We start from the raw sequence: 72,089 nt of genomic DNA on the forward strand, positions 1-72,089 counted from the left end.
GCACGCACGCACTTTACCCTGGGACACAGGGAAAGTGCGCAGAGACCAAACAATCACCATACCAAGTCACCAATAAAAAGCCAAAAAGTCCAGGGGTGAACCTGCCAGAAGGGCCAAGTCCAACACCTACACTGCCCGAACACCACTGCACTGCCCTAAACCCTGAAACACCAGCCCCATCACAAACCCCTACACTGCCTGAACACCACTGCTCTGTCCAAAACCCTAAAACACCAGACCCAGCATGAACCCCTACACTGCCCGAACACCACTGCACTGCCCTAAACCCTAAAACACTAGCCCCAGCACGAACCCCTACACTGCCCGAACACCACTGCACTGCCCTAAACCCTGAAACACCAGCCCAAGCATGACCTGCTAAACTGCCCGAACACCACTGCACTGCCCTAAACCCTGAAACACCAGCCCCAGCACGACCCCCTACACTGACCAAACACCACTGCACTGCCCTAAACCCTGAAACACCAGCCCAAGCACGGCCCGCTACACTGCCTGAACACCACTGCACTTCCCTAAACCCTGAAACACCAGCCCCAGCACGACCCCCTACACTGCCCGAACACCACTGCCATGCCCTAAACCCTGAAACACCAGCCCCAGCATGACCCCCTACATTGCCTGAACACCACTGCACTGCACTGCCCTAAACCCTGAATCACCAGCCCCAGCTAGACTCCTTACACTGTGTGAACACCACTGCACTGCCCTAAACTCTGAAACACCAGCCCCAGCATGACCCCCTACACTGCCTGAACACCACTGCACTGCCCTAAACCCTGAAACACTAGCCCCAGCAAGACCCCTACACTGCCCGAACACCACTGCACTGCCCTAAACCCTGAAACACCAGCCCCATCACCAACCCCTACACTGCCTGAACACCACTGCTCTGTCCAAAACCCTAAACACCAGTCCCAGCATGAACCCCTACACTGCCCAAACACCACTGCACTGCCCTAAACCCTAAAACACTAGCCCCAGCACGAACCCCTACACTGCCCGAACACCACTGCACTGCCCTAAACCCTGAAACACCAGCCCAAGCATGACCCGCTAAACTGCCCGAACACCACTGCACTGCCCTAAACCCTGAAACACCATCCCCAGCACGACCCCCTACACTGACCAAACACCACTGCACTGCCCTAAACCCTGAAACACCAGCCCCAGCAAGACCCTCTACACTGCCCGAACACCACTGCACTGCCCTAAACCCTGAAACACTAGCCCCACCAAGACCCCCTACACTGCCCGAACACCACTGCACTGCGATAAACCTTGAAACACCACCCCCAGAACGACCCCCTACACTGCCCGAATACCACTGCACTGCCCCAAACCCTGAAACACCAGCCCCAGCACAAACCCCTACACTGCCCGAAACCCACTGCACTGCCCTAAATCCTGAAACACCAGCCCCAGCACGACCCCCTACACTGCCCGAACACCACTGCTCTGCACAAAACCCTGAAACACCAGCCCCAGGACGACCCCCTACACTGCCCGAACACCACTGTACTAAACCCTGAAACACCAGCCCCAGCACGAACCCCTACACCGCCTGAACACCACTGCACTGCCCTAAACCCTGAAACACCAGCCCAAGCACGACCCGCTACACTGCCTGAACACCAATGCACTGCCCTAAACCCTGAAACACCAGCCCCAGCGCGACCCCTACACTGCCCGAACACCACTGCACTGCCCTAAACCCTGAAACACCAGCCCCAGTATGACCCCCTACACTGCCCGAACACCACTGCACTGCCCTAAACCCTGTATCACCAGCCCCAGCTAGACTCCTTACACTGTGTGAACACCACTGCACTGCCCTAAACCCTGAAACACCAGCCCCAGCATGACCCCTACACTGCCTGAACACCACTGCACTGCCCTAAACCCTGAAACACCAGCCCCACCGCGACCCCCTACACTGCCTGAACACCACTGCCATGCCCTAAACCCTGAAACACCAGCCCCAGCATGACCCCCTACACTGCCCGAACACCACTGCACTGCACTGCCCTAAACCCTGAATCACCAGCCCCAGCTAGACTCCTTACACTGTGTGAACACCACTGCACTGCCCTAAACCCTGAAACACCAGCCCCAGCATGACCCCCTACACTGCCTGAACACCACTGCACTGCCCTAAACCCTGAAACACTAGCCCCAGCAAGACCCCTACACTGCCCGAACACCACTGCACTGCCCTAAACCCTGAAAAACCTGCCCCAGCAAGATCCCATACACTGTGTGATCACCACTGCACTGCCCTAAACCCATTAAACACCAGCCCCAGCACGAACCCCTACACTGCCTGAAAACCACTGCACTGCCCTAAATCCTGAAACACCAGCCAAAGCACGACCTTCTACACTGCCCGAACTCGACATGCACTGCCCTAAACCCTGAAACACCACCCCCATCAAGACCCCCTACATTTCCCGAACACCACTGCACTGCCCTAAACCCTGAAACACCAGCCCCAACACGAACCCCTACACTGCCTGAACACCACTGCTCTGTCCAAAACCCTAAAACACCAGACCCAGCATGAACCCCTACACTGCCCGAACACCACTGCACTGCCCTAAACCCTGAAACACCAGCCCAAACATGACCCGCTAAACTGCCCGAACACCACTGCACTGCCCTAAACCCTGAAACACCAGCCCCAGCACGACCCCCTACACTGCCCAAACACCACTACACTGCCCTAAACCCTGAAACACCAGCCCCAGCAAGACCCTCTACACTGCCCGAACACCACTGCACAGTCCTAAACCCTGAAACACTAGCCCCAGCAAGACCCCCTACACTGCCCGAACAGCACTGCACTGCGATAAACATTGAAACACCACCCCCAGAACGACCCCCTACACTGCCCGAACACCACTGCACTGCCCTAAACCCTGAAACACCAGCCCCAGCTAGACCCCTTACACTGTGTGAACACCACTGCACTGCCCTAAACCCATGAAACTCCAGCCCCAGCACAAACCACTACACTGCCCGAAACCCACTGCACTGCCCTAAACCCTGAAACACCAGCCCCAGCGCGACTCCCTACACTGCCCGAACACCACTGCACTGCCCTAAACCCTGAAACAGCAGCCCCAGTATGACCCCCTACACTGCCCGAACACCACTGCACTGCCCTAAACCCTGTATCACCAGCCATAGCTCGACTCCTTACACTGTGTGAACACCACTGCACTGCCCTAAACCCTGAAACACCAGCCCCAGCATGACCCCCTACACTGCCTGAACACCACTGCACTGCCCTAAACCCTGAAACACTAGCCCCAGCAAGACCCCTACACTGCCCGAACACCACTGCACTGCCCTAAACCCTGAAAAACCTGCCCCAGCAAGATCCCCTACACTGTGTGATCATCACTGCACTGCCCTAAACCCATGAAACACCAGCCCCAGCACGAACCCCTACACTGCTCGAAAGCCACTGCACTGCCCTAAATCCTGAAACACCAGCCCCAGCACGACCTTCTACACTGACCGAACTTGACTGCACTGCCCTAAACCCTGAAACACCACCCCCATCAAGACCCCCTACACTTCCCGAACACCACCGCACTGCCCTAAACCCTGAAACACCAGCCCCAGCACGACCCCCTACACTGCCCAAACACCACTGCTCTGCACAAAACCCTGAAACACCAACCCCAGCACGACCCCCTACACTGCCCGAACACCACTGCACTGCTCTAAACCCTAAAAAACCAGCCCCAGCATGAACCCCTACACTGCCCGAACACCACTGCACTGCCATAAACCCTAAAACACCAGCCCCAGCACAAACCCATACACTGCCTGAACACCACTGCACTGCTCTAAACCCTAAAACACCAGCCCAAGAATGACCCGCAACACTGTCCGAACACCACTGCCCTGCCCTAAACCCTGAAACACCAGCTCCAGCACGACCCCCTACACTGCCCGAACACCACTGCACTGACGTAAACCCTGAAACACCTGCCCCAGCAAGACCCCCTACACTGCCCGAACACCACTGCACTGCGCTAAACCCTGAAACACCACCCCCAGCACAACCCCCTACACTGCCTGAACACCAGTGCAGTGCCCTAAACCCTGAAACACCACCCCCAGCATGACCCCCTACACTGCACATTCAGTGCACTGCCCTAAACTCTGATACAGCAGCCCCAGCACGACCCCCTACACTGCCTGAACACCACTGCACTGCCCTAAACCCTGAAACACCAGCCCCAGCATGACCCCCTACACTGCCCGAACACCACTGCACTGCCCTAAACCCTGAAACACCAGCCCCAGCTAGACCCCTTACACTGTGTGAACACCACTGCACTGCCCTAAACCCATGAAACACCAGCCCCAGCACAAACCCCTACACTGCCCGAAAACCACTGCTCTGCCCTAAATCCTGAAACACCAGCCCCAGCACGACCTTCTACACTGCCCAAACTCAACTGCACTGCCCTAAACCCTGAAACACCAGCCCCAGCACAGCCCCCTACACTGCCCGAACACCACTGCACTGCCCTAAACCCTGAAACACCAGCCCCAGGACGACCCTCTACACTGCCCGAACACCACTGCACTAAACCCTGAAACACCAGCCCCAGCACGAACCCCTACACTGCCTGAACACCACTGCACTGCCCTAAACCCTGAAACACTAGCCCAAGCACGACCCGCTACACTGCCTGAACACCAATGCACTGCCCTAAACCCTGAAACACCAGCCCCAGGACGACCCTCTACACTGCCCGAACACCACTGCACTAAACCCTGAAACACCAGCCCCAGCACGAACCCCTACACTGCCCGAACACCACTGCACTGCCCTAAACCCTGAAAAACCTGCCCCAGCAAGATCCCATACACTGTGTGATCACCACTGCACTGCCCTAAACCCATTAAACACCAGCCCCAGCACGAACCCCTACACTGCCTGAAAACCACTGCACTGCCCTAAATCCTGAAACACCAGCCAAAGCACGACCTTCTACACTGCCCGAACTCGACATGCACTGCCCTAAACCCTGAAACACCACCCCCATCAAGACCCCCTACATTTCCCGAACACCACTGCACTGCCCTAAACCCTGAAACACCAGCCCCAACACGAACCCCTACACTGCCTGAACACCACTGCTCTGTCCAAAACCCTAAAACACCAGACCCAGCATGAACCCCTACACTGCCCGAACACCACTGCACTGCCCTAAACCCTGAAACACCAGCCCAAACATGACCCGCTAAACTGCCCGAACACCACTGCACTGCCCTAAACCCTGAAACACCAGCCCCAGCACGACCCCCTACACTGCCCAAACACCACTACACTGCCCTAAACCCTGAAACACCAGCCCCAGCAAGACCCTCTACACTGCCCGAACACCACTGCACAGTCCTAAACCCTGAAACACTAGCCCCAGCAAGACCCCCTACACTGCCCGAACAGCACTGCACTGCGATAAACATTGAAACACCACCCCCAGAACGACCCCCTACACTGCCCGAACACCACTGCACTGCCCTAAACCCTGAAACACCAGCCCCAGCTAGACCCCTTACACTGTGTGAACACCACTGCACTGCCCTAAACCCATGAAACTCCAGCCCCAGCACAAACCACTACACTGCCCGAAACCCACTGCACTGCCCTAAACCCTGAAACACCAGCCCCAGCGCGACTCCCTACACTGCCCGAACACCACTGCACTGCCCTAAACCCTGAAACAGCAGCCCCAGTATGACCCCCTACACTGCCCGAACACCACTGCACTGCCCTAAACCCTGTATCACCAGCCATAGCTCGACTCCTTACACTGTGTGAACACCACTGCACTGCCCTAAACCCTGAAACACCAGCCCCAGCATGACCCCCTACACTGCCTGAACACCACTGCACTGCCCTAAACCCTGAAACACTAGCCCCAGCAAGACCCCTACACTGCCCGAACACCACTGCACTGCCCTAAACCCTGAAAAACCTGCCCCAGCAAGATCCCCTACACTGTGTGATCATCACTGCACTGCCCTAAACCCATGAAACACCAGCCCCAGCACGAACCCCTACACTGCTCGAAAGCCACTGCACTGCCCTAAATCCTGAAACACCAGCCCCAGCACGACCTTCTACACTGACCGAACTTGACTGCACTGCCCTAAACCCTGAAACACCACCCCCATCAAGACCCCCTACACTTCCCGAACACCACCGCACTGCCCTAAACCCTGAAACACCAGCCCCAGCACGACCCCCTACACTGCCCAAACACCACTGCTCTGCACAAAACCCTGAAACACCAACCCCAGCACGACCCCCTACACTGCCCGAACACCACTGCACTGCTCTAAACCCTAAAAAACCAGCCCCAGCATGAACCCCTACACTGCCCGAACACCACTGCACTGCCATAAACCCTAAAACACCAGCCCCAGCACAAACCCATACACTGCCTGAACACCACTGCACTGCTCTAAACCCTAAAACACCAGCCCAAGAATGACCCGCAACACTGTCCGAACACCACTGCCCTGCCCTAAACCCTGAAACACCAGCTCCAGCACGACCCCCTACACTGCCCGAACACCACTGCACTGACGTAAACCCTGAAACACCTGCCCCAGCAAGACCCCCTACACTGCCCGAACACCACTGCACTGCGCTAAACCCTGAAACACCACCCCCAGCACAACCCCCTACACTGCCTGAACACCAGTGCAGTGCCCTAAACCCTGAAACACCACCCCCAGCATGACCCCCTACACTGCACATTCAGTGCACTGCCCTAAACTCTGATACAGCAGCCCCAGCACGACCCCCTACACTGCCTGAACACCACTGCACTGCCCTAAACCCTGAAACACCAGCCCCAGCATGACCCCCTACACTGCCCGAACACCACTGCACTGCCCTAAACCCTGAAACACCAGCCCCAGCTAGACCCCTTACACTGTGTGAACACCACTGCACTGCCCTAAACCCATGAAACACCAGCCCCAGCACAAACCCCTACACTGCCCGAAAACCACTGCTCTGCCCTAAATCCTGAAACACCAGCCCCAGCACGACCTTCTACACTGCCCAAACTCAACTGCACTGCCCTAAACCCTGAAACACCAGCCCCAGCACAGCCCCCTACACTGCCCGAACACCACTGCACTGCCCTAAACCCTGAAACACCAGCCCCAGGACGACCCTCTACACTGCCCGAACACCACTGCACTAAACCCTGAAACACCAGCCCCAGCACGAACCCCTACACTGCCTGAACACCACTGCACTGCCCTAAACCCTGAAACACTAGCCCAAGCACGACCCGCTACACTGCCTGAACACCAATGCACTGCCCTAAACCCTGAAACACCAGCCCCAGCGCGACCCCCTACACTGCCCGAACACCACTGCACTGCCCTAAACCCTGTATCACCAGCCCCAGCTAGACTCCTTACACTGTGTGAACACCACTGCACTGCCCTAAACCCTGAAACACCAGCCCCAGCATGACCCCTACACTGCCTGAACACCACTGCACTGCCCTAAACCCTGAAACACCAGCCCCAGCGCGACCCCCTACACTGCCCGAACACCACTGCCATGCCCTAAACCCTGAAACACCAGCCCCAGCATGACCCCCTACACTGCCCGAACACCACTGCACTGCACTGCCCTAAACCCTGAATCACCAGCCCCAGCTAGACTCCTTACACTGTGTGAACACCACTGCACTGCCCTAAACCCTGAAACACCAGCCCCAGCATGACCCCCTACACTGCCTGAACACCACTGCACTGCCCTAAACCCTGAAACACTAGCCCCAGCAAGACCCCTACACTGCCCGAACACCACTGCACTGCCCTAAACCCTGAAAAACCTGCCCCAGCAAGATCCCATACACTGTGTGATCACCACTGCACTGCCCTAAACCCATTAAACACCAGCCCCAGCACGAACCCCTACACTGCCTGAAAACCACTGCACTGCCCTAAATCCTGAAACACCAGCCAAAGCACGACCTTCTACACTGCCCGAACTCGACATGCACTGCCCTAAACCCTGAAACACCACCCCCATCAAGACCCCCTACATTTCCCGAACACCACTGCACTGCCCTAAACCCTGAAACACCAGCCCCAACACGAACCCCTACACTGCCTGAACACCACTGCTCTGTCCAAAACCCTAAAACACCAGACCCAGCATGAACCCCTACACTGCCCGAACACCACTGCACTGCCCTAAACCCTGAAACACCAGCCCAAACATGACCCGCTAAACTGCCCGAACACCACTGCACTGCCCTAAACCCTGAAACACCAGCCCCAGCACGACCCCCTACACTGCCCAAACACCACTACACTGCCCTAAACCCTGAAACACCAGCCCCAGCAAGACCCTCTACACTGCCCGAACACCACTGCACAGTCCTAAACCCTGAAACACTAGCCCCAGCAAGACCCCCTACACTGCCCGAACAGCACTGCACTGCGATAAACATTGAAACACCACCCCAGAACGACCCCCTACACTGCCCGAACACCACTGCACTGCCCTAAACCCTGAAACACCAGCCCCAGCTAGACCCCTTACACTGTGTGAACACCACTGCACTGCCCTAAACCCATGAAACTCCAGCCCCAGCACAAACCACTACACTGCCCGAAACCCACTGCACTGCCCTAAACCCTGAAACACCAGCCCCAGCGCGACTCCCTACACTGCCCGAACACCACTGCACTGCCCTAAACCCTGAAACAGCAGCCCCAGTATGACCCCCTACACTGCCCGAACACCACTGCACTGCCCTAAACCCTGTATCACCAGCCATAGCTCGACTCCTTACACTGTGTGAACACCACTGCACTGCCCTAAACCCTGAAACACCAGCCCCAGCATGACCCCCTACACTGCCTGAACACCACTGCACTGCCCTAAACCCTGAAACACTAGCCCCAGCAAGACCCCTACACTGCCCGAACACCACTGCACTGCCCTAAACCCTGAAAAACCTGCCCCAGCAAGATCCCCTACACTGTGTGATCATCACTGCACTGCCCTAAACCCATGAAACACCAGCCCCAGCACGAACCCCTACACTGCTCGAAAGCCACTGCACTGCCCTAAATCCTGAAACACCAGCCCCAGCACGACCTTCTACACTGACCGAACTTGACTGCACTGCCCTAAACCCTGAAACACCACCCCCATCAAGACCCCCTACATTTCCCGAACACCACCGCACTGCCCTAAACCCTGAAACACCAGCCCCAGCACGACCCCCTACACTGCCCAAACACCACTGCTCTGCACAAAACCCTGAAACACCAACCCCAGCACGACCCCCTACACTGCCCGAACACCACTGCACTGCTCTAAACCCTAAAACACCAGCCCCAGCATGAACCCCTACACTGCCCGAACACCACTGCACTGCCATAAACCCTAAAACACCAGCCCCAGCACAAACCCATACACTGCCTGAACACCACTGCACTGCTCTAAACCCTAAAACACCAGCCCAAGAATGACCCGCAACACTGTCCGAACACCACTGCCCTGCCCTAAACCCTGAAACACCAGCTCCAGCACGACCCCCTACACTGCCCGAACACCACTGCACTGACGTAAACCCTGAAACACCTGCCCCAGCAAGACCCCCTACACTGCCCGAACACCACTGCAATGCGCTAAACCCTGAAACACCACCCCCAGCACAACCCCCTACACTGCCTGAACACCAGTGCAGTGCCCTAAACCCTGAAACACCACCCCCAGCATGACCCCCTACACTGCACATTCAGTGCACTGCCCTAAACTCTGATACAGCAGCCCCAGCACGACCCCCTACACTGCCTGAACACCACTGCACTGCCCTAAACCCTGAAACACCAGCCCCAGCATGACCCCCTACACTGCCCGAACACCACTGCACTGCCCTAAACCCTGAAACACCAGCCCCAGCTAGACCCCTTACACTGTGTGAACACCACTGCACTGCCCTAAACCCATGAAACACCAGCCCCAGCACAAACCCCTACACTGCCCGAAAACCACTGCTCTGCCCTAAATCCTGAAACACCAGCCCCAGCACGACCTTCTACACTGCCCAAACTCAACTGCACTGCCCTAAACCCTGAAACACCAGCCCCAGCACAGCCCCCTACACTGCCCGAACACCACTGCACTGCCCTAAACCCTGAAACACCAGCCCCAGGACGACCCTCTACACTGCCCGAACACCACTGCACTAAACCCTGAAACACCAGCCCCAGCACGAACCCCTACACTGCCTGAACACCACTGCACTGCCCTAAACCCTGAAACACTAGCCCAAGCACGACCCGCTACACTGCCTGAACACCAATGCACTGCCCTAAACCCTGAAACACCAGCCCCAGAGCGACCCCCTACACTGCCCGAACACCACTGCACTGCGCTAAACCCTGAAACACCAGCCCCAGTATGACCCCCTATACTGCCCGAACACCACTGCACTTCCCTAAACCCATGAAACACCAGCCCCAGCACGAACCCCTACACTGCCCGAAAACCACTGCACTGCCCTAAATCCTGAAACACCAGCCCCAGCACGACCTTCTACACTGCCTGAACTTGACTGCACTGCCCTAAACCCTGAAACACCACCCCCATCAAGACCCCCTATGTTAGAAATGGGATTTCTGGTTGGCTAGGGCTTGCGCCAAAGCCAGACAGAAACCACCACTCTAGTCAGGGCTGGGGAGTTACACGCCAAAGATAACCCCTGCTCACCCCCTTGGTAGCTTGGCACGAGCAGACAGGCTTATCCCTGAGGCGATGTGTAAAGCGTTTGCGCGCGCACCCAGCAACAACACCCAAGGCCCACCACAAAGGAAACTCCACACAAGGTATTCTATAAAAATAGCCTTTGTATTATACACAACACATTAGATAAAAACACACACTCTACAATGTGCCAACAGGCACGGGCAGAATTTACAAGGGATTATATATACAGGGGACAGGGCCACCTGGACCACTGTCAGGAATTAGCACTTAGAACATAGGAAATAAAATTACTGTTGCACAAAATTACACCTAGCACACAACCAGTCACTACTGGTATCAGGTAAGTACCACCTACGCAACCCTAACCACCTTAGGACAGTATTGCGCAGGGAATCAGGACCTCACTAGCACCACCTGTACTAGGGAGAAAACAACCACCTAAGTATCACAATACCTGTAGGGGTCTAAGCGCCTAAACACATGATGCATAACATTCAGAGGTGTAAAGCAAAGCACATGACGCAAAAACACATTCAGAGGTGCAGAACAGGTACAATGGCGCCAAAACTCACATTAGCCACTACCTGTGGCAGTCCCTAGGCCAACTGGCCTAGCGGGGGCTAGGACGCCCTATGTCCCAGCAAAGTCAGGGCGCGACTGCGCAGGCTGCGCAAACCAGGGCGAACAAAGCACAACCTACACGTAGCAGTTGCCCACTAAGTGCTGGTCAACTGGGGAAATGCTGGGGCCAACGTTGGAGCCTCCCAGGGCTCTGAAACAAATGAAATGCCCCCTAGAGCCTCCGTGGCTCTGTATGTCGCTGTGGGGCAAGGTGGGAGTGGCCCGCTGCCATCTGGGGCCACTCAGTCACAAGAGAAATGCCCCCGAGTACGTGGGAGCCTCACTGGGCTCAACAAAACACAATCCCCACGTTGGAGCGCTCTGAGCGCTCTGAACACTCAGCTGTGTTCACGTTGGAGCGCCTCGCGCTCTCACAGAAGCATGCCCCCAAACGCTGCCGCTGCCCACTGTCAGGCGGGGCAGCGGAGAAATGAGCCTTGGTTCCGGGAGCGGCCCGCTGTTATCGGGGGCCGCTCTCGCGCAAAGAATGCCCCCAGAACGTTGGGAGACTCACGGGCTCAACAAAACAATGGGCCTCTTCGTTGGGGCCTCTCAGGGGCTCTAGGATCAATTATGGCCCCGCGTTGGAGTGCCACTCGCACTCGAGCACACTCCGAGCAATGCGACGAAAGAACTGCCCCGTCAGTGCAGCAGCCCGCACCTGCGGCGCTGCTGGGGGGGGGGAAGAGTGGCCGAACGGGCAGAATCTTCCACCGCGTGGAGCCCCACTCACCTGGGACTCCCGCGTTGCTTCTGGTTCTCTCGGCTGCTCCCGGGTCTCAGCAGGCGGCGGACACGGAGCATACCACGCTCCGACCTCTCCGGGACACCGGGGCTCTCTCAGCTCACGAGGGCCCCGGGCAGACTTGCTAGCTTCTTTCCTTGGCGGGCCTCGGGCTGTCTGCGGGGCTCCCTACACACCGGGGGCACCGCGGGAGATAGACGCAGCCCTCGGGGTCCCTCAGCTTCCCGGCCGGAACTTCCTCGCGCTGGGCCAAGCCCCACCCACGTCTCTTCAAGACTTGCCTGACTTCCTGTTGGCCGCGGCTCGGGCCGCTGCGGTGATTTCTCCTGCCGTAAGAGGGGTGGGCTCCCTCGAGATAATAACAACAATATCCCGCGGGGTGGGCACCCGCTTACAGCCTCAGCAATGTCCCTGGCAGGGTGGGCACCTGCCAGGAGACCCTAGAATCGGCAGAAAACGGGGCAAACGCCGGGTGGGCACCGGCTAGCAGAAATAAAGCGCTCCTAGCGCTAGGGATCAAAAGTGAAAGCGCTCTCAGCGCTAAAGCATCAAAAGCACCACAAAGTCCAGCAAGTTCTTCCCTGCATGCAGCAGGGCAGGGGTGGGGGGCAAGGCTGGACCCAGAGCCAGCTCACTGGGCCTCCAGGCAGGGAGGTAGTCCAAGTGGCGGTCCTCTGGTCCAGCGGCAGCAGCAGCAGCCCCCTTCAGGTAAGATCCTGGCAGAGAACAGTTTCTGTGGGGACACAGCCCCATTTTTATACAGGCAAACCCTTTGTTCTGGGTTCAGGGTGAGGGGGAAAACCAGTCGCAGCTGGTTGGGGAGCACCCTTGATGTGCTCAGCCCCTCATTCTATTCACTGGAAGGGCTAGGGTCGTCAGTCGCACCACAGGGGGTGGGGCCAGCATTGTGTTTGGAAAACCCTGTCCTATTCAGGACCCAGGTGGACTCCTCCCACCCATCTAGCTGCTGATCTCCCCATTCACCACTGGGTGACTCATCCTGACACTGGGGAATCCCTAGCCCGTCACATGACATGACCAGCCAATCACGCGACAGACACACTGCACACAGAAGTGCCCCCTTCTAGAAGTGGCACTTCCACACTAGGTACATGCACGCCGCACACATCATCGCGCAGCATTCACTCCCACGAGTCCGCACATACCAAACTCGGGCCTGCACACCCCACGCATCAGGAACTACTAGGGACACATACATTCCCCATGCATTCCTATGGGAGGGCAGGCCTATCTCACCACATGCACTCAGAGCCCGCACGCACTTTACCCTGGGACACAGGGAAAGTGCGCAGAAACCAAACAATCACCACACCAAGTCATCAGTAAAAAGAAAAAAGTTCAGGGGTGAACCTGCCAGAAGGGCCAAGTCCAACACCCTACATTTCCCGAACACCACTGCACTGCCCTAAACCCTGAAGCACCAGCCCCAGCACGACCCCCTACACTGCCCAAACACCCCTGCTCTGCACAAAACCCTGAAACACCAACCCCAGCACGACCCCCTACACTGCCCGAACACCACTGCACTGCCCTAAACCCTGAAACACCAGCCCCAGCACGAACCCCTACACTGCCTGAACACCACTGCTCGGCCCAAAACCCTGAAACACCAGCCCCAGCATGAACCCCTACACTGCCCAAACACCACTGCACTGCCATAAACCCTAAAACACCAGCCCCAGCACAAACCCCTACACTGCCTGAACACCACTGCACTGCTCTAAACCGTGAAAAATCAGCCCAAGAATGACCCGCAACACTGCCCGAACACCACTGCACTGCCCTAAACCCTGAAACACCAGCCCCAGCACGACCCCCTACACAGCCCGAACACCACTGCACTGACGTAAACCCTGAAACACCAGCCCCAGCAAGACCCCCTACACTACCCGAACACCACTGCACTGCGCTAAACCCTGAAACACCACCCCCAGCACAACCTCCTACACTGCCTGAACACCAGTGCAGTGCCCTAAACCCTGAAAAACCACCCCCTGCACGACCCCCTACACTGCCCGAACATCAGTGCACTGCCCTAAACTCTGATACAGCAGCCCCAGCACGACCCCCTACACTGCCCGAACACCACTGCACTGCCCTAAACCCTGAAACACCAGCCCCAGCACGACCCCCTACACTGCCCGAACACCACTGCACTGCCCTAAACCCTGAAACACCAGCCCCTGCCAGACCCCTTACACTGTATGAACACCACTGCACTGCCCTAAACCCATGAAACACCAGCCCCAGCACAAACCCCTACACTGCCCGAAAATCGCTGCTCTGCCCTAAATCCTGAAACACTAGCCCCAGCATGACCTTCTACACTGCCCGAACTCGACTGCACTGCCCTAAACCCTGAAACACCAGCCCCAGCACGGCCCCCTACACTGCCCGAACACCACTGCACTGCCCTAAACCCTGAAACACCAGCCCCAGCAGGAACCCATAAACTGCCCGAACACCACTGCACTGCCCTAAACCCTGAAACACCAGTCCCAGCACGACCCCCTGCACTGCCCGAACACCACTGCACTGCTCTAAACCCTGAAACACCAGCCCCAGCAAGACCCCTACACTGCCCGAACACCACTGCACTGCCCTAAACCCTGAAACACCTGCCCCAGCAAGACCCCCTACACTGTGTGATCACCACTGCACTGCCCTAAACCCATGAAACACCAGCCCAGCACCAACCCCTACACTGCCCGAAAACCACTGCACTGCCCTAAATCCTGAAACACCAGCCCCAGCAGGAACCCATAAACTGCCCGAACACCACTGCACTGCCCTAAACCCTGAAACACTAGCACCAGCACGAACCCCTACACTGCCCGAACACCACTGCACTTCCCTAAACCCTGAAAGACCAGCCCCAGCACGATCCCCTATACTGCCCGAACACCACTGCACTGACATAAACCCTGAAACACCTGCCCCAGCAAGACCCCCTACACTGCCCGAACATCACTGCACTGCGCTAAACCCTGAAACACCAGCCCCAGCACGACCCCCTACACTGCCCGAACACCACTGCACTGCCCTAAACCCTGAAACACCAGCCCCAGCAGGAACCCATAAACTGCCCGAACACCACTGCACTGCCCTAAACCCTGAAACACTAGCCCAGCACAAACCCCTGCACTGCCCGAACACCACTGCACTTCCCTAAACCCTGAAAGACCAGCCCCAGCACGATCCCCTATACTGCCCGAACAACACTGCACTGACGTAAACCCTGAAACACCTGCCCCGGCAAGACCCCCTACACTGCCTGAACATCACTGCACTGCGCTAAACCCTGAAACACCACCCCCAGCACACCCCCTACACTGCCTGCACACCAGTGCACTGCTCTAAACCCTGAAATACCAGCCCCAGCACGACCCCCTACACTGCCTGAACACCACTGCACTGCCCTAAACCCTGAAACACCAGCCCCAGCACGACCTTCTACACTGCCCGAACTCGACTGCACTGCCCTAAACCCTGAAACACCAGCCTCAGCACGACCCACTACACTGCCCGAACACGACTGCACTGCCCTAAACCCTGAAACACCAGCCCCAGCAAGACCCCTACACTGCCCGAACACCACTGCACTGCCCTAAACCCTGAAAAACCTGCCCCAACAAGACCCACTACACTGTGTGATCACCACTGCACTGCCCTAAACCCATGAAACACCAGCCCCAGCACAAACCCCTACACTGCCCGAAAACCACTGCTCTGCCCTAAATCCTGATACACCAGCCCCAGCACGACCTTCTACACTACACAAACTTGACTGCCCTGCCATAAACCCTGAAACACCGGCCCCAGCACAACCCCCTACACTGCCCGAACACCATTGCACTGCCCTAAACCCTGAAACACCAGCCCCAGAAGGAACCCATAAACTGCCCGAACACCACTGCACTGTCCTAAACCCTGAAACACCAGCCCCAGCAGGAACCCCTACACTGCCCGAACACCACTGCACTTCCCTAAACCCTGAAACACCAGCCCCAGCACGACCCCCTACACTGCCCGAACACCACTGCACTGCGCTAAACACTGAAACACCAGCCCCAGCAAGACCCCTACACTGCCCGAATACCACTGCCCTAAACCCTGAAAAACCTGCCCCAGCAAGACCCCCTACTCTGTGTGATCACCACTGCACTGCCCTAAACCCATGAAACACCAGCCCCAACACGAACCCCTAACCTGCCTGAAAACCACTGCACTGCCCTAAATCCTGAAACACCAGCCCCAGCACGACCTTCTACACTGCCCGAACTCGATTGCACTGCCCTAAACCCTGAAACACCAGCCCCAGCACGACCCCCTAAACTGCCCGAACACCACTGCACTGCCCTAAACCCTGAAACACCAGCCCCAGCATGAACCCATAAACTGCCCGAACACCACTGCACTGCCCTTTACCCTGAAACACCAGCCCCAGCATGAACCCCTATACTGCCCGAACACCACTGCACTTCCCTAAACCCTGAAACACCAGCCCCAGCCTGACCCTCTACTCTGCCCGAACACCACTGCACTGCCCTATACCCTGAAACACCAGCCCCAGCAAAACCCCTACACTGCTCGAACCTCACTGCACTGCCCTAAACTCTGAAAAACCTGCCCCAGCAAGACCCCCTACACTGTGTGATCACCACTGCACTGCCCTAAACCCATGAAACACCAGCCCCAGCACAAACCCCTACACTGCCTCGAAAACCATTGCACTGCCCTAAATCCTAAAACACCAGCCCCAGAACGACCTTCTACACTGCCCGAACTCGACTGCACTTCCCTAAACCCTGAAACACCAGCCCCAGCACGACCCCCTACACTGCCCGAACACCACTGCACTGCCCTAAACCCTGAAACACCAGCCTCAGCAGGAACCCATAAACTGCCCGAACACCACTGCACTGCCCTAAACCCTGAAACACCAGCCCCAGCATGAACCCCTACACTGCCCGAACACGACTGCACTTCTCTAAACCCTGAAACACCAGCCCCAGCATGACCCCCTACACTGCCCGATCACCACTGCACTGCCCTAAACCGTGAAACACCAGCCCCAGCAAAACCCCTACACTGCCCGAACAACACTGCACTGCCCTAAACCCTGAAAAACCTGCCCCAGCAACATCCCCTACACTGTGTGATCACCACAGCACTGCCGTAAACCCATGAAACACCAGCCCCAGCACAAACCCCTGCACTGCCCGAAAACCACTGCACTGCCCTAAATCCTGAAACACCAGCCCCAGCACGACCTTCTACACTGCCCGAACTCGACTTCACTGGCCTAAACCCTGAAACACCAGCCCCAGCATGACCCCCTACACTGCCCGAACACCACTGCATTGCCCTAAACCCTGAAACACCACCCCCAGTAAGACCCCCTACACTACTCGAACACCACTGCCCTAAACCCTGAAACACCACCCCCATCAAGACCCCCTACACTTCCCGAACACCACTGCACTGTCCTAAACCCTGAAACACCAGCCCCAGCACGACCCCCTACACTGCCCGAACACCACTGCTCTGCACAAAACCCTGAAACACCAGCCCCAGCATGACCCCCTACACTGCCCGAACACCACTGCACTGCCCTAAACCCTGAAACAGTAGCCCCAGCACGAACGCCTACACTGCCTGAACACCACTGCTCTGTCCAAAACCCTGAAACACCAGACCCAGCATGAACCCCTACACTGCCCGAACACCACTGCACTGCCCTAAACCCTAAAACACTAGCCCCAGCACGAACCCCTACACTGCCCGAACACCACTGCACTGCCCTAAACCCTAAAACACTAGCCCCAGCACGAACCCCTACACTGCCCGAACACCACTGCACTGCCCTAAACCCATGAAACACCAGCCCCAGCACAAACCCCTGCACTGCCCGAAAACCACTGCACTGCCCTAAATCCTGAAACACCAGCCCCAGCACGACCTTCTACACTGCCCGAACTCGACTGCACTGGCCTAAACCTTGAAACACCAGCCCCAGCATGACCCCCTACACCGCCCGAACACCACTGCATTGCCCTAAACCCTGAAACACCACCCCCAGTAAGACCCCCTACACTGCCCGAACACCACTGCCCTAAACCCTGAATCACCAGCCCCAGCACGACCCCCTACACTGCCCAAACACCACTGCACTGCCCTAAAACCTGAAACACCAGCCCCAGCAAGACCCTCTACACTGCCCGAACACCACTGCACTGCCCTAAACCCTGAAACACCAGCCCCAGCAAGACCCCCTACACTGACCGAACACCACTGCACTGCGCTAAACCTTGAAACACCACCCCCAGAACGACCCCCTACACTGCCCGAACACCACTGCACTGCCCTAAACCCTGAAACACCAGCCCCAGCTAGACCCCTTACACTGTGTGAACACCACTGCACTGCCCTAAACCCATGAAATTCCAGCCCCAGCACAAACCCCTACACTTCCCGAAACCCACTGCACTGCCCTAAATCCTGAAACACCAGCCCCAGCACGACCACCTACACTGCCCGAACACCACTGCTCTGCACAAAACACTGAAACACCAGCCCCAGGACGACCCCCTACACTGCCCGAACACCACTGCACTAAACCCTGAAACACCAGCCCCAGCATGAACCCCTACACTGCCTGAACACCACTGCACTGCCCTAAACCCTGAAACACCAGCCCAAGCACGGCCCGCTACACTGCCTGAACACCACTGCACTTCCCTAAACCCTGAAACACCAGCCCCAGCGCGACCCCCTACACTGCCCGAACACCACTGCCATGCCCTAAACCCTGAAACACCAGCCCCAGCATGACCCCCTACATTGCCCGAACACCACTGCACTGCACTGCCCTAAACCCTGAATCACCAGCCCCAGCTAGACTCCTTACACTGTGTGAACACCACTGCACTGCCCTAAACCCTGAAACACCAGCCCCAGCATGACCCCCTACACTGCCTGAACACCACTGCACTGCCCTAAACCCTAACACACTAGCCCCAGCACCCCTACACTGCCCGAACACCACTGCACTGCCCTAAACCCTGAAAAACCTGCCCCAGCAAGATCTCATACACTGTGTGATCACCACTGCACTGCCCTAAACCCATGAAACACCAGCCCCAGTACGAACCCCTACACTGCCCGAAAACCACTGCACTGCCCTAAATCCTGAAACACCAGCCCCAGCACGACCTTCTACACTGCCCGAACTCGACTGCACTGCCCTAAACCCTGAAACACTACCCCCATCAAGACCCCCTACATTTCCCGAACACCACTGCACTGCCCTAAACCCTGAAACACCAGCCCCAGCTAGACCCCTTACACTGTGTGAACACCACTGCACTGCCCTAAACCCAGAATCACCAGCCCCAGCAGGAACCCATAAACTGCCCGAACACCACTGCACTGCCCTAAACCCTGAAACACCAGTCCCAGCACGACCCCCTGCACTGCCCGAACACCACTGCACTGCTCTAAACCCTGAAACACCAGCCCCAGCAAGACCCCTACACTGCCCGAACACCACTGCACTGCCCTAAACCCTGAAACACCTGCCCCAGCAAGACCCCCTACACTGTGTGATCACCACTGCACTGCCCTAAACCCATGAAACACCAGCCCCAGTACGAACCCCTACACTGCCCGAAAACCACTGCACTGCCCTAAATCCTGAAACACCAGCCCCAGCACGACCTTCTACACTGCCCGAACTCGACTGCACTGCCCTAAACCCTGAAACACCACCCCCATCAAGACCCCCTACATTTCCCGAACACCACTGCACTGCCCTAAACCCTGAAACACCAGCCCCAGCACGAACCCCTACACTTCCTGAACACCACTGCTCTGTCCAAAACCCTAAAACACCAGACCCAGCATGAACCCCTACACTGCCCGAACACCACTGCACTGCCCTAAACCCTAAAACACTAGCCCCAGCATGAACCCCTACACTGCCCGAACACCACTGCACTGCCCTAAACCCTGAAACACCAGCCCAAGCATGACCCGCTAAACTGCCCGAACACCACTGCACTGCCCTAAACCCTGAAACACCAGCCCCAGCACGACCCCCTACACTGACCAAACACCACTGCACTGCCCTAAACCCTGAAACACCAGCCCCAGCAAGACCCTCTACACTGCCCGAACACCACTGCTCTGCACAAAACCCTGAAACACCAGCCCCAGCATGACTCCCTACACTGCCCGAACACCACTGCACTGCCCTAAACCCTGAAACAGTAGCCCCAGCACAAACGCCTACACTGCTTGAACACCACTGCTCTGTCCAAAACCCTGAAACACCAGACCCAGCATGAACCCCTACACTGCCCGAACACCACTGCACTGCCCTAAACCCTAAAACACTAGCCCCAGCACGAACCCCTACACTGCCCAAACACCACTGCACTGCCCTAAACCCTGAAACACCAGCCCAAGCATGACCCGCTAAACAGCCCGAACACCACTGCACTGCCCTAAACCCTGAAACACCAGCCCCAGCACGACGCCCTACACTGCCCAAACACCACTGCACTGCCCTAAACCCTGAAACACCAGCCCCAGCAAGACCCTCTACACTGCCCGAACACCACTGCACTGCCCTAAACCCTGAAACACCAGCCCCAGCAAGACCCCCTACATTGCCCGAACACAACTGCACTGCACTAAACCTTGAAACACCACCCCCAGAACGACCCCCTACACTGCCCGAACACCACTGCACTGCCCTAAACCCTGAAACACCAGCCCCAGCTAGACCCCTTACACTGTGTGAACACCACTGCACTGCCCTAAACCCTGAAACACCAGCCCCAGCAGGAACCCATAAACTGCCCGAACACCACTGCACTGCCCTAAACCCTGAAACACCAGTCCCAGCACGACCCCCTGCACTGCCCTAACACCACTGCACTGCTCTAAACCCTGAAACACCAGCCCCAGCAAGACCCCTACACTGCCAGAACACCACTGCACTGCCCTAAACCCTGAAACACCTACCCCAGCAAGACCCCCTACACTGTGTGATCACCACTGCACTGCCCTAAATCCATGAAACACCAGCCCAGCACCAACCCCTACACTGCCCGAAAACCACTGCACTGCCCTAAATCCTGAAACACCAGCCCCAGCAGGAACCCATAAACTGCCCCAACACCACTGCACTGCCCTAAACCCTGAAACACTAGCCCCAGCACGAACCCCTACACTGCCCGAACACCACTGCACTTCCCTAAACCCTGAAAGACCAGCCCCAGCACGATCCCCTATACTGCCCGAACACCACTGCACTGACGTAAACCCTGAAACACCTGCCCCAACAAGACCCCCTACACTGCCCAAACATCACTGCACTGCGCTAAACCCTGAAACACCAGCCCCAGCACGACCCCCTACACTGCCCGAACACCACTGCACTGCCCTAAACCCTGAAACACCAGCCCCAGCAGGAACCCATAAACTGCCCGAACACCACTGCACTGCCCTAAACCCTGAAACACTAGCCCCAGCACGAACCCCTACACTGCCCGAACACCACTGCACTTCCCTAAACCCTGAAAGACCAGCCCCAGCACGATCCCCTATACTGCCCGAACAACACTGCACTGACGTAAAACCTGAAACACCTGCCCCAGCAAGACCCCCTACACTGCCCGAACATCACTGCACTGCGCTAAACCCTGAAACACCACCTTCAGCACACCCCCTACACTGCCTGAACACCAGTGCACTGCCCTAAACCCTGAAATACCAGCCCCAGCACAACCCCCTACACTGCCTGAACACCACTGCACTGCCCTAAACCCTGAAACACCAGCCCCAGCACGACCTTCTACACTGCCCGAACTCGACTGCACTGCCCTAAACCCTGAAACACCAGCCTCAGCACGACCCACTACACTGCCCGAATACGACTGCACTGCCCTAAACCCTGAAACACCAGCCCCAGCAAGACCCCTACACTGCCCGAACACCACTGTACTGCCCTAAACCCTGAAAAACCTGGCCCAACAAGACCCACTACACTGTGTGATCACCACTGCACTGCCCTAAACCCATGAAACACCAGCCCCAGCACAAACCCCTACACTGCCCGAAAACCACTGCTCTGCCCTAAATCCTGATATCTAACCCCAGCACGACCTTCTACACTGCCCGAACTCGACTGCACTGCCCTAAACCCTGAAACACCGGCCCCAGCACAACCCCCTACACTGCCCGAACACCACTGCACTGCCCTAAACCCTGAAACACCAGCCCCAGCAGGAACCCATAAACTGCCCGAACACCACTGCACTGTCCTAAACCCTGAAACACCAGCCCCAGCAGGAACCCCTACACTGCCCGAACACCACTGCACTTCCCTAAACCCTAAAACACCAGCCCCAGCACGACCCCTTACACTGCCCGAACACCACTGCACTGCCCTAAACCCTGAAACACCAGCCCCAGCAAGACCCCTACACTGCCCGAATACCACTGCCCTAAACCCTGAAAAACCTGCCCCAGCATGACCCCCTACACTGTGTGATCACCACTGCACTGCCCTAAACCCATGAAACACCAGCCCCAACACGAACCCCTAACCTGCCTGAAAACCACTGCACTGCCCTAAATCCTGAAACACCAGCCCCAGCACGACCTTCTACACTGCCCGAAGTCGACTGCACTGCCCTAAACCCTGAAACACCAGCCCCAGCACGACCCCCTACACTGCCCGAACACCACTGCACTGCCCTAAACCCTGAAACACCAGCCCCAGCAGGAACCCATAAACTGCCCGAATACCACTGCACTGCCCTAAACCCTGAAACACCAGCACCAGCATGAACCCCTATACTGCCCGAACACCACTGCACTTCCCTAAACCCTGAAACACCAGCCCCAGCCCGACCCTCTACACTGCCCGAACACCACTGCACTGCCCTATACCCTGAAACACCAGCCCCAGCAAAACCCCTCCACTGCCCGAACCTCACTGCACTGCCCTAAACTCTGAAAAACCAGCCCCAACAAGACCCACTACACTGTGTGATCACCACTGCACTCCCCTAAACCCATGAAACACCAGCCCCAGCACAAACCCCTACACTGACCGAAAACCACTGCTTTGCCCTAAATCCTGATACACCAGCCCCAGCACGACCTTCTACACTGCCCAAACTCGACTGCACTGCCCTAAACCCTGAAACACCGGCCCCAGCACAACCCCCTACACTGCCCGAACACCACTGCACTGCCCTAAACCCTGAAAAACCAGCCCCAGCAGGAACCCATAAACTGCCCGAACACCACTGCACTGTCCTAAACCCTGAAACACCAGCCCCAGCAGGAACCCCTACACTGCCCGAACACCACTGCACTTCCCTAAACCCTGAAACACCAGCCCCAGCACGACCCCCTACACTGCCCGAACACCACTGCACTGCCCTAAACCCTGAAACACCAGCCCCAGCAAGACCCCTACACTGCCTGAATACCACTGCCATAAACCCTGAAAAACCTGCCCCAGCAAGACCCCCTACACTGTGTGATCACCACTGCACTGCCTTAAACCCATGAAACACCAGCCCCAACACGAACCCCTAACCTGCCTGAAAACCACTGCACTGCCCTAAATCCTGAAACACCAGCCCCAGCACGACCTTCTACACTGCCCGAACTCGATTGCACTGCCCTAAACCCTGAAACACCAGCCCCAGCACGACCCCCTACACTGCCCGAACACCACTGCACTGCCCTAAACCCTGAAACACCAGCCCCAGCAGGAACCCATAAACTGCCCGAATACCACTGCACTGCCCTAAACCCTGAAACACCAGCACCAGCTTGAACCCCTATACTGCCCGAACACCACTGCACTTCCCTAAACCCTGAAACACCAGCCCCAGCCCGACCCTCTACACTGCCCGAACACCACTGCACTGCCCTATACCCTGAAACACCAGCCCCAGCAAAACCCCTACACTGCCCAAACCTCACTGCACTGCCCTAAACTCTGAAAAACCTGCCCCAGCAAGACCCCCTACACTGTGTGATCACCACTGCACTGCCCTAAACCCATGAAACACCAGCCCCAGCATGAACCCCTACACTGCCTCGAAAACCATTGCACTGCCCTAAATCCTAAAACACCAGCCCCAGAACGACCTTCTACACTGCCCGAATTCGACTGCACTTCCCTAAACCCTGAAACACCAGCCCCAGCACGACCCCCTACACTGCCCGAACACCACTGCACTGCCCTAAACCCTGAAACACCAGCCTCAGCAGGAACCCATAAACTGCCCAAACACCACTGCACTGCCCTAAACCCTGAAACACCAGCCCCAGCATGAACCCCTACACTGCCCGAACACCACTGCACTTCTCTAAACCCTGAAACACCAGCCCCATCATGACCCCCTACACTGCCCGATCACCACTGCACTGCCCTAAACCGTGAAACACCAGCCCCAGCAAAACCCCTACACTGCCCGAACAACACAGCACTGCCCTAAACCCTGAAAAACCTGCCCCAGCAAGATCCCCTACACTGTGTGATCACCACAGCACTGCCGTAAACCCATGAAACACCAGCCCCAGCACAAACCCCTGCACTGCCCGAAAACCACTGCACTGCCCTAAATCCTGAAACACCAGCCCCAGCACGACCTTCTACACTGCCCGAACTCGACTGCACTGGCCTAAACCCTGAAACACCAGCCCCAGCATGACCCCCTACACTGCCCGAACACCACTACATTGCCCTAAACCCTGAAACACCATCCCCAGTAAGACCCCTACACTTCCCGAACACCACTGCACTGTCCTAAACCCTGAAACACCAGCCCCAGCACGACCCCCTACACTGCCCGAACACCACTGCTCTGCACAAAACCCTGAATCGACAGCCCCAGCATGACCCCCTATACTGCCCGAACACCACTGCACTGCCCTAAACCCTGAAACAGTAGCCCCAGCACGAACGCCTACACTGCCTGAACACCACTGCTCTGTCCAAAACCCTGAAACACCAGACCCAGCTTGAACCCCTACACTGCCCGAACACCACTGCACTGCCCTAAACCCTAAAACACTAGCCCCAGCACGAACCCCTACACTGCCCAAACACCACTGCACTGCCCTAAACCCTGAAACACCAGCCCAAGCATGACCCGCTAAACAGGCCGAACACCACTGCACTGCCCTAAACCCTGAAACACCAGCCCCAGAACGACCCCCTACACTGCCCAAACATCACTGCACTGCCCTAAACCCTGAAACACCAGCCCCAGCAAGACCCTCTACACTGCCCGAACACCACTGCACTGCCCTAAACCCTGAAACCCCAGCCCCAGCAAGACCCCCTACACTGCCCGAACACCACTGCACTGTGCTAAACCTTGAAACACCACCCCCAGAACGACCCCCTACACTGCCCGAACACCAATGCACTGCCCTAAACCCTGAAACACCAGCCCCAGCACGAACCCCTACACTGCCTCGAAAACCATTGCACTGCCCTAAATCCTAAAACACCAGCCCCAGAACGACCTTCTACACTGCCCGAACTCGACTGCACTTCCCTAAACCCTGAAACACCAGCCCCAGCACGACCCCCTACACTGCCCGAACACCACTGCACTGCCCTAAACCCTGAAACACCAGCCTCAGCAGGAACCCATAAACTGCCCGAACACCACTGCACTGCCCTAAACCCTGAAACACCAGCCCCAGCATGAACCCCTACACTGCCCGAACACCACTGCACTTCTCTAAACCCTGAAACACCAGCCCCAGCATGACCCCCTACACTGCCCGATCACCACTGCACTGCCCTAAACCGTGAAACACCAGCCCCAGCAAAACCCCTACACTGCCCGAACAACACTGCACTGCCCTAAACCCTGAAAAACCTGCCCCAGCAACATCCCCTACACTGTGTGATCACCACAGCACTGCCGTAAACCCATGAAACACCAGCCCCAGCACAAACCCCTGCACTGCCCGAAAACCACTGCACTGCCCTAAATCCTGAAACACCAGCCCCAGCACGACCTTCTACACTGCCCAAACTCGACTGCACTGGCCTAAACCCTGAAACACCAGCCCCAGCACGACCCCCTACACTGCCCGAACACCACTGCATTGCCCTAAACCCTGAAACACCACCCCCAGTAAGACCCCCTACACTACCCGAACACCACTGCCCTAAACCCTGAAACACCACCCCCATCAAGACCCCCTACACTTCCCGAACACCACTGCACTGTCCTAAACCCTGAAACACCAGCCCCAGCACGACCCCCTACACTGCCCGAACACCACTGCTCTGCACAAAACCCTGAAACACCAGCCCCAGCATGACCCCCTACACTGCCCGAACACCACTGCACTGCCCTAAACCCTGAAACAGTAGCCCCAGCACGAACGCCTACACTGCCTGAACACCACTGCTCTGTCCAAAACCCTGAAACACCAGACCCAGCATGAACCCCTACACTGCCCGAACACCACTGCACTGCCCTAAACCCTAAAACACTAGCCCCAGCACGAACCCCTACACTGCCCGAACACCACTGCACTGCCCTAAACCCTAAAACACTAGCCCCAGCACGAACCCCTACACTGCCCGAACACCACTGCACTGCCCTAAACCCATGAAACACCAGCCCCAGCACAAACCCCTGCACTGCCCGAAAACCACTGCACTGCCCTAAATCCTGAAACACCAGCCCCAGCACGACCTTCTACACTGCCCGAACTCGACTTCACTGGCCTAAACCTTGAAACACCAGCCCCAGCATGACCCCCTACACTGCCCGAACACCACTGTATTGCCCTAAACCCTGAAACACCACCCTCAGTAAGACCCCCTACACTGCCCGAACACCACTGCCCTAAACCCTGAATCACCAGCCCCAGCACGACCCCCTACACTGCCCAAACACCACTGCACTGCCCTAAAACCTGAAACACCAGCCCCAGCAAGACCCTCTACACTGCCCGAACACCACTGCACTGCCCTAAACCCTGAAACACCAGCCCCAGCAAGACCCCCTACACTGACCGAACACCACTGCACTGCGCTAAACCTTGAAACACCACCCCCAGAACGACCCCCTACACTGCCCGAACACCACTGCACTGCCCTAAACCCTGAAACACCAGCCCCAGCTAGACCCCTTACACTGTGTGAACACCACTGCACTGCCCTAAACCCATGAAATTCCAGCCCCAGCACAAACCCCTACACTTCCCGAAACCCACTGCACTGCCCTAAATCCTGAAACACCAGCCCCAGCACGACCACCTACACTGCCCGAACACCACTGCTCTGCACAAAACACTGAAACACCAGCCCCAGGATGACCCCCTACACTGCTCGAACACCACTGCACTAAACCCTGAAACACCAGCCCCAGCATGAACCCCTACACTGCCTGAATACCACTGCACTGCCCTAAACCCTGAAACACCAGCCCAAGCACGGCCCGCTACACTGCCTGAACACCACTGCACTTCCCTAAACCCTGAAACACCAGCCCCAGCGCGACCCCCTACACTGCCCGAACACCACTGCCATGCCCTAAACCCTGAAACACCAGCCCCAGCATGACCCCCTACATTGCCCGAACACCACTGCACTGCACTGCCCTAAACCCTGAATCACCAGCCCCAGCTAGACTCCTTACACTGTGTGAACACCACTGCACTGCCCTAAACCCTGAAACACCAGCCCCAGCATGACCCCCTACACTGCCTGAACACCACTGCACTGCCCTAAACCCTGACACACTAGCCCCAGCACCCCTACACTGCCCGAACACCACTGCACTGCCCTAAACCCTGAAAAACCTGCCCCAGCAAGATCTCATACACTGTGTGATCACCACTGCACTGCCCTAAACCCATGAAACACCAGCCCTAGTACGAACCCCTACACTGCCCGAAAACCACTGCACTGCCCTAAATCCTGAAACACCAGCCCCAGCACGACCTTCTACACTGCCCGAACTCGACTGCACTGCCCTAAACCCTGAAACACTACCCCCATCAAGACCCCCTACATTTCCCGAACACCACTGCACTGCCCTAAACCCTGAAACACCAGCCCCAGCTAGACCCCTTACACTGTGTGAACACCACTGCACTGCCCTAAACCCAGAATCACCAGCCCCAGCAGGAACCCATAAACTGCCCGAACACCACTGCACTGCCCTAAACCCTGAAACACCAGTCCCAGCACGACCCCCTGCACTGCCCGAACACCACTGCACTGCTCTAAACCCTGAAACACCAGCCCCAGCAAGACCCCTACACTGCCCGAACACCACTGCACTGCCCTAAACCCTGAAACACCTGCCCCAGCAAGACCCCCTACACTGTGTGATCACCACTGCACTGCCCTAAACCCATGAAACACCAGCCCCAGTACGAACCCCTACACTGCCCGAAAACCACTGCACTGCCCTAAATCCTGAAACACCAGCCCCAGCACGACCTTCTACACTGCCCGAACTCGACTGCACTGCCCTAAACCCTGAAACACCACCCCCATCAAGACCCCCTACATTTCCCGAACACCACTGCACTGCCCTAAACCCTGAAACACCAGCCCCAGCACATACCCCTACACTTCCTGAACACCACTGCTCTGTCCAAAACCCTAAAACACCAGACCCAGCATGAACCCCTACACTGCCCGAACACCACTGCACTGCCCTAAACCCTAAAACACTAGCCCCAGCACGAACCCCTACACTGCCCGAACACCACTGCACTGCCCTAAACCCTGAAACACCAGCCCAAGCATGACCCGCTAAACTGCCCGAACACCACTGCACTGCCCTAAACCCTGAAACACCAGCCCCAGCACGACCCCCTACACTGACCAAACACCACTGCACTGCCCTAAACCCTGAAACACCAGCCCCAGCAAGACCCTCTACACTGCCCGAACACCACTGCTCTGCACAAAACCCTGAAACACCAGCCCCAGCATGACTCCCTACACTGCCCGAACACCACTGCACTGCCCTAAACCCTGAAACAGTAGCCCCAGCACGAACGCCTACACTGCTTGAACACCACTGCTCTGTCCAAAACCCTGAAACACCAGACCCAGCATGAACCCCTACACTGCCCGAACACCACTGCACTGCCCTAAACCCTAAAACACTAGCCCCAGCACGAACCCCTACACTGCCCAAACACCACTGCACTGCCCTAAACCCTGAAAAACCAGCCCAAGCATGACCCGCTAAACAGCCCGAACACCACTGCACTGCCCTAAACCCTGAAACACCAGCCCCAGCACGACGCCCTACACTGCCCAAACACCACTGCACTGCCCTAAACCCTGAAACACCAGCCCCAGCAAGACCCTCTACACTGCCCGAACACCACTGCACTGCCCTAAACCCTGAAACACCAGCCCCAGCAAGACCCCCTACATTGCCCGAACACAACTGCACTGCACTAAACCTTGAAACACCACCCCCAGAACGACCCCCTACACTGCCCGAACACCACTGCACTGCCCTAAACCCTGAAACACCCGCCCCAGCTAGACCCCTTACACTGTGTGAACACCACTGCACTGCCCTAAACCCTAAAACACCAGCCCCAGCAGGAACCCATAAACTGCCCGAACACCACTGCACTGCCCTAAACCCTGAAACACCAGTCCCAGCACGACCCCCTGCACTGCCCGAACACCACTGCACTGCTCTAAACCCTGAAACACCAGCCCCAGCAAGACCCCTACACTGCCAGAACACCACTGCACTGCCCTAAACCCTGAAACACCTACCCCAGCAAGACCCCCTACACTGTGTGATCACCACTGCACTGCCCTAAATCCATGAAACACCAGCCCAGCACCAACCCCTACACTGCCCGAAAACCACTGCACTGCCCTAAATCCTGAAACACCAGCCCCAGCAGGAACCCATAAACTGCCCCAACACCACTGCACTGCCCTAAACCCTGAAACACTAGCCCCAGCACGAACCCCTACACTGCCCGAACACCACTGCACTTCCCTAAACCCTGAAAGACCAGCCCCAGCACGATCCCCTATACTGCCCGAACACCACTGCACTGACGTAAACCCTGAAACACCTGCCCCAGCAAGACCCCCTACACTGCCCAAACATCACTGCACTGCGCTAAACCCTGAAACACCAGCCCCAGCACGACCCCCTACACTGCCCGAACACCACTGCACTGCCCTAAACCCTGAAACACCAGCCCCAGCAGGAACCCATAAACTGCCCGAACACCACTGCACTGCCCTAAACCCTGAAACACTAGCCCCAGCACGAACCCCTACACTGCCCGAACACCACTGCACTTCCCTAAACCCTGAAAGACCAGCCCCAGCACGATCCCCTATACTGCCCGAACAACACTGCACTGACGTAAACCCTGAAGCACCTGCCCCAGCAAGACCCCCTACACTGCCCGAACATCACTGCACTGCGCTAAACCCTGAAACACCACCTTCAGCACACCCCCTACACTGCCTGAACACCAGTGCACTGCCCTAAACCCTGAAATACCAGCCCCAGCACAACCCCCTACACTGCCTGAACACCACTGCACTGCCCTAAACCCTAAAACACCAGCCCCAGCACGACCTTCTACACTGCCCGATCTCGACTGCACTGCCCTAAACCCTGAAACACCAGCCTCAGCACGATCCACTACACTGCCCGAATACGACTGCACTGCCCTAAACCCTGAAACACCAGCCCCAGCAAGACCCCTACACTGCCCGAACACCACTGTACTGCCCTAAACCCTGAAAAACCTGGCCCAACAAGACCCACTACACTGTGTGATCACCACTGCACTGCCCTAAACCCATGAAACACCAGCCCCAGCACAAACCCCTACACTGCCCGAAAACCACTGCTCTGCCCTAAATCCTGATATCTAGCCCCAGCACGACCTTCTACACTGCCCGAACTCGACTGCACTGCCCTAAACCCTGAAACACCGGCCCCAGCAGGAACCCATAAACTGCCCGAACACCACTGCACTGTCCTAAACCCTGAAACACCAGCCCCAGCAGGAACCCCTACACTGCCCGAACACCACTGCACTTCCCTAAACCCTAAAACACCAGCCCCAGCACGACCCCTTACACTGCCCGAACACCACTGCACTGCCCTAAACCCTGAAACACCAGCCCCAGCAAGACCCCTACACTGCCCGAATACCACTGCCCTAAACCCTGAAAAACCTGCCCCAGCAAGACCCCCTACACTGTGTGATCACCACTGCACTGCCCTAAACCCATGAAACACCAGCCCCAACACGAACCCCTAACCTGCCTGAAAACCACTGCACTGCCCTAAATCCTGAAACACCAGCTCCAGCACGACCTTCTACACTGCCCGAAGTCGACTGCACTGCCCTAAACCCTGAAACACCAGCCCCAGCACGACCCCCTACACTGCCCGAACACCACTGCACTGCCCTAAACCCTGAAACACCAGCCCCAGCAGGAACCCATAAACTGCCCGAATACCACTGCACTGCCCTAAACCCTGAAACACCAGCACCAGCATGAACCCCTATACTGCCCGAACACCACTGCACTTCCCTAAACCCTGAAACACCAGCCCCAGCCCGACCCTCTACACTGCCCGAACACCACTGCACTGCCCTATACCCTGAAACACCAGCCCCAGCAAAACCCCTCCACTGCCCGAACCTCACTGCACTGCCCTAAACTCTGAAAAACCAGCCCCAACAAGACCCACTACACTGTGTGATCACCACTGCACTCCCCTAAACCCATGAAACACCAGCCCCAGCACAAACCCCTACACTGCCCGAAAACCACTGCTCTGCCCTAAATCCTGATACACCAGCCCCAGCACGACCTTCTACACTGCCCAAACTCGACTGCACTGCCCTAAACCCTGAAACACCGGCCCCAGCACAACCCCCTACACTGCCCGAACACCACTGCACTGCCCTAAACCCTGAAAAACCAGCCCCAGCAGGAACCCATAAACTGCCCGAACACCACTGCACTGTCCTAAACCCTGAAACACCAGCCCCAGCAGGAACCCCTACACTGCCCGAACACCACTGCACTTCCCTAAACCCTGAAACACCAGCCCCAGCACGACCCCCTACACTGCCCGAACACCACTGCACTGCCCTAAACCCTGAAACACCAGCCCCAGCAAGACCCCTACACTGCCCGAATACCACTGCCATAAACCCTGAAAAACCTGCCCCAGCAAGACCCCCTACACTGTGTGATCACCACTGCACTGCCTTAAACCCATGAAACACCAGCCCCAACACGAACCCCTAACCTGCCTGAAAACCACTGCACTGCCCTAAATCCTGAAACACCAGCCCCAGCACGACCTTCTACACTGCCCGAACTCGATTGCACTGCCCTAAACCCTGAAACACCAGCCCCAGCACGACCCCCTACACTGCCCGAACACCACTGCACTGCCCTAAACCCTGAAACACCAGCCCCAGCAGGAACCCATAAACTGCCCGAATACCACTGCACTGCCCTAAACCCTGAAACACCAGCACCAGCTTGAACCCCTATACTGCCCGAACACCACTGCACTTCCCTAAACCCTGAAACACCAGCCCCAGCCCGACCCTCTACACTGCCCGAACACCACTGCACTGCCCTATACCCTGAAACACCAGCCCCAGCAAAACCCCTACACTGCCCGAACCTCACTGCACTGCCCTAAACTCTGAAAAACCTGCCCCAGCAAGACCCCCTACACTGTGTGATCACCACTGCACTGCCCTAAACCCATGAAACACCAGCCCCAGCACGAACCCCTACACTGCCTCGAAAACCATTGCACTGCCCTAAATCCTAAAACACCAGCCCCAGAACGACCTTCTACACTGCCCGAATTCGACTGCACTTCCCTAAACCCTGAAACACCAGCTCCAGCACGACCCCCTACACTGCCCGAACACCACTGCACTGCCCTAAACCCTGAAACACCAGCCTCAGCAGGAACCCATAAACTGCCCAAACACCACTGCACTGCCCTAAACCCTGAAACACCAGCCCCAGCATGAACCCCTACACTGCCCGAACACCACTGCACTTCTCTAAACCCTGAAACACCAGCCCCATCATGACCCCCTACACTGCCCGATCACCACTGCACTGCCCTAAACCGTGAAACACCAGCCCCAGCAAAACCCCTACACTGCCCGAACAACACAGCACTGCCCTAAACCCTGAAAAACCTGCCCCAGCAAGATCCCCTACACTGTGTGATCACCACAGCACTGCCGTAAACCCATGAAACACCAGCCCCAGCACAAACCCCTGCACTGCCCGAAAACCACTGCACTGCCCTAAATCCTGAAACACCAGCCCCAGCACGACCTTCTACACTGCCCGAACTCGACTGCACTGGCCTAAACCCTGAAACACCAGCCCCAGCATGACCCCCTACACTGCCCGAACACCACTACATTGCCCTAAACCCTGAAACACCATCCCCAGTAAGACCCCTACACTTCCCGAACACCACTGCACTGTCCTAAACCCTGAAACACCAGCCCCAGCACGACCCCCTACACTGCCCGAACACCACTGCTCTGCACAAAACCCTGAATCGACAGCCCCAGCATGACCCCCTATACTGCCCGAACACCACTGCACTGCCCTAAACCCTGAAACAGTAGCCCCAGCACGAACGCCTACACTGCCTGAACACCACTGCTCTGTCCAAAACCCTGAAACACCAGACCCAGCTTGAACCCCTACACTGCCCGAACACCACTGCACTGCCCTAAACCCTAAAACACTAGCCCCAGCACGAACCCCTACACTGCCCAAACACCACTGCACTGCCCTAAACCCTGAAACACCAGCCCAAGCATGACCCGCTAAACAGGCCGAACACCACTGCACTGCCCTAAACCCTGAAACACCAGCCCCAGAACGACCCCCTACACTGCCCAAACATCACTGCACTGCCCTAAACCCTGAAACACCAGCCCCAGCAAGACCCTCTACACTGCCCGAACACCACTGCACTGCCCTAAACCCTGAAACCCCAGCCCCAGCAAGACCCCCTACACTGCCCGAACACCACTGCACTGTGCTAAACCTTGAAACACCACCCCCAGAACGACCCCCTACACTGCCCGAACACCAATGCACTGCCCTAAACCCTGAAACACCAGCCTCAGCTAGACCCCTTACACTGTGTGAACACCACTGCACTGCCCTAAACCCATGAAACTCCAGCCCCAGCACAAACCCCTACACTTCCCGAAACCCACTGCACTGCCCTAAATTCTGAAACACCAGCCCCAGCAAAACCCCCTACACTGCCCGAACACCACTGCTCTGCACAAAACCCTGAAACACCAGCCCCAGGACGACCCCCTACACTGCCCGAACACCACTGCACTAAACCCTGAAACACCAGCCCCAGCACGAACCCCTACACTGCCTGAACACCACTGCACTGCCCTAAACCCTGAAACACCAGCCCAAGCACGGCCCGCTACACTGCCTGAACACCACTGCACTTCCCTAAACCCTGAAACACCAGCCCCAGCGCGACCCCCTACACTGCCCGAACACCACTGCCATGCCCTAAACCCTGAAACACCAGCCCCAGCATGACCACCTACATTGCCTGAACACCACTGCACTGCACTGCCCTAAACCCTGAATCACCAGCCCCAGCTAGACTCCTTACACTGTGTGAACACCACTGCACTGCCCTAAACCCTGAAACACCAGCCCCAGCATGACCCCCTACACTGCCTGAACACCACTGCACTGCCCTAAACCCTGAAACACTAGCCCCAGCAAGACCCCTACACTGCCCGAACACCACTGCACTGCCCTAAACCCTGAAAAACCTGCCCCATCACGAACCCCTACACTGCCTGAACACCACTGCTCTGTCCAAAACCCTAAAACACCAGACCCAGCATGAACCCCTACACTGCCCGAACACCACTGCACTGCCCTAAACCCTAAAACACTAGCCCCAGCACGAACCCCTACACTGCCCGAACACCACTGCCCTGCCCTAAACCCTGAAACACCAGCCCAAGCATGACCCGCTAAACTGCCCGAACACCACTGCACTGCCCTAAACCCTGAAACACCAGCCCCAGCAGGACCCCCTACACTGACCAAACACCACTGCACTGCCCTAAACCCTGAAACACCAGCCCCAGCAAGACCCTCTACACTGCCCGAACACCACTGCACTGCCCTAAACCCTGAAACACTAGCCCCTGCAAGACCCCCTACACTGCCCGAACACCACTGCACTGCGATAAACCTTGAAACACCACCCCCAGAACGACCCCCTACACTGCCCGAATACCACTGCACTGCCCTAAACCCTGAAACACCAGCCCCAGCTAGACCCCTTACACTGTGTGAACACCACTGCACTGCCCTAAACCCATGAAACTCCAGCCCCAGCACAAACCCCTACACTGCCCGAAACCCACTGCACTGCCCTAAATCCTGAAACACCAGCCCCAGCACGACCCCCTACACTGCCCGAACACCACTGCTCTGCACAAAACCCTGAAACACCAGCCCCAGGACGACCCCCTACACTGCCCGAACACTACTGTACTAAACCCTGAAACACCAGCCCCAGCACGAACCCCTACACTGCCTGAACACCACTGCACTGCCCTAAACCCTGAAACACCAGCCCAAGCACGACCCGCTACACTGCCTGAACACCAATGCACTGCCCTAAACCCTGAAACACCAGCCCCAGCGCGACCCCCTACACTGCCCGAACACCACTGCACTGCCCTAAACCCTGTATCACCAGCCCCAGCTAGACTCCTTACACTGTGTGAACACCACTTAACTGCCCTAAACCCTGAAACACCAGCCCCAGCATGACCCCCTACACTGCCTGAACACCACTGCACTGCCCTAAACCCTGAAACACCAGCCCCAGCGCGACCCCCTACACTGCCCGAACACCACTGCCATGCCCTAAACCCTGAAACACCAGCCCCAGCATGACCCCCTACACTGCCCGAACACCACTGCACTGCACTGCCCTAAACCCTGAATCACCAGCCCCAGCTAGACTCCTTACACTGTGTGAACACCACTGCACTGCCCTAAACCCTGAAACACCAGCCCCAGCATGACCCCCTACACTGCCTGAACACCACTGCACTGCCCTAAACCGTGAAACACTAGCCCCAGCAAGACTCCTACACTGCCCGAACACCACTGCACTGCCCTAAACCCTGAAAAACCTGCCCCAGCAAGATCCCATACACTGTGTGATCACCACTGCACTGCCCTAAACCAATTAAACACCAGCCCCAGCACGAACCCCTACACTGCCCGAACTTGACTGCACTGCCCTAAACCCTGAAACACCACCCCCATCAAGACCCCCTACATTTCCCGAACACCACTGCACTGCCCTAAACCCTGAAACACCAGCCCCAACACGAACCCCTACACTGCCCGAACTCGACTGCACTGCCCTAAACCCTGAAACACCACCCCCATGAAGACCCCCTACATTTCCCGAACACCACTGCACTGCCCTAAACCCTGAAACACCAGCCCCAACACGAACCCCTACACTGCCCGAACACCACTGCACTGCCCTAAACCCTGAAAAACCTGCCCCAGCAAGATCCCATACACTGTGTGATCACCACTGCACTGCCCTAAACCAATTAAACACCAGCCCCAGCATGAACCCCTACACTTCCCGAACATCACTGCACTGCCCTAAACCCTAAAACACTAGCCCCAGCACGAACCTCTACACTGCCCGAACACCACTGCATTGCCCTAAACCCTGAAACACCAGCCCAAACATGACCCGCTAAACTGCCCGAACACCACTGCACTGCCCTAAACCCTGAAACACCAGCCCCAGCACGACCCCCTACACTGCCCAAACACCACTACACTGCCCTAAACCCTGAAACACCAGCCCCAGCAAGACCCTCTACACTGCCCGAACACCACTGCACTGCCCTAAACCCTGAAACACTAGCCCCAGCACGACCCCCTACACTGCCCGAACACCACTGCACTGCCCTAAACACTGAAACACCAGCCCCAGCTAGACCCCTTACACTGTGTGAACACCACGGCACTGCCCTAAACCCATGAAACTCCAGCCCCAGCACAAACCCCTACACTGCCCGAAACCCACTGCACTGCCCTAAATCCTGAAACACCAGCCCCAGCACGACCCCCTACACTGCCCGAACACCACTTCTCTGCACAAAACCCAGAAACACCAGCCCCAGGACGACCCCCTACACTGCCCGAACACCACTGCACTAAACCCTGAAACACCAGCCCCAGCACAAACCCCTACACTGCCTGAACACCACTGCACTGCCCTAAACCCTGAAACACCAGCCCAAGCACGGCCCGCTACACTGCCTGAACACCAATGCACTGCCCTAAACCCTGAAACACCAGACCCAGCGCGACCCCCTACACTGCCCGAACACCACTGCACTGCCCTAAACCCTGAAACAGCAGCCCCAGGATGACCCCCTACACTGCCCGAACACCACTGCACTGCCCTAAACCCTGTATCACCAGCCATAGCTCGACTCCTTACACTGTGTGAACACCACTGCACTGCCCTAAACCCTGAAACACCAGCCCTAGCATGACCCCCTACACTGCCTGAACACCACTGCACTGCCCTAAACCCTGAAACATTAGCCCCAGCAAGACCCCTACACTGCCCGAACACCACTGCACTGCCCTAAACCCTGAAAAACCTGCCCCAGCAAGATCCCCTACACTGTGTGATCACCACTGCACTGCCCTAAACCCATGAAACACCAGCCCCAGCACGAACCCCTACACTGCCCGAAAGCCACTGCACTGCCCTAAATCCTGAAACACCAGCCCCAGCACGACCTTCTACACTGCTGGAACTCGACTGCACTGCCCTAAACCCTGAAACACCACCCCCATCAAGACCCCCTACATTTCCCGAACACCACTGCACTGCCCTAAACCCTGAAACACTCGCCCCAGCACGACCCCCTACACTGCCCAAACACCACTGCTCTGCATAAAACCCTGAAACACCAACCCCAGCACGATCCCCTACACTGCCCGAACACCACTGCACTGCCCTAAACCCTGAAACACCAGCCCCAGCACGAACCCCTACACTGCCCGAACACCACTGCACTGCTCTAAACCCTAAAACACCAGCCCCAGCATGAACCCCTACACTGCCCGAACACCACTGCACTGCCATAAACCCTAAAACACCAGCCCCAGCACAAACCCCTACACTGCCCGAACACCACTGCACTGCTCTAAACCCTAAAACACCAGCCCAAGAATGACCCGCAACACTGTCCGAACACCACTGCACTGCCCTAAACCCTGAAACACCAGCCCCAGCACGACCCCCTACACTGCCCGAACACCACTGCACTGACGTAAACCCTGAAACACCTGCCCCAGCAAGACCCCCTACACTGCCCGAAAACCACTGCACTGCGCTAAACCCTGAAACACCACCCTCAGCACAACCCCCTACACTGCCTGAACACCAGTGCAGTGCCCTAAACCCTGAAACACCACCCCCAGCATGACCCCCTACACTGCCTGAACATCAGTGCACTGCCCTAAACTCTGATACAGCAGCCCCAGCACGACCCCCTACACTGACTGAACACCACTGCACTGCCCTAAACCCTGAAACACCAGCCCCAGCATGACCCCCTACACTGCCCGAACACCACTGCACTGCCCTAAACCCTGAAACACCAGCCCCAGCTAGACCCCTTACACTGTGTGAACACCACTGCACTGCCCTAAACCCATGAAACACCAGCCCCAGCACAAACCCCTACACTGCCCGAAAACCACTGCTCTGCCCTAAATCCTGAAACACCAGCCCCAGCACGACCTTCTACACTGCCCAAAGTCGACTGCACTGCCCTAAACCCTGAAACACCAGCCCCAGCACGGCCCCCTACACTGCCCAAACACCACTGCACTGCCCTAAACCCTGAAACACCAGCCCCAGGACGACCCCCTACACTGCCCGAACACCACTGCACTAAACCCTGAAACACCAGCCCCAGCACGAACCCCTACACTGCCTGAACACCACTGCACTGCCCTAAACCCTGAAACACCAGCCCAAGCACGACCCGCTACACTGCCTGAACACCAATGCACTGCCCTAAACCCTGAAACACCAGCCCCAGCGCGACCCCCTACACTGCCCGAACACCACTGCACTGCCCGAAACCCTGAAACACCAGCCCCAGTATGACCCCCTACACTGCCCGAACACCACTGCACTTCCCTAAACCCTGAAACACCAGCCCCAGCACGACCCCCTACACTGCCCGAACACCACTGCACTGCCCTAAACCCTGAAACACCAGCCCCTCCAAGACCCCTACACTGCCCGAACACCACTGCACTGCCCTAAACCCTGAAACACCAGCCCCAGTATGACCCCCTACACTGCCCGAACACCACTGCACTGCCCTAAACCCTGTATCAACAGCCCCAGCTAGACTCCTTACACTGTGTGAACACCACTGCACTGCCCTAAACCCTGAAACACCAGCCCCAGCATGACCCCCTACACTGCCTGAACACCACTGCACTGCCCTAAACCCTGAAACACTAGCCCCAGCAAGACCCCTACACTGCCAGAACACCACTGCACTGCCCTAAACCCTGAAAAACCTGCCCCAGCAAGATCCCCTACACTGTATGATCACCACTGCACTGCCCTAAACCCATGAAACACCAGCCCCAGCACGAACCCATACACTGCCCGAAATCCACTGCACTGCCCTAAATCCTGAAACACCAGTCCCAGCACGACCTTCTACACTTCCCGAACTCGACTGCACTGCCCTAAACCCTGAAACACCACCCCCATCAAGACCCCCTACATTTCCCGAACACCACTGCACTGCCCTAAACCCTGAAACACCAGCCCCAGCAAGACCCCTACACTGCCCGAACACCACTGCACTGCCCTAAACCCTGAAAAACCTGCCCCAGCAAGATCCCCTACACTGTATGATCACCACTGCACTGCCCTAAACCCATGAAACACCAGCCCCAGCACGAACCCCTACACTGCCCGAAATCCACTGCACTGCCCTAAATCCTGAAACACCAGTCCCAGCACGACCTTCTACACTGCCCGAACTCGACTGCACTGCCCTAAACCCTGAAACACCACCCCCATCAAGACCCCCTACTTTTCCCGAACACCACTGCACTGCCCTAAACCCTGAAACACCAGCCCCAGCAAGACCCCTACACTGCCCGAACACCACTGCACTGCCCTAAAGCCTGAAACACCAGCCCCAGTATGACCCCCTACACTGCCCGAACACCACTGCACTGCCCTAAACCCTGTATCAACAGCCCCAGCTAGACTCCTTACACTGTGTGAACACCACTGCACTGCCCTAAACCCTGAAACACCAGCCCCAGCATGACCCCCTACACTGCCTGAACACCACTGCACTGCCCTAAACCCTGAAACACTAGCCCCAGCAAGACCCCTACACTGCCAGAACACCACTGCACTGCCCTAAACCCTGAAAAACCTGCCCCAGCAAGATCCCCTACACTGTGTGATCACCACTGCACTGCCCTAAACCCATGAAACACCAGCCCCAGCACGAACCCCTACACTGCCCGAAATCCACTGCACTGCCCTAAATCCTGAAACACCAGCCCCAGCATGACCCCCTACACTGCCCGAACACCACTGCACTGCCCTAAACCCTGAAACACCAGCCCCAGCTAGACCCCTTACACTGTGTGAACACCACTGCACTGCCCTAAACCCATGAAACACCAGCCCCAGCACAAACCCCTACACTGCCCGAAAACCACTGCTCTGCCCTAAATCCTGAAACACCAGCCCCAGCACGACCTTCTACACTGCCCAAAGTCGACTGCACTGCCCTAAACCCTGAAACACCAGCCCCAGCACGGCCCCCTACACTGCCCAAACACCACTGCACTGCCCTAAACCCTGAAACACCAGCCCCAGGACGACCCCCTACACTGCCCGAACACCACTGCACTAAACCCTGAAACACCAGCCCCAGCACGAACCCCTACACTGCCTGAACACCACTGCACTGCCCTAAACCCTGAAACACCAGCCCAAGCACGACCCGCTACACTGCCTGAACACCAATGCACTGCCCTAAACCCTGAAACACCAGCCCCAGCGCGACCCCCTACACTGCCCGAACACCACTGCACTGCCCGAAACCCTGAAACACCAGCCCCAGTATGACCCCCTACACTGCCCGAACACCACTGCACTTCCCTAAACCCTGAAACACCAGCCCCAGCACGACCCCCTACACTGCCCGAACACCACTGCACTGCCCTAAACCCTGAAACACCAGCCCCTCCAAGACCCCTACACTGCCCGAACACCACTGCACTGCCCTAAACCCTGAAACACCAGCCCCAGTATGACCCCCTACACTGCCCGAACACCACTGCACTGCCCTAAACCCTGTATCAACAGCCCCAGCTAGACTCCTTACACTGTGTGAACACCACTGCACTGCCCTAAACCCTGAAACACCAGCCCCAGCATGACCCCCTACACTGCCTGAACACCACTGCACTGCCCTAAACCCTGAAACACTAGCCCCAGCAAGACCCCTACACTGCCAGAACACCACTGCACTGCCCTAAACCCTGAAAAACCTGCCCCAGCAAGATCCCCTACACTGTATGATCACCACTGCACTGCCCTAAACCCATGAAACACCAGCCCCAGCACGAACCCATACACTGCCCGAAATCCACTGCACTGCCCTAAATCCTGAAACACCAGTCCCAGCACGACCTTCTACACTTCCCGAACTCGACTGCACTGCCCTAAACCCTGAAACACCACCCCCATCAAGACCCCCTACATTTCCCGAACACCACTGCACTGCCCTAAACCCTGAAACACCAGCCCCAGCAAGACCCCTACACTGCCCGAACACCACTGCACTGCCCTAAACCCTGAAAAACCTGCCCCAGCAAGATCCCCTACACTGTATGATCACCACTGCACTGCCCTAAACCCATGAAACACCAGCCCCAGCACGAACCCCTACACTGCCCGAAATCCACTGCACTGCCCTAAATCCTGAAACACCAGTCCCAGCACGACCTTCTACACTGCCCGAACTCGACTGCACTGCCCTAAACCCTGAAACACCACCCCCATCAAGACCCCCTACTTTTCCCGAACACCACTGCACTGCCCTAAACCCTGAAACACCAGCCCCAGCAAGACCCCTACACTGCCCGAACACCACTGCACTGCCCTAAAGCCTGAAACACCAGCCCCAGTATGACCCCCTACACTGCCCGAACACCACTGCACTGCCCTAAACCCTGTATCAACAGCCCCAGCTAGACTCCTTACACTGTGTGATCACCACTGCACTGCCCTAAACCCATGAAACACCAGCCCCAGCACGAACCCCTACACTGCCCGAAATCCACTGCACTGCCCTAAATCCTGAAACACCAGTCCCAGCACGACCTTCTACACTGCCCGAACTCGACTGCACTGCCCTAAACCCTGAAACACCACCCCCATCAAGACCCCCTATATTTCCCGAACACCACTGCACTGCCCTAAACCCTGAAACACCAGCCCCAGCACGACCCCCTACACTGCCCAAACACCACTGCTCTGCATAAAACCCTGAAATACCAACCCCAGCACGACCCCCTACACTGCCAAACACCACTGCACTGCCCTAAACCCTGAAACACCAGCCCCAGCACGAACCCCTGCACTGCCTGAACACCACTGCTCTGCCCAAAACCCTGAAACACCAGCCCCAGCATGAACCCCTACACTGCCCGAACACCACTGCACTGCCATAAACCCTAAAACACCGGCCCCAGCACAAACCCCTACACTGCCCGAACACCACTGCACTGCTCTAAACCCTAAAACCCCAGCCCAAGAATGACCTGCAACACTGCCCGAACACCACTGCACTGCCCTAAACCCTGAAACACCAGCCCCAGCACGACCCCCTACACTGCCCGAACACCACTGCACTGACATAAACCCTGAAACACCAGCCCCAGATAGACCCCCTACACTGCCCGAACACCACTGCACTGCGCTAAACCCTGAAACACCACCCCCAGCACAACCCCCTACACTGCCTGAACACCAGTGCAGTGCCCTAAACCCTGAAACACCACCCCCAGCACGACCCGCTACACTGCCCGAACATCAGTGCACTGCCCTAAACTCTGATACAGCAACCCCAGCACGACCCCTTACACTGCCCGAACACCACTGCACTGCCCTAAACCCTGAAACACCAGCCCCAGCTAGACCCCTTACACTGTGTGAACACCACTGCACTGCCCTAAACCCATGAAACACCAGCCCCAGCACGACCCCCTTCACTGCCCGAACACCACTGCACTGCCCTAAACCCTGAAACACCAGCCCCAGCTAGACCCCTTACACTGTGTGAACACCACTGCACTGCCCTAAACCCATGAAACACCAGCCCCAGCACAATCCCCTACACTGCCCGAAAACCACTGCTCTGCCCTAAATCCTGAAACACCAGCCCCAGCACGACCTTCTACACTGCCCGAACTCGATTGCACTGCCCTAAACCCTGAAACACCAGCCCCAGCAGGGCCCCCTACACTGTCCGAACACCACTGCACTGCCCTAAACCCTGAAACACCAGCCCCAGCAGGAACCCATAAACTGCCCGAACACCACTGCACTGCCCTAAACCCTGAAACACCTGTCCCAGCATGACACCCTACACTGCCCGAACACCACTGCACTGCTCTAAACCCTGAAACACCAGCCCCAGCAAGACCCCTACACTGCCCGAACACCACTGCAATGCCCTAAACCCTGAAACACCAGCCCCAGCAGGAACCCATAAACTGCGCGAACACCACTGCACTGCCCTAAACCCTGAAACACTAGCCCCAGCACGAACACATACACTGCCCGAACACCACTGCACTTCCCTAAACCCTGAAACACCAGCCACAGCACGATCCCCTACACTGCCCGAACACCACTGCACTGATGTAAACCATGAAACACCAGCCCCAGCAAGACCCCCTACACTGCCCGAACATCACTGCACTGCTCTAAACCCTGAAACACCACCCCCAGCACACCCCCTACACTGCCTGAACACCAGTGCACGGCCGTAAACCCTGAAACACCAGCCCCAGCACGACCTTCTACACTGCCCGAACTCGCCTGCACTGCCCTAAACCCTGAAACACCAGCCTCAGCACGACCCACTACACTGCCTGAATACCACTGCACTGCCCTAAACCCTGAAACACCAGCCCCAGCAAGACCCCTACTCTGCCCGAACACCACTGCACTGCCCTAAACCCTGAAAAACCTGCCCCAACAAGACCCCCTACACTGTGTAATCACCACTGCACTGCCCTAAACCCATGAAACACCAGCTCCAGCACGAACCCCTACACTGCCCGAAACCCACTGCACTGCCCTAAATCCTGAAACACCAGCCCCAGCACGACTTTCTACACTGCCCGAACTCGACTGCACTTCCCTAAACCCTGAAACACCAGCCCCAGCACGACCCCCTACACTGCCCGAACACCACTGCACTGCCCTAAACCCTGAAACACCAGCCTCAACAGGAACCCATAAACTGCCCGAACACCACTGCACTGACCTAAACCCTGAAACACCAGCCCCAGCACGAACCCCTACACTGCCCGAACACCACTGCACTTCTCTAAACCCTGAAACACCAGCCCCAGCATGACCCCCTACACTGCCCGAACACCACTGCACTGCCCTAAACCCTGAAACACCAGCCCCAGCAAAACCCCTACACTGCCCGAACAACACAGCACTGCCCTAAACCCTGAAAAACCTGCCCCAGCAAGATCCCCTACACTGTGTGATCACCACAGCACTGTGCTAAACCCATGAAACACTAGCCCCAGCGCGAACCCCTGCACTGCCCGAAAACCACTGCACTTCCCTAAATCCTGAAACACCAGCCCCAGCACAACCTTCTACACTGCCCAAACTCGACTGCACTGGCCTAAACCCTGAAACACCAGCCCCAGCATGACCCCCTACACTGCCCGAACACCACTGCATTGCCCTAACCCCTGAAACACCACCCCCAGTAAGACCTCCTACACTGCCCGAACACCACTGCCCTAAACCCTGAAACACCACCCCCATCAAGACCCCCTACTCTTCCCGAACACCACTGCACTGTCCTAAACCCTGAAACACCAGCCCCAGCACGACCCCCTACACTGCCCGAACACCACTGCTCTGCACAAAACCCTGAAACACCAGCCCCAGCATGACCCCCTACACTGCCCGAACACCACTGCACTGCCCTAAACCCTGAAACACCAGCCCAAGCATGACCCGCTAAACTGCCTGAACATCACTGCACTGCCCTAAACCCTGAAACACCAGCCCCAGCATGACCCCCTACACTGCCCAAACACCACTGCACTGCCCTAAACCCTGAAACACCAGCCACAGTAAGACCCCCTACACTGCCCGAACACCACTGCACTGCCCTAAACCTTGAAACACCAGCCCCAGCAAGACCCCCTACACTGCCCGAACACCACTGCACTGCGCTAAAACTTGAAACACCACCCCCAGAACGACCCCCTACACTGCCCGAACCCCACTGCACTGCCCTAAACCCTGAAACAGCAGCCCCAGCTAGACCCCTTACACTGTGTGAACACCACTGCACTGCCCTAAACCCATGAAACTCCAGCCCCAGCACGAGCCCCTACACTGCCCGAAACCCACTGCACTGCCCTAAATCCTGAAACACCAGCCCCAGCACGACCTTCTACACTGCCCGAACTCGACTGCACTGCCCTAAACCCTGAAACACCAGCCCCAGCACGACCCACTACACTGCCCGAACACCACTGCACTGCCCTAAACCCATGAAACACCAGCCCCAGCACGAACCCCTACACTGCCCGAAAGCCACTGCACTGCCCTAAATCCTGAAACACCAGCCCCAGCACGACCTTCTACACTGCCCGAACTCGACTGCACTGCCCTAAACCCTGAAACACCACCTCCATCAAGACCCCCTACATTTCCCGAACACCACTGCACTGCCCTAAACCCTGAAACACCAGCCACAGCACGACCCCCTACACTGCCCAAACACCACTGCTCTGCACAAAACCCTGAAACACCAACCCCAGCACGACCCCCTACACTGCCCGAACACCACTGCACTGCCCTAAACCCTGAAACACCAGCCCCAGCACGAACCCCTACACTGCCCGAACACCACTGCACTGCTCTAAACCCTAAAACACCAGCCCCAGCATGAACCCCTACATTGCCCGAACACCACTGCACTGCCATAAACCCTAAAACACCAGCCCCAGCACAAACCCCTACACTGCCCGAACACCACTGCACTGCTCTAAACCCTAAAACATCAGCCCAAGAATGACCCCCTACACTGCCTGAACACCACTGCACTGCCCTAAACCCTGAAACACTAGCCCCAGCAAGATCCCTACACTGCCCGAACACCACTGCACTGCCCTAAACCCTGAAAAACCTGCCCCAGCAAGATCCCCTACACTGTGTGATCACCACTGCACTGCCCTAAACCCATGAAACACCAGCCCCAGCACGAACCCCTACACTGTCCGAACACCACTGCACTGCCCTAAACCCTGAAACACCAGCCCCAGCATGACCCCCTACACTGCCTGAACACCACTGCACTGCCCTAAACCCATGAAACACCAGCCCCAGCACAAACCCCTACACTGCCCGAAAACCACTGCTCTGCCCTAAATCCTGAAACACCAGCCCCAGCACGACCTTCTACACTGCCCAAAGTCGACTGCACTGCCCTAAACCCTGAAACACCAGCCCCAGCACGGCCCCCTACACTGCCCAAACACCACTGCACTGCCCTAAACCCTGAAACACCAGCCCCAGGACGACCCCCTACACTGCCCGAACACCACTGCACTAAACCCTGAAACACCAGCCCCAGCACGAACCCCTACACTGCCTGAACACCACTGCACTGCCCTAAACCCTGAAACACCAGCCCAAGCACGACCCGCTACACTGCCTGAACACCAATGCACTGCCCTAAACCCTGAAACACCAGCCCCAGCGCGACCCCCTACACTGCCCGAACACCACTGCACTGCCCGAAACCCTGAAACACCAGCCCCAGTATGACCCCCTACACTGCCCGAACACCACTGCACTTCCCTAAACCCTGAAACACCAGCCCCAGCACGACCCCCTACACTGCCCGAACACCACTGCACTGCCCTAAACCCTGAAACACCAGCCCCTCCAAGACCCCTACACTGCCCGAACACCACTGCACTGCCCTAAACCCTGAAACACCAGCCCCAGTATGACCCCCTACACTGCCCGAACACCACTGCACTGCCCTAAACCCTGTATCAACAGCCCCAGCTAGACTCCTTACACTGTGTGAACACCACTGCACTGCCCTAAACCCTGAAACACCAGCCCCAGCATGACCCCCTACACTGCCTGAACACCACTGCACTGCCCTAAACCCTGAAACACTAGCCCCAGCAAGACCCCTACACTGCCAGAACACCACTGCACTGCCCTAAACCCTGAAAAACCTGCCCCAGCAAGATCCCCTACACTGTATGATCACCACTGCACTGCCCTAAACCCATGAAACACCAGCCCCAGCACGAACCCATACACTGCCCGAAATCCACTGCACTGCCCTAAATCCTGAAACACCAGTCCCAGCACGACCTTCTACACTTCCCGAACTCGACTGCACTGCCCTAAACCCTGAAACACCACCCCCATCAAGACCCCCTACATTTCCCGAACACCACTGCACTGCCCTAAACCCTGAAACACCAGCCCCAGCAAGACCCCTACACTGCCCGAACACCACTGCACTGCCCTAAACCCTGAAAAACCTGCCCCAGCAAGATCCCCTACACTGTATGATCACCACTGCACTGCCCTAAACCCATGAAACACCAGCCCCAGCACGAACCCCTACACTGCCCGAAATCCACTGCACTGCCCTAAATCCTGAAACACCAGTCCCAGCACGACCTTCTACACTGCCCGAACTCGACTGCACTGCCCTAAACCCTGAAACACCACCCCCATCAAGACCCCCTACTTTTCCCGAACACCACTGCACTGCCCTAAACCCTGAAACACCAGCCCCAGCAAGACCCCTACACTGCCCGAACACCACTGCACTGCCCTAAAGCCTGAAACACCAGCCCCAGTATGACCCCCTACACTGCCCGAACACCACTGCACTGCCCTAAACCCTGTATCAACAGCCCCAGCTAGACTCCTTACACTGTGTGATCACCACTGCACTGCCCTAAACCCATGAAACACCAGCCCCAGCACGAACCCCTACACTGCCCGAAATCCACTGCACTGCCCTAAATCCTGAAACACCAGTCCCAGCACGACCTTCTACACTGCCCGAACTCGACTGCACTGCCCTAAACCCTGAAACACCACCCCCATCAAGACCCCCTATATTTCCCGAACACCACTGCACTGCCCTAAACCCTGAAACACCAGCCCCAGCACGACCCCCTACACTGCCCAAACACCACTGCTCTGCATAAAACCCTGAAATACCAACCCCAGCACGACCCCCTACACTGCCAAACACCACTGCACTGCCCTAAACCCTGAAACACCAGCCCCAGCACGAACCCCTGCACTGCCTGAACACCACTGCTCTGCCCAAAACCCTGAAACACCAGCCCCAGCATGAACCCCTACACTGCCCGAACACCACTGCACTGCCATAAACCCTAAAACACCGGCCCCAGCACAAACCCCTACACTGCCCGAACACCACTGCACTGCTCTAAACCCTAAAACCCCAGCCCAAGAATGACCTGCAACACTGCCCGAACACCACTGCACTGCCCTAAACCCTGAAACACCAGCCCCAGCACGACCCCCTACACTGCCCGAACACCACTGCACTGACATAAACCCTGAAACACCAGCCCCAGATAGACCCCCTACACTGCCCGAACACCACTGCACTGCGCTAAACCCTGAAACACCACCCCCAGCACAACCCCCTACACTGCCTGAACACCAGTGCAGTGCCCTAAACCCTGAAACACCACCCCCAGCACGACCCGCTACACTGCCCGAACATCAGTGCACTGCCCTAAACTCTGATACAGCAGCCCCAGCACGACCCCTTACACTGCCCGAACACCACTGCACTGCCCTAAACCCTGAAACACCAGCCCCAGCTAGACCCCTTACACTGTGTGAACACCACTGCACTGCCCTAAACCCATGAAACACCAGCCCCAGCACGACCCCCTTCACTGCCCGAACACCACTGCACTGCCCTAAACCCTGAAACACCAGCCCCAGCTAGACCCCTTACACTGTGTGAACACCACTGCACTGCCCTAAACCCATGAAACACCAGCCCCAGCACAATCCCCTACACTGCCCGAAAACCACTGCTCTGCCCTAAATCCTGAAACACCAGCCCCAGCACGACCTTCTACACTGCCCGAACTCGATTGCACTGCCCTAAACCCTGAAACACCAGCCCCAGCAGGGCCCCCTACACTGTCCGAACACCACTGCACTGCCCTAAACCCTGAAACACCAGCCCCAGCAGGAACCCATAAACTGCCCGAACACCACTGCACTGCCCTAAACCCTGAAACACCTGTCCCAGCATGACACCCTACACTGCCCGAACACCACTGCACTGCTCTAAACCCTGAAACACCAGCCCCAGCAAGACCCCTACACTGCCCGAACACCACTGCAATGCCCTAAACCCTGAAACACCAGCCCCAGCAGGAACCCATAAACTGCGCGAACACCACTGCACTGCCCTAAACCCTGAAACACTAGCCCCAGCACGAACACATACACTGCCCGAACACCACTGCACTTCCCTAAACCCTGAAACACCAGCCACAGCACGATCCCCTACACTGCCCGAACACCACTGCACTGATGTAAACCATGAAACACCAGCCCCAGCAAGACCCCCTACACTGCCCGAACATCACTGCACTGCTCTAAACCCTGAAACACCACCCCCAGCACACCCCCTACACTGCCTGAACACCAGTGCACGGCCGTAAACCCTGAAACACCAGCCCCAGCACGACCTTCTACACTGCCCGAACTCGCCTGCACTGCCCTAAACCCTGAAACACCAGCCTCAGCACGACCCACTACACTGCCTGAATACCACTGCACTGCCCTAAACCCTGAAACACCAGCCCCAGCAAGACCCCTACTCTGCCCGAACACCACTGCACTGCCCTAAACCCTGAAAAACCTGCCCCAACAAGACCCCCTACACTGTGTAATCACCACTGCACTGCCCTAAACCCATGAAACACCAGCTCCAGCACGAACCCCTACACTGCCCGAAACCCACTGCACTGCCCTAAATCCTGAAACACCAGCCCCAGCACGACTTTCTACACTGCCCGAACTCGACTGCACTTCCCTAAACCCTGAAACACCAGCCCCAGCACGACCCCCTACACTGCCCGAACACCACTGCACTGCCCTAAACCCTGAAACACCAGCCTCAACAGGAACCCATAAACTGCCCGAACACCACTGCACTGACCTAAACCCTGAAACACCAGCCCCAGCACGAACCCCTACACTGCCCGAACACCACTGCACTTCTCTAAACCCTGAAACACCAGCCCCAGCATGACCCCCTACACTGCCCGAACACCACTGCACTGCCCTAAACCCTGAAACACCAGCCCCAGCAAAACCCCTACACTGCCCGAACAACACAGCACTGCCCTAAACCCTGAAAAACCTGCCCCAGCAAGATCCCCTACACTGTGTGATCACCACAGCACTGCGCTAAACCCATGAAACACTAGCCCCAGCGCGAACCCCTGCACTGCCCGAAAACCACTGCACTTCCCTAAATCCTGAAACACCAGCCCCAGCACAACCTTCTACACTGCCCAAACTCGACTGCACTGGCCTAAACCCTGAAACACCAGCCCCAGCATGACCCCCTACACTGCCCGAACACCACTGCATTGCCCTAACCCCTGAAACACCACCCCCAGTAAGACCTCCTACACTGCCCGAACACCACTGCCCTAAACCCTGAAACACCACCCCCATCAAGACCCCCTACTCTTCCCGAACACCACTGCACTGTCCTAAACCCTGAAACACCAGCCCCAGCACGACCCCCTACACTGCCCGAACACCACTGCTCTGCACAAAACCCTGAAACACCAGCCCCAGCATGACCCCCTACACTGCCCGAACACCACTGCACTGCCCTAAACCCTGAAACACCAGCCCAAGCATGACCCGCTAAACTGCCTGAACATCACTGCACTGCCCTAAACCCTGAAACACCAGCCCCAGCATGACCCCCTACACTGCCCAAACACCACTGCACTGCCCTAAACCCTGAAACACCAGCCACAGTAAGACCCCCTACACTGCCCGAACACCACTGCACTGCCCTAAACCTTGAAACACCAGCCCCAGCAAGACCCCCTACACTGCCCGAACACCACTGCACTGCGCTAAAACTTGAAACACCACCCCCAGAACGACCCCCTACACTGCCCGAACCCCACTGCACTGCCCTAAACCCTGAAACAGCAGCCCCAGCTAGACCCCTTACACTGTGTGAACACCACTGCACTGCCCTAAACCCATGAAACTCCAGCCCCAGCACGAGCCCCTACACTGCCCGAAACCCACTGCACTGCCCTAAATCCTGAAACACCAGCCCCAGCACGACCTTCTACACTGCCCGAACTCGACTGCACTGCCCTAAACCCTGAAACACCAGCCCCAGCACGACCCACTACACTGCCCGAACACCACTGCACTGCCCTAAACCCATGAAACACCAGCCCCAGCACGAACCCCTACACTGCCCGAAAGCCACTGCACTGCCCTAAATCCTGAAACACCAGCCCCAGCACGACCTTCTACACTGCCCGAACTCGACTGCACTGCCCTAAACCCTGAAACACCACCTCCATCAAGACCCCCTACATTTCCCGAACACCACTGCACTGCCCTAAACCCTGAAACACCAGCCACAGCACGACCCCCTACACTGCCCAAACACCACTGCTCTGCACAAAACCCTGAAACACCAACCCCAGCACGACCCCCTACACTGCCCGAACACCACTGCACTGCCCTAAACCCTGAAACACCAGCCCCAGCACGAACCCCTACACTGCCCGAACACCACTGCACTGCTCTAAACCCTAAAACACCAGCCCCAGCATGAACCCCTACACTGCCCGAACACCACTGCACTGCCATAAACCCTAAAACACCAGCCCCAGCACAAACCCCTACACTGCCCGAACACCACTGCACTGCTCTAAACCCTAAAACATCAGCCCAAGAATGACCCCCTACACTGCCTGAACACCACTGCACTGCCCTAAACCCTGAAACACTAGCCCCAGCAAGACCCCTACACTGCCCGAACACCACTGCACTGCCCTAAACCCTGAAAAACCTGCCCCAGCAAGATCCCCTACACTGTGTGATCACCACTGCACTGCCCTAAACCCATGAAACACCAGCCCCAGCACGAACCCCTACACTGCCCGAACACCACTGCACTGCCCTAAACCCTGAAACACCAGCCCCAGCATGACCCCCTACACTGCCTGAACACCACTGCACTGCCCTAAACCCTGAAACACCAGCCCCAGCAAGACCCCTACACTGCCCGAACACCACTGCACTGCCCTAAACCCTGTAAAACCTGCCCCAGCAAGATCCCCTACACTGTGTGATCACCACTGCACTGCCCTAAACCCATGAAACACCAGCCCCAGCACGAACCCCTACACTGCCCGAAAGCCACTGCACTGCCCTAAATCCTGAAACACCAGCCCCAGCACGACCTTCTACACTGCCCAAACTTGACTGCACTGCCCTAAACCCTGAAACACCACCCCCATCAAGACCCCCTACATTTCCCGAACACCACTGCACTGCCCTAAACCCTGAAACACCAGCCCCAGCACGACCCCCTACACTGCCCAAACACCACTGCTCTGCACAAAACCCTGAAACACCAACCCCAGCACGATCCCCTACACTGCCCGAACACCACTGCACTGCCCTAAACCCTGAAACACCAGCCCCAGCACGAACCCCTACACTGCCCGAACGCCACTGCACTGCTCTCAACCCTAAAACACCAGCCCCAGCATGAACCCCTACACTGCCCGAACATCACTGCACTGCCATAAACCCTAAAACACCAGCCCCAGCACAAACCCCTACACTGCCCGAACACCACTGCACTGCTCTAAACCCTAAAACACCAGCCCAAGAATGACCCCCAACACTGTCCGAACACCACTGCCCTGCCCTAAACCCTGAAACACCAGCCCCAGCATGACCCCCTACACTGCCCGAACACCACTGCTCTGACGTAAACCCTGAAACACCTGCCCCAGCAAGACCCCTACACTGCCCGAAAACCACTGCACTGCGCTAAACCCTGAAACACCACCCCCAGCACAACCCCCTACACTGCCTGAACACCAGTGCAGTGCCCTAAACCCTGAAACACCACCCCCAGCATGACACCCTACACTGCCCGAACATCAGTGCACTGCCCTAAACTCTGATACAGCAGCCCCAGCACGACCCCCTACACTGACTGAACACCACTGCACTGCCCTAAACCCTGAAACACCAGCCCCAGCATGACCCCCTACACTGCCCGAACACCACTGCACTGCCCTAAACCCTGAAACACCAGCCCCAGCTAGACCCCTTACACTGTGTGAACAGCACTGCACTGCCCTAAACCCATGAAACACCAGCCCCAGCACAAACCCCTACACTGCCCGAAAACCACTGCTCTGCCCTAAATCCTGAAACACCAGCCCCAGCACGACCTTCTATACTGCCCAAACTCGACTGCACTGCCCTAAACCCTGAAACACCAGCCCCAGCACGGCCCCCTACATTGCCCGAACACCACTGCACTGCCCTAAACCCTGAAACACCAGCCCCAGGACGACCCCCTACACTGCCCGAGCACCACTGCACTAAACCCTGAAAGACCAGCCCCAGCACGAACCCCTACACTGCCTGAACACCACTGCACTGCCCTAAACCCTGAAACACCAGCCCAAGCACGACCCGCTACACTGCCTGAACACCAATGCACTGCCCTAAACCCTGAAACACCAGCCCCAGCGCGACCCCCTACACTGCCCGAACACCACTGCACTGCCCAAACCCTGAAACACCAGCCCCAGTATGACCCCCTACACTGCCCGAACCCCACTGCACTTCCCTAAACCCTGAAACACCAGCCCCAGCACGACCCCCTACACTGCCCGAACACCACTGCACTGCCCTAAACCCTGAAACACCAGCCCCAGTATGACCCCTACACTGCCCGAACACCACTGCACTGCCCTAAACCCTGTATCAACAGCCCCAGCTAGACTCCTTACACTGTGTGAACACCACTGCACTGCCCTAAACCCTGAAACACCAGCCCCAGCATGACCCCCTACACTGCCTGAACACCACTGCACTGCCCTAAACCCTGAAACACTAGCCCCAGCAAGACCCCTACACTGCCAGAACACCACTGCACTGCCCTAAACCCTGAAAAACCTGCCCCAGCAAGATCCCCTACACTGTATGATCACCACTGCACTGCCCTAAACCCATGAAACACCAGCCCCAGCACGAACCCCTACACTGCCCGAAATCCACTGCACTGCCCTAAATCCTGAAACACCAGTCCCAGCACGACCTTCTACACTGCCCGAACTCGACTGCACTGCCCCAAACCCTGAAACACCACCCCCATCAAGACCCCCTACATTTCCCGAACACCACTGCACTGCCCTAAACCCTGAAACACCAGCCCCAGCAAGACCCCTACACTGCCCGAACACCACTGCACTGCCCTAAACCCTGAAACACCAGCCCCAGTATGACCCCCTACACTGCCCGAACACCACTGCACTGCCCTAAACCCTGTACCAACAGCCCCAGCTAGACTCCTTACACTGTGTGAACACCACTGCACTGCCCTAAACCCTGAAACACCAGCCCCAGCATGACCCCCTACACTGCCTGAAAACCACTGCACTGCCCTAAACCCTGAAACACTAGCCCCAGCAAGACCCCTACACTGCCAGAACACCACTGCACTGCCCTAAACCCTGAAAAACCTGCCCCAGCAAGATCCCCTACACTGTGTGATCACCACTGCACTGCCCTAAACCCATGAAACACCAGCCCCAGCACGAACCCCTACACTGCCCGAAATCCACTGCACTGCCCTAAATCCTGAAACACCAGTCCCAGCACGACCTTCTACACTGCCCGAACTCGACTGCACTGCCTTAAACCCTGAAACACCACCCCCATCAAGACCCCCTACATTTCCCGAACACCACTGCACTGCCCTAAACCCTGAAACACCAGCCCCAGCACGACCCCCTACACTGCCCAAACACCACTGCTCTGCACAAAACCCTGAAACACCAACCCCAGCATGACCCCCTACACTGCCCAAACACCACTGCACTGCCCTAAACCCTGAAACACCAGCCCCAGCACGAACCCCTACACTGCCTGAACACCACTGCTCTGCCCAAAACCCTGAAACACCAGCCCCAGCATGAACCCCTACACTGCCCGAACACCACTGCACTGCCATAAACCCTAAAACACCATCCCCAGCACAAACCCCTACACTGCCCGAACACCACTGCACTGCTCTAAACCCTAAAAACCCAGCCCAAGAATGACCCGCAACACTGCCCGAACACCACTGCACTGCCCTAAACCCTGAAACACCAGCCCCAGCACGACCCCCTACACTGCCCGAACACCACTGCACTGACATAAACCCTGAAACACCAGCCCCAGTTAGACCCCCTACACTGCCCGAACACCACTGCACTGCGCTAAACCCTGAAACACCACCGCCAGCACAACCCCCTACACTGCCTGAACACCAGTGCAGTGCCCTAAACCCTGAAACACCACCCCCAGCACGACCCGCTACACTGCACGAACATCAGTGCACTGCCCTAAACTCTGATACAGCAGCCCCAGCACGACCCCCTACACTGCCCGAACACCACTGCACTGCCCTAAACCCTGAAACACCAGCCCCAGCACGACCCCCTTCACTGCCCGAACACCACTGCACTGCCCTAAACCCTGAAACACCAGCCCCAGCTAGACCCCTTACACTGTGTGAACACCACTGCACTGCCCTAAACCCATGAAACACCAGCCCCAGCACAAACCCCTACACTGCCCGAAAACCACTGCTCTGCCCTAAATCCTGAAACACCAGCCCCAGCACGACCTTCTACACTGCCCGAACTCGACTGCACTGCCCTAAACCCTGAAACACCAGCCCCAGCAGGGCCCCCTACACTGTCCGAACACCGCTGCACTGCCCTAAACCCTGAAACACCAGGCCCAGCAGGAACCCATAAACTGCCCGAACACCACTGCACTGCCCTAAACCCTGAAACACTAGTCCCAGCATGACCCCCTACACTGCCCGAACACCACTGCACTGCTCTAAACCCTGAAACGCCTGCCCCAGCAAGACCCCTACACTGCCCGAACACCACTGCAATGCCATAAACCCTGAAACACCAGCCCCAGCAGGAACCCATAAACTGCGCGAACACCACTGCACTTCCCTAAACCCTGAAACACCAGCCCCAGCACGATCCCCTACACTGCCCGAACACCACTGCACTGATGTAAACCCTGAAACACCAGCCCCAGCAAGACCCCCTACACTGCCCGAACATCACTGCACTGCTCTAAACCCTGAAACACCACCCTCAGCACACCCCCTACACTGCCTGAACACCAGTGCACGGCCGTAAACCCTGAAACACCAGCCCCAGCACGACCCCCTACACTGCCTGAACACCACTGCACTGCCCTAAACCCTGAAACACCAGCCCCAGCACGACCTTCTACACTGCCCGAACTCGACTGCACTGCCCTAAACCCTAAAACACCAGCCTCAGCACGACCCACTACACTGCCTGAATACCACTGCACTGCCCTAAACCCTGAAACACCAGCCCCAGCAAGACCCCTATTCTGCCCGAACACCAGTGCACTGCCCTAAACCCTGAAAAACCTGCCCCAACAAGACCCCCTACAATGTGCAATCACCACTGCACTGCCCTAAACCCATGAAACACCAGCTCCAGCACGAACCCCTACACTGCCCGAAACACACTGCACTGCCCTAAATCCTGAAACACCAGCCCCAGCACGACCCCCTACACTGCCCGAAATCCACTGCACTGCCCTAAATCCTGAAACACCAACCCCAGCACGACTTTCTACACTGCCCGAAACCCACTGCACTGCCCTAAATCCTGAAACACCAGCCCCAGCACGACTTTCTACACTGCCCGAACACCACTGCACTGCCCTAAACCCTGAAACACCAGCCTCAACAGGAACCCATAAACTGCCCGAACACCACTGCACTGACCTAAACCCTGAAACACCAGCCCCAGCACGAACCCCTACACTGCCCGAACACCACTGCACTTCTCTAAACCCTGAAACACCAGCCGCAGCATGACCCCCTACACTGCCCGAACACCACTGCACTGCCCTAAACCCTGAAACACCAGCCCCAGCAAAACCCCTACACTGCCCGAACAACACAGCACTGCCCTAAACCCTGAAAAACCTGCCCCAGCAAGATCCCCTACACTGTGTGATCACCACAGCACTGCGCTAAACCCATGAAACACCAGCCCCAGCGTGAACCCCTGCACTGCCCGAAAACCACTGCACTTCCCTAAATCCTGAAACACCAGCCCCAGCACAACCTTCTACACTGCCCAAACTCGACTGCACTGGCCTAAACCCTGAAACACCAGCCCCAGCATGACCCCCTACACTGCCCGAACACCACTGCATTGCCCTAACCCCTGAAACACCACCCCCAGTAAGACCCCCTACACTGCCCGAACACCACTGCCCTAAACCCTGAAACACCACCCCCATCAAGACCCCCTACTCTTCCCGAACACCACTGCACTGTCCTAAACCCTGAAACACCAGCCCCAGCACGACCCCCTACACTGCCCGAACACCACTGCTCTGCACAAAACCCTGAAACACCAGCCCCAGCATGACCCCCTACACTGCCCAAACACCACTGCACTGCCCTAAACCCTGAAACACCAGCCCAAGCATGACCCGCTAAACTGCCCGAACACCACTGCACTGCCCTAAACCCTGAAAAACCAGCCCCAGCATGACCCCCTACACTGCCCAAACACCACTGCACTGCCCTAAACCCTGAAACACCAGCCACAGCAAGACCCCCTACACTGCCCGAACACCACTGCACTGCTCTAAACCCTGAAACACCAGCCCCAGCAAGACCCCCTACACTGCCCGAACACCACTGCACTGTGCTAAAACTTGAAACACCACCCCCAGAACGACCCCCTACACTGCCCGAACCCCACTGCACTGCCCTAAACCCTGAAACACCAGCCCCAGCTAGACCCCTTACACTGTGTGAACACCACTGCACTGCCCTAAACCCATGAAACTCCAGCCCCAGCACGAACCCCTACACTGCCCGAAACCCACTGCACTGCCCTAAATCCTGAAACACCAGCCCCAGCACGACCTTCTACACTGCCTGAACTCGACTGCACTGCCCTAAACCCTGAAACACCAGCCCCAGCATGACCCCCTACACTGCCCGAACACCACTGCACTGCCCTAAACCCATGAAACACCAGCCCCAGCACGAACCCCTACACTGCCCGAAAGCCACTGCACTGCCCTAAATCCTGAAACACCAGCCCCAGCACGACCTTCTACACTGCCCGAACTCGACTGCACTGCCCTAAACCCTGAAACACCACCCCCATCAAGACCCCCTACATTTCCCGAACACCACTGCACTGCCCTAAACCCTGAAACACCAGCCCCAGCACGACCCCCTACACTGCCCAAACACCACTGCTCTGTACAAAACCCTGAAACACCAACCCCAGCACGACCCCCTACACTGCCCGAACACCACTGCACTGCCCTAAACCCTGAAACACCAGCCCCAGTACGAACCCCTACACTGCCCGAACACCACTGCACTGCTCTAAACCCTAAAACACCAGCCACAGCATGAACCCCTACACTGCCCGAACACCACTGCACTGCCATAAACCATAAAACACCAGCCCCAGCACAAACCCCTACACTGCCCGAACACCACTGCACTGACGTAAACCCTGAAACACCTGCCCCAGCAAGACCCCCTACACTGCCCGAAAACCACTGCACTGCGCTAAACCCTGAAACACCACCCCCAGCACAACCCCCTACACTGCCTGAACACCAGTGCAGTGCCCTAAACCCTGAAACACCACCCCCGCATGACCCCCTACACTGCCCGAACCTCAGTGCACTGCCCTAAACTCTGATACAGCAGCCCCAGCATGACCCCCTACACTGCCTGAACACCACTGCACTGCCCTAAACCCTGAAACACCAGCCCCAGCTAGACCCCTTACACTGTGTGAACACCACTGCACTGCCCTAAACCCATGAAACACCAGCCCCAGCACAAACCCCTACACTGCCCGAAAACCACTGCTCTGCCCTAAATCCTGAAACACCAGCCCCAGCACGACTTTCTACACTGCCCAAACTCGACTGCACTGCCCTAAACCCTGAAACACCAGCCCCAGCACGGCCCCCTACACTGCCCGAACACCACTGCACTGCCCTAAACCCTGAAACACCAGCCCCAGAACGACCCCCTACACTGCCCGAACACCACTGCACTAAACCCTGAAACACCAGCCCCAGCACGAACCCCTACACTGCCTGAACACCACTGCACTGCCCTAAACCCTGAAACACCAGCCCAAGCATGACCCGCTACACTGCCTGAACACCAATGCACTGCCCTAAACCCTGAAACACCAGCCCCAGCGCAACCCCCTACACTGCCCGAACACCACTGCACTGCCCGAAACCCTGAAACACCAGCCCCAGTATGACCCCCTACACTGCCCGAACACCACTGCACTTCCCTAAACCCTGAAACACCAGCCCCAGCACGACCCCCTACACTGCCCGAACACCACTGCACTGCCCTAAACCCTGAAACACCAGCCCCAGCAAGACCCCTACACTGCCCGAACACCACTGCACTGCCCTAAACCCTGGAACACCAGCCCCAGTATGACCCCCTACACTGCCCGAACACCACTGCACTGCCCTAAACCCTGTATCAACAGCCCCAGCTAGACTCTTTACACTGTGTGAACACCACTGCACTGCCCTAAACCCTGAAACACCAGACCCAGCATGACCCCCTACACTGCCTGAACACCACTGCACTGCCCTAAACCCTGAAACACTAGCCCCAGCAAGACCCCTACACTGCCAGAACACTACTGCACTGCCCTAAACCCTGAAAAACCTGCCCCAGCAAGATCCCCTACACTGTATGATCACCACTGCACTGCCCTAAACCCATGAAACACCAGCCCCAGTACGAACCCCTACACTGCCCGAAATCCACTGCACTGCCCTAAATCCTGAAACACCAGTCCCAGCACGACCTTCTACACTGCCCGAACTCGACTGCACTGCCCTAAACCCTGAAACACCACCCCCATCAAGACCCCCTACATTTCCCGAACACCACTGCACTGCCCTAAACCCTGAAACACCAGCCCCAGCAAGACCCCTACACTGCCCGAACACCACTGCACTGCCCTAAACCCTGAAACACCAGCCCCAGTATGACCCCCTACACTGCTCGAACACCACTGCACTGCCCTAAACCCTGTATCAACAGCCCCAGCTAGACTCCTTACACTGTGTGAACACCACTGCACTGCCCTAAACCCTGAAACACCAGCCCCAGCATGACCCCCTACACTGCCTGAACACCACTGCACTGCCCTAAACCCTGAAACACTAGCCCCAGCAAGACCCCTACACTGCCAGAACACCACTGCACTGCCCTAAACCCTGAAAAACCTGCCCCAGCAAGATCCCCTACACTGTGTGATCACCACTGCACTGCCCTAAACCCATGAAACACCAGCCCCAGCACGAACCCCTACACTGCCCGAAATCCACTGCACTGCCCTAAATCCTGAAACACCAGTCCCAGCACGACCTTCTACACTGCCCGAACTCGACTGCACTGCCCTAAACCCTGAAACACCACCCCCATCAAGACCCCCTACATTTCCCGAACACCACTGCACTGCCCTAAACCCTGAAACACCAGCCCCAGCACGACCCCCTACACTGCCCAAACACCACTGCTCTGCACAAAACCCTGAAACACCAACCCCAGCACGACCCCCTACACTGCCCAAACACCACTGCACTGCCCTAAACCCTGAAACACCAGCCCCAGCATGAACCCCTACACTGCCTGAACATCACTGCTCTGCCCAAAACCCTGAAACACCAGCCCCAGCATGAACCCCTACACTGCCCGAACACCACTGCACTGCCATAAACCCTAAAACACCAGCCCCAGCACGACCCCCTACACTGCCCAAACACCACTGCTCTGCACAAAACCCTGAAACACCAACCCCAGCACGACCCCCTACATTGCCCAAGCACCACTGCACTGCCCTAAACCCTGAAACACCAGCCCCAGCACGAACCCCTACATTGCCTGAACACCACTGCTTTGCCCAAAACCCTGAAACACCAGCCCCAGCATGAACCCCTACACTGCCCGAACACCACTGCACTGCCATAAACCCTAAAACACCAGCCCCAGCACAAACCCCTACACTGCCCGAACACCACTGCACTGCTCTAAACCCTAAAACACCAGCCCAAGAATGACCCGCAACACTGCCCGAACACCACTGCACTGCCCTAAACCCTGAAACACCAGCCCCAGCACGACCCCCTACACTGCCCGAACACCACTGCACTGACATAAACCCTGAAACACCAGCCCCAGCTAGACCCCCTACACTGCCCGAACACCACTGCACTGCGCTAAACCCTGAAACACCACCCCCAGCACAACCCCCTACACTGCCTGAACACCAGTGCAGTGCCATAAACCCTGAAACACCACCCCCAGCACGACCCGCTACACTGCCCGAACATCAGTGCACTGCCCTAAACTCTGATACAGCAGCCCCAGCACGACCCCCTACACTGCCCGAACACCACTGCACTGCCCTAAACCCTGAAACACCAGCCCCAGCACGACCCCCTTCACTGCCCGAACACCACTGCACTGCCCTAAACCCTGAAACACCAGCCCCAGCTAGACCCCTTACACTGTGTGAACACCACTGCACTGCCCTAAACCCATGAAACACCAGCCCCAGCACAAACCCCTACACTGCCCGAAAACCACTGCTCTGCCCTAAATCCTGAAACACCAGCCCCAGCATGACCTTCTACACTGCCCGAACTCGACTGCACTGCCCTAAACCCTGAAACACCAGTGCCAGCATGACCCCCTACACTGCCCGAACACCACTGCACTGCTCTAAACCCTGAAACACCAGCCCCAGCAAGACCCCTACACTGCCCGAACACCACTGCAATGCCCTAAACCCTGAAACACCAGCCCCAGCAGGAACCCATAAACTGCGCGAACACCACTGCACTGCCCTAAACCCTGAAACACTAGCCCCAGCATGAACACCTACACTGCCCGAACACCACTGCACTTCCCTAAACCCTGAAACACCAGCCCCAGCACGGTCCCCGACACTGCCCAAACACCACTGCAATGATGTAAACCCTGAAACACCAGCCCCAGCAAGACCCCCTACACTGCCCGAACATCACTGCACTGCTCTAAACCCTGAAACACCACCCCCAGCACACCCCCTACACTGCCTGAACACCAGTGCACGGCCGTAAACCCTGAAACACCATCCCCAGCACGACCCCCTACACTGCCTGAACACCACTGCACTGCCCTAAACCCTGAAACACCAGCCCCAGCACGACCTTCTACACTGCCCGAACTCGACTGCACTGCCCTAAACCCTGAAACACCAGTCTCAGCACGACCCACTACACTGCCTGAATACCACTGCACTGCCCTAAACCCTGAAACACCAGCCCCAGCAAGACCCCTACTCTGCCCGATCACCACTGCACTGCCCTAAACCCTGAAAAACCTGCCGCAACAAGACCCCCTACACTGTGTAATCACCACTGCACTGCCCTAAACCCATGAAACACCAGCTCCAGCACGAACCCCTACACTGCCCGAAACCCAATGCACTGCCCTAAATCCTGAAACACCAGCCCCAGCACGACTTTCTACACTGCCCGAACTCGACTGCACTTCCCTAAACCCTGAAACACCAGCCCCAGCACGACCCCCTACACTGCCCGAACACCACTGCACTGCCCTAAACCCTGAAACACCAGCCTCAACAGGAACCCATAAACTGCCCGAACACCACTGCACTGACCTAAACCCTGAAACACCAGCCCCAGCACGAACCCCTACACTGCCCGAACACCACTGCACTTCTCTAAACCCTGAAACACCAGCTCCAGCATGTCCCCCTACACTGCCCGAACACCACTGCACTGCCCTAAACCCTGAAACACCAGCCCCAGCAAAACCCCTACACTGCCCGATCAACACAGCACTGCCCTAAACCCTGAAAAACCTGCCCCAGCAAGATCCCCTACACTGTGTGATCACCACAGCACTGCGCTAAACCCATGAAACACCAGCCCCAGCGCGAACCCCTGCACTGCCCAAGCTCGACTGCACTGGCCTAAACCCTGAAACACCAGCCCCAGCATGACCCCCTACACTGCCCGAACACCACTGCATTGCCCTAACCCCTGAAACACCACCCCCAGTAAGACCCCCTACACTGCCCGAACACCACTGCCCTAAACCCTGAAACACCACCCCCATCAAGACCCCCTACACTTCCCGAACACCACTGCACTGTCCTAAACCCTGAAACACCAGCCCCAGCATGACCCCCTACACTGCCCGTACACCACTGCTCTGCACAAAACCCTGAAACACCAGCCCCAGCATGACCCCCTACACTGCCCGAACACCACTGCACTGCCCTAAACCCTGAAACACCAGCCCAAGCATGACCCGCTAAACTGCCCGAACACCACTGCACTGCCCTAAACCCTGAAACACCAGCCCCAGCATGACCCCCTACACTGCCCAAACACCACTGCACTGCCCTAAACCCTGAAACACCAGCCACAGCAAGACCCCCTACACTGCCCGAACACCACTGCACTGCCCTAAACCTTGAAACACCAGCCCCAGCAAGACCCCCTACACTGCCCGAACACCACTGCACTGCGCTAAAACTTGAAACACCACCCCCAGAACGACCCCCTACACTGCCCGAACCCCACTGCACTGCCCTAAACCCTGAAACACCAGCCCCAGCTAGACCCCTTACACTGTGTGAACACCACTGCACTGCCCAAAACCCATGAAACTCCAGCCCCAGCACGAACCCCTACACTGCCCAAAACCCACTGCACTGCCCTAAATCCTGAAACACCAGCCCCAGCACGACCTTCTACACTGCCCGAACTCGACTGCACTGCCCTAAACCCTGAAACACCAGCCCCAGCAGGAACCCCATAACTGCCCGAACACCACTGCACTGCCCTAAACCCTGAAACACCAGCCCCAGCACGACCCCTACACTGCCTGAACACCACTGCACTGCCCTAAAGCCTGAAACACCAGCCCCAGCAAGACCCCTACACTGCCCGAACACCACTGCACTGCCCTAAACCCTGAAACACCTGCCCCAGCACGACCCCTACACTGCTTGAACACCACTGCACTGCCCTAAACCCTGAAACACCAGCCCCAGCAGGAACCCCTACATTGCCTGAACACCACTGCACTGCCCTAAACCCTGAAACACCAGCCCAAGCACAACCCGCTACACTGCCTGAACACCACTGCACTGCCCTAAACCCTGAAACACCAACCCCAGCACGACCCCCTACACTGCCCAAACACCACTGCACTGCCCTAAACCCTGAAACACCAGCCCCAGCACGAACCCCTACACTGCCTGAACATCACTGCTCTGCCCAAAACCCTGAAACACCAGCCCCAGCATGAACCCCTACACTGCCCGAACACCACTGCACTGCCATAAACCCTAAAACACCAGCCCCAGCACGACCCCCTACACTGCCCAAACACCACTGCTCTGCACAAAACCCTGAAACACCAACCCCAGCACGACCCCCTACACTGCCCAAGCACCACTGCACTGCCCTAAACCCTGAAACACCAGCCCCAGCACGAACCCCTACACTGCCTGAACACCACTGCTCTGCCCAAAACCCTGAAACACCAGCCCCAGCATGAACCCCTACACTGCCCGAACACCACTGCACTGCCATAAACCCTAAAACACCAGCCCCAGCACAAACCCCTACACTGCCCGAACACCACTGCACTGCTCTAAACCCTAAAAACCCAGCCCAAGAATGACCCGCAACACTGCCCGAACACCACTGCACTGCCCTAAACCCTGAAACACCAGCCCCAGCACGACCCCCTACACTGCCCGAACACCACTGCACTGACATAAACCCTGAAACACCAGCCCCAGCTAGACCCCCTACACTGCCCGAACACCACTGCACTGCGCTAAACCCTGAAACACAACCCCCAGCACAACCCCCTACACTGCCTGAACACCAGTGCAGTGCCCTAAACCCTGAAACACCACCCCCAGCACGACCCGCTACACTGCACGAACATCAGTGCACTGCCCTAAACTTTGATACAGCAGCCCCAGCACGACCCCCTACACTGCCCGAACACCACTGCCCTAAACCCTGAAACACCAGCCCCAGCACGACCCCCTTCACTGCCCGAACACCACTGCACTGCCCTAAACCCTGAAACACCAGCCCCAGCTAGACCCCTTACACTGTGTGAACACCACTGCACTGCCCTAAACCCATGAAACACCAGCCCCAGCACAAACCCCTACACTGCCCGAAAACCACTGCTCTGCCCTAAATCCTGAAACACCAGCCCCAGCACGACCTTCTACACTGCCCGAACTCGACTGCACTGCCCTAAACCCTGAAACACCAGCCCCAGCAGGGCCCCCTACACTGTCCGAACACCACTGCACTGCCCTAAACCCTGAAACACCAGCCCCAGCAGGACCCCATAAACTGCCCGAACACCACTGCACTGCCCTAAACCCTGAAACACCAGTCCCAGCATGACCCCCTACACTGCCCGAACACCACTGCACTGCTCTAAACCCTGAAACACCAGCCCCAGCAAGACCCCTACACTGCCCGAACACCACTGCAATGCCCTAAACCCTGAAACACCAGCCCCAGCAGGAACCCATAAACTGTGCGAACACCACTGCACTGCCCTAAACCCTGAAACACTAGCCCCAGCACGAACACCTACACTGCCCGAACACCACTGCACTTCCCTAAACCCTGAAACACCAGCCCCAGCACGATCCCCTACACTGCCCGAACACCACTGCACTGATGTAAACCCTGAAACACCAGCCCCAGCAAGACCCCCTACACTGCCCGAACATCACTGCACTGCTCTAAACCCTGAAACACCACCCCCAGCACACCCCCTACACTGCCTGAACACCAGTGCACGGCCGTAAACCCTGAAACACCAGCCCCGGCACGACCCCCTACACTGCCTGAACACCACTGCACTGCCCAAAACCCTGAAACACCAGCCCCAGCACGACCTTCTACACTGCCCGAACTCGACTGCACTGCCCTAAACCCTGAAACACCAGCCTCAGCACGACCCACTACACTGCCTGAATACCACTGCACTGCCCTAAACCCTGAAACACCAGCCCCAGCAAGACCCCTATTCTGTCCGAACACCACTGCACTGCCCTAAACCCTGAAAAACCTGCCCCAACAAGACCCCCTACACTGTGTAATCACCACTGCACTGCCCTAAACCCATGAAACACCAGCTCCAGCACGAACCCCTACACTGCCCGAAACCCACTGCACTGCCCTAAATCCTGAAACACCAGCCCCAGCACGACTTTCTACACTGCCCGAACTCGACTGCACTTCCCTAAACCCTGAAACACCAGCCCCAGCACGACCCCCTACACTGCCCGAACGCCACTGCACTGCCCTAAACCCTAAAACAACAGCCTCAACAGGAACCCATAAACTGCCCGAACACCACTGCACTGACCTAAACCCTGAAACACCAGCCCCAGCACGAACCCCTACACTGCCCGAACACCACTGCACTTCTCTAAACCCTGAAACACCAGCCCCAGCATGACCCCCTACACTGCCCGAACACCACTGCACTGCCCTAAACCCTGAAACACCAGCCCCAGCAAAACCCCTACACTGCCCGAACAACACAGCACTGCCCTAAACCCTGAAAAACCTGCCCCAGCAAGATCCCCTACACTGTGTGATCACCACAGCACTGCGCTAAACCCATGAAACACCAGCCCCAGCGCGAACCCCTGCACTGCCCGAAAACCACTGCACTTCCCTAAATCCTGAAACACCAGCCCCAGCACAACCTTCTACACTGCCCAAACTCGACTGCACTGGCCTAAACCCTGAAACACCAGCCCCAGCATGACCCCCTACACTGCCCGAACACCACTGCATTGCCCTAACCCCTGAAACACCACCCCCAGTAAGACCCCCTACACTGCCCGAACACCACTGCCCTAAACCCTGAAACACCACCCCCATCAAGACCCCCTACACTTCCCGAACACCACTGCACTGTCCTAAACCCTGAAACACCAGCCCCAGCATGACCCCCTACACTGCCCGTACACCACTGCTCTGCACAAAACCCTGAAACACCAGCCCCAGCATGACCCCCTACACTGCCCGAACACCACTGCACTGCCCTAAACCCTGAAACACCAGCCCAAGCATGACCCGCTAAACTGCCCGAACACCACTGCACTGCCCTAAACCCTGAAACACCAGCCCCAGCACGACCCCCTACACTGCCCGAACACCACTGCACTGCCCTATACCCATGAAACACCAGCCCCAGCACGAACCCCTACACTGCCCGAAAGCCACTGCACTGCCCTAAATCCTGAAACACCAGCCCCAGCACGACCTTCTACACTGCCCGAACTCGACTGCACTGCCCTAAACCCTGAAACACCACCCCCATCAAGACCCCCTACATTTCCCGAACACCACTGCACTGCCCTAAACCCTGAAACACCAGCCCCAGCACGACCCCCTACACTGCCCAAACACCACTGCTCTGCACAAAACCCTGAAACACCAACCCCAGCACGACCCCCTACACTGCCCGAACACCACTGCACTGCCCTAAACCCTGAAACACCAGCCCCAGCACGAACCCCTACACTGCCCGAACACCACTGCACTGCTCTAAACCCTAAAACACCAGCCCCAGCATGAACCCCTACACTGCCCGAACACCACTGCACTGCCATAAACCCTAAAACACCAGCCCCAGCACAAACCCCTACACTGCCCGAACACCACTGCACTGCTCTAAACCCTAAAACACCAGCCCAAGAATGGCCCGCAACACTGTCCGAACACCACTGCCCTGCCCTAAACCCTGAAACACCAGCCCCAGCACGACCCCCTACACTGCCCGAACACCACTGCACTGACGTAAACCCTGAAACACCTGCCCCAGCAAGACCCCCTACACTGCCCGAAAACCACTGCACTGCGCTAAACCCTGAAATACCACCCCCAGCACAACCCCCTACACTGCCTGAACACCAGTGCAGTGCCCTAAACCCTGAAACACCACCCCCAGCATGACCCCCTACACTGCCCGAACATCAGTGCACTGCCCTAAACTCTGATACAGCAGCCCCAGCACGACCCCCTACACTGCCTGAACACCACTGCACTGCCCTAAACCCTGAAACACCAGCCCCAGCATGACCCCCTACACTGCCCGAACACCACTGCACTGCCCTAAACCCTGAAACACCAGCCCCAGCACAAACCCCTACACTGCCCGAACACCACTGCACTGCTCTAAACCCTAAAACACCAGCCCAAGTATGACCCCCTACACTGCCCGAACACCACTGCACTGCCCTAAACCCTGTATCAACAGCCCCAGCTAGACTCCTTACACTGTGTGAACACCACTGCACTGCCCTAAACCCTGAAACACCAGCCCCAGCATGACCCCCTACACTGCCTGAACACCACTGCACTGCCCTAAACCCTGAAACACTAGCCCCAGCAAGACCCCTACACTGCCAGAACACTACTGCACTGCCCTAAACCCTGAAAAACCTGCCCCAGCAAGATCCCCTACACTGTATGATCACCATTGCACTGCCCTAAACCCATGAAACACCAGCCCCAGCACGAACCCCTACACTGCCCGAAATCCACTGCACTGCCCTAAATCCTGAAACACCAGTCCCAGCACGACCTTCTACACTGCCCGAACTCGACTGCACTGCCCTAAACCCTGAAACACCACCCCCATCAAGACCCCCTATATTTCCCGAACACCACTGCAATGCCCTAAACCCTGAAACACCAGCCCCAGCAAGACCCCTACACTGCCCGAACACCACTGCACTGCCCTAAACCCTGAAACACCAGCCCCAGTATGACCCCCTACACTGCCCGAACACCACTGCACTGCCCTAAACCCTGTATCAACAGCCCCAGCTAGACTCCTTACACTGTGTGAACACCACTGCACTGCCCTAAACCCTGAAACACCAGCCCCAGCATGACCCCCTACACTGCCTGAACCCCACTGCACTGCCCTAAACCCTGAAACACTAGCCCCAGCAGGAACCCATAAACTGCGCGAACACCACTGCACTGCCCTAAACCCTGAAACACTAGCCCCAGCACGAACACCTACACTGCCCGAACACCACTGCACTTCCCTAAACCCTGAAACACCAGCCCCAGCACGATCCCCTACACTGCCCGAACACCACTGCACTGATGTAAACCCTGAAACACCAGCCCCAGCAAGACGCCCTACACTGCCCGAACATCATTGCACTGCTCTAAACCCTGAAACACCACCCCCAGCACACCCCCTACACTGCCTGAACACCAGTGCACGGCCGTAAACCCTGAAACACCAGCCCCAGCACGACCCCCTACACTGCCTGAACACCACTGCACTGCCCAAAACCCTGAAACACCAGCCCCAGCACGACCTTCTACACTGCCCGAACTCGACTGCACTGCCCTAAACCCTGAAACACCAGCCTCAGCACGACCCACTACACTGCCTGAATACCACTGCACTGCCCTAAACCCTGAAACACCAGCCCCAGCAAGACCCCTATTCTGTCCGAACACCACTGCACTGCCCTAAACCCTGAAAAACCTGCCCCAACAAGACCCCCTACACTGTGTAATCACCACTGCACTGCCCTAAACCCATGAAACACCAGCTCCAGCACGAACCCCTACACTGCCCGAAACCCACTGCACTGCCCTAAATCCTGAAACACCAGCCCCAGCACGACTTTCTACACTGCCCGAACTCGACTGCACTTCCCTAAACCCTGAAACACCAGCCCCAGCACGACCCCCTACACTGCCCGAACGCCACTGCACTGCCCTAAACCCTAAAACAACAGCCTCAACAGGAACACATAAACTGCCCGAACACCACTGCACTGACCTAAACCCTGAAACACCAGCCCCAGCACGAACCCCTACACTGCCCGAACACCACTGCACTTCTCTAAACCCTGAAACACCAGCCCCAGCATGACCCCCTACACTGCCCGAACACCACTGCACTGCCCTAAACCCTGAAACACCAGCCCCAGCAAAACCCCTACACTGCCCGAACAACACAGCACTGCCCTAAACCCTGAAAAACCTGCCCCAGCAAGATCCCCTACACTGTGTGATCACCACAGCACTGCGCTAAACCCATGAAACACCAGCCCCAGCGCGAACCCCTGCACTGCCCGAAAACCACTGCACTTCCCTAAATCCTGAAACACCAGCCCCAGCACAACCTTCTACACTGCCCAAACTCGACTGCACTGGCCTAAACCCTGAAACACCAGCCCCAGCATGACCCCCTACACTGCCCGAACACCACTGCATTGCCCTAACCCCTGAAACACCACCCCCAGTAAGACCCCCTACACTGCCCGAACACCACTGCCCTAAACCCTGAAACACCACCCCCATCAAGACCCCCTACACTTCCCGAACACCACTGCACTGTCCTAAACCCTGAAACACCAGCCCCAGCATGACCCCCTACACTGCCCGTACACCACTGCTCTGCACAAAACCCTGAAACACCAGCCCCAGCATGACCCCCTACACTGCCCGAACACCACTGCACTGCCCTAAACCCTGAAACACCAGCCCAAGCATGACCCGCTAAACTGCCCGAACACCACTGCACTGCCCTAAACCCTGAAACACCAGCCCCAGCACGACCCCCTACACTGCCCGAACACCACTGCACTGCCCTATACCCATGAAACACCAGCCCCAGCACGAACCCCTACACTGCCCGAAAGCCACTGCACTGCCCTAAATCCTGAAACACCAGCCCCAGCACGACCTTCTACACTGCCCGAACTCGACTGCACTGCCCTAAACCCTGAAACACCACCCCATCAAGACCCCCTACATTTCCCGAACACCACTGCACTGCCCTAAACCCTGAAACACCAGCCCCAGC

The sequence above is a fragment of the Triturus cristatus genome, chromosome 1_1 (assembly GCF_964204655.1).
Source record: "Triturus cristatus chromosome 1_1, aTriCri1.1, whole genome shotgun sequence".
Taxonomy (NCBI): Eukaryota; Metazoa; Chordata; class Amphibia; order Caudata; family Salamandridae; genus Triturus; species Triturus cristatus.